Genomic DNA, 72,089 nt, shown 5'->3' with positions numbered 1-72,089 from the left:
CAACAACCCAATGCTCTACTCACTACGCAACCACGATCCCCAATTAATGAATCTTTAAAAAACTTTTTGATCAAAAATGCCTATGATCAGTCATTCATCTAAATTAAAATGCAAGCAAGTAATGTTCAAATAATTAAATCATGCCGTAGAAGCCAGAAAATGTAACTACTTCTAATAATTGAATACTAACATAGATGCTAGAAAATTTACTTCGTCGTGGTTATTCTTAAAATTAACTTTGGTGGATAACAAAACCAGTTGCACAAAAAACAGCTTTTTGAAATAAAAAAATATTTTTAATCAGATTTTGGCGTCAAGTACTCCACTATGCTGCGTCAAAAATGCTGTGTTTATAACCGTGGCCGAATCTATGAGAATACTGCATCGAGAAATATTATAAACTTAATTATTAAAATATAATAGGAAGGAACGAACAGGTAAAGGAGTCTAGCTGAGTAATTTTCCTACGCACGACGGAATTGATGAGCTCAGAGAAAACAGTGGACAAACCAGAAAAGAGATCACAACAGCGATGACACAATGGATTCAAGTGGCGATGAATGACACGGCTGATTGTCAGAATTCTCAGAGCACTCTAGGCCACAACGAATTGAAGGGCTTCCCCAGCAAACACACATGGGGACCTTAGAAATCATTTCCCTTGAGAAGTCCGTGAAGAGTTCCATCAATGACTTCCGAAGTTGCATGATAAACTCACCAGGGACTCTTATTTCGTAACTCCTCCAATGGACAGAAGTTCTGGTTTCAAAATTCGAGATCACAATCAGAGTGAATGTAACATTAATGGACTCAATGTCATTAGAAGCGAAAGGTAAGCTAAACATTTACCAAAGACTATCTGCTTCATATTCCATCCTTCAAGTAAAAACACTGAAACTTCAAGAATATTCCATAAAATCCAATCAACTGACACAACCAATTAATGGAAGCAAAGCTTCCTGTCGCTTTTAAGGATGGTCATAACCTCTTCTAGAAGGAAAAAAGTAAACTTTGCGGTTCCGGCCGGATATACTACATTTGGTGGATTGTAACTACGAACAATGAGGAGAATTCAAAATCATCTCAAAAATATTGTAGCTTGGAGCATTTTTTAGGGCCATAAAACAACTTAGTCGGCCACAAACTTGATAGTCTAGAAAGGAAAATTGTGCAAGGACAAGTGGATCGGAAGAGGAGCAAAGACTGTCCACGAGAGAGTTACATAGGACAGGTAATTAAGGATGTAAACGAGAAGAAATACGTTCGTATGAAAGATATAGTATATAAAATAGAGGATTGGACAGCTATGCCAAACTAATTCTAGGATTGTTGAATTTTCAAATTCTCACAATTTTAGATACCGAATGACTAAAAGCATAATTGAAGACCAAAGGACCCTTGAAAAAAATCACAATTATGCTGATAACTGGGTTTATATCATAAAAACATATTAATGAATTTAAACAAAGATATATTTCAATCATTAACTGTAACATGGTTAGACTTATTTGACCAACAAACCTTGAGCAGGTCACACAATTCTCTTGAATCATCAAGTTTAGAATTTTGCGTGCAATGCATGAAGCTATGAAAGCTTGCCGAGAATGCATACTAATTTCCTTAAGTAACAATTTTTATATGGTAATTTAGTTCATAGCTAAGAGCATACAAGTTAACATTGAAAGATATGTGACTGAGTACCCACTTGACTTTGAGTATGTGACTACGTGGTCCAAACCATAGAAAAAGAGAATTTAAATCGCCTCATCTTTCGACTTACAATGAAATAGGCAGCTGGCTGCTGAGAAACGCAGCAGGGAGGCTATGGATAGAGGCGACCTTGAGTTGCTGCCTTGTTTTTAACTTTTGCAGAAAGTAACGGCCTGGCCACGGTTAGCAATGCATACAAAAGTCGAGCAATGCCAAAGAATTACGTTTTTCGAAGTAGATTCAATGAGGGGAGAGGGACAGGCCTGAGTAATTCGTAATAAGTATCACATGAACTAGCCTTAACCGGCAGATCACTTCAGGAATGACTACACCAGTCGGAGAATTCAGTTACTAACCCCGTGTAAAAAAGGAATTTTACATCGATCAATACTTATCAAAAATGAAGAACACACGGCTGGGCAGAGGACAACTTTGGATAAATCAAAAATAAAATTTGGTTCTTTAAGCATATTATCGCCTTATTTCATTTTCCCTCAGGAAAGGAACTAAAATTAAGGCATCTGGATAATACACTGGTCTGATACACGCTCCGAATAGCCAAACGTCCGTCATTGCATTGTAGGGCATGAATCATACAAAATGTATGCAGACATCATATCCTAAAATGAAGATTGACAATAAACAGTGAACTTTAGTTTTACCTAGAAAGGTAAAAATAACAAAAAATTCATCGGTAAGATAATATCAATTATTTCGGATATCCAGAATGGAAGGTTCCAGAGCATTGGCCATCGAAACTGACACTCACTACAGACACATTAAAAAAATTTGTGGAAGGGGAGAAAAACAAATGACACGAGGTTGCGCACAGGTCCGAACGGGAATAGACGTGACGATCACGATGCGCGTCAACTACTGTCAAGGATGACCGTTTGTTTCGCATCTAAATGAATTAGCATGCATTGTGAACGCGCTAAAAAGCGGAGCGAGGACGGACCAATTCCACGCGGACAATGGACGCCAGGCAAAAGTTTACCGAAGAAAGAGATCATCCGTTCGACAAAAAATGTCTCTTGCACTGTTAATCTTAAGAGCAAGGGGACTCTACAGTGGCGTTCCCAGGAATATCGTTTGAGGGAGATCCAAAACCAGGGGGAAAAATATTTAAAAAACAGGGTACTAAGAAGAGTTTTAAACTAATTTGAACACATTTCTCAATCGAAAAAACTTCATTTGTCAAAGAAATATTCCGTAAATTCATGATTTTTCAATATTTTGTTTTCTTTTATGAAGGAAAATAATTGTGTTTTTATATTTCGGGTGGGCGGGTGTCCTGACCCCCCCCCTTGCTACGCCGTTGGGACTAAATATACGGGAAACTAATATAGCCTGTTGAAACTGTTAAAACTTTCGCGGTACATATTTTATCAATTAATAAAAATTTTGTGTTTACCCTCGTATTGAGGTTTAAAAGTCAACATTTCTTCTCCTCTGCCGGGAACATTTTCAGGACTAATATTACCCACATTAGTCCTGGAGAGGTACCAAGCAGAGGGGAAGAAACGCTGTCTTTCAACCTACAAGACGCGGGTTAACTCAAAAGCTTCATTAATTGACTATAAAGCTTTTTTTGTATCCACTTTGGGAACATTTTAACGTTTTCAAAAATGTTCGCAGCTTGATGACGTGTGCAGAGCGATATATCAATCCTCAACATTTACAATAGAGAGAATTAGAATTGAAAAGTCATGCATTTGACTGATCAAACATATGCGATCAAACCACTTCCGACCTCTGACTGACTGATTCACACAAATGTTTCGGGTGAACGAGACGAGATACAACTAAAAGTCATAGAATCGACCCCATGTCAAATTGCCTGAAACCCAAGGAGAAATTGTCGAAACAAAATTTCCTATTTTTCAATCATGCTAAGGCTAGATAACACAGATAAAAATGATCCTTAGATTACGGGAAGCCCTCCCTCTGCAACGCCTCCGTGGTGCTATCGGATAGCGCGTTCGCCTGTTAACCAAAAGGATGGTAGTTCGAACCCACCCGAGGATCAGATCCCCCCCAGAGGGCGAAAGCGAGTCAAAAATTGTAAAGCTCGACCAACATCCTTAAGACAGTTTTTTACACGCACCGGCAAAACCGGTGCCGTTACCGTCACCGGCGCCGGATGCAATGCAACCAAAAGGAAGCCTATACACGTAGTCTGGTCCGGCATCTTTGCCGGCGCGATCGACGGCATATCCAAGTGCAGCCGGCGATGAACTCGGCAAATCGGGAGCCGGCACCGGTTGTCGATTACAATATTTCTTTACGCATACTTGCCCACATACGTTTATTTTGCCCGTGCCGGAGAGGAGATGGTTATCAGTCGTGTCGTTGCTCCTGTATTTCATAGTTCTGCAATCACTCACATTTGCGGTTCTGTTTTATTCCCGAAAATCGGCAGACAACATCCGTTTACTTCATGCAATAACTGGGTCATGTATATTTCTTCAGATCTGCACCCATCTTATTCTCATGGCTCATTTCTCAATGAAATTCGGATCGCTATGCCCGTCAGCGACGCGAATGATGATGTAACACTCCCTCAAGGTGCGTTTACACTGTGTAACATGTTATATACAAAACAAGTTTCATATAACATGTTTTACGAAAAAGTAACAAATACGCGTAACGTGTTGCATGTATAATTGTGTTTTAAAACAAAAATTCGAAAATCGAAAAAAATAACTAGGTACTCAGGTATATAAAAAAATTGCGAAAGAATTAATTGCTTGAATCCAACTAACAACATGAGTAAAAATAAATCATGTACTTCGACACATAAAGGGTGTGCGCATTAACACTCATTTCCCGCCTCATAAACGCGCCGTCTATCCAGTAGGGGTAAGCTACACGTAAGCAAGTTCCATGGTAAAGCGCTTGCCCTAGTTATTCAGTCCGGCCTTGAATTGACCTCCCGACAGAAATTATATCCTCGCCTGGCGGTCAGGGTAGCGCGTGTCGTCTGGCCTTGAACTATGTCGAGTAAGGCCAAAGTAAATTGGATTAAGAGAGCAATTTTAGGAATCGGATAGACCTCAGAACTCGTTTTTTCCCAAAGAACGAAAAGGGGCAAGAATAAAATGGAGGGTGGATTACCTTAGGAAATCTTTTCCACCCCACATAAATTGGAATCCGAAACCCCACGCGGTAAGCCACCAATGTAATTCGTGCTCAAAATATGCGAATTGTCAACAGAGGTAGCGGGTATCAAACACATAGCATAGTACTGATATATCAACATAAATGCATAGCGTAAAAGTACACCAGCAAGGGTTGACAAGTTTCAGATCACAAAGAACACTCGATGAATATATTTGTATCGTTTTCCCCAACTAAGCGCATGTGCATTGGACACAACTTGTTACATAACACTAAATTAAGACCATAGAAAAATAAAACTTTATTCTAAGTGTTTCCAGGCAACCTTCCACTCATCAATAGCCCCTTTTCATATAAAAAATAGAGAAAAAACAATTATCCCCTAGGGAAAACATTCCCATTGGAATAAATAGAAATAACGTAAAAGTAATCTTCTCGCTCGTAACAGGCTTAGAAAATTAATTTAACGGACTATAACTGAAGAGTCTAGCGCCCAATTTAAAAGAACCACTCATTTTATGATCCTAATTTATGACAAATTCTTTAGTTACACACTAATAAACCTAAAAAATGCCAACAGAATTGACGGATTCTTCTACGACCGCAAATTTCGTCCTACTCTACGTTAAGTCGATTTTAGCGACATTAACACTAAATTATCACCAAGAGTAATTAATATTTCCTTCCTAATTGGCCTAATAACCACATTCCACATCAATGAGATGATTAATAAAATAATTTTAAAATAAATCGGAAGAATTAAGAGCTTTTGTCAGCCTAGAGAAATTATGCATATAGAAACAATTTTTTCGCTCACACCCTTCAGTTATAATGAGCGAAAATAAATATTCTCTGCCTTTTAATTCCTAAGTACACTTCTTAGATGCATATTCTATCACTACCATTAGAACCAATAATTATTTATGGATTAAAAAAAAGTAATTTCCAATATACATAATAATGAAAGGCCTATTTTGATGAAAATTTGTTGAGAATTAAAAGAAAGCCTCCGAGAAAGCAATGACAAACTCAATTCTCCGCGGCACATGGATTCATTCATCAGTCTCGGCTACATCGGGATTAACTAACCTCGACGAACAGCAGTCCATGCATTTTGCTGCACATGGATGCCTAGGCACATGTCGGAGGGAAAATTTTCTTTTGCGAAAATCGCTATCTCGAATTGTTATGCTCCAAAAAATTCAGTAGAAAATTTCCTCAGAATAAAAAGGTTTTCGCCCACCTTTCCAACTTGCTTCACTCACATCTTCATCTGCGATTGGTATTCGATAACCGGCGCCCAAAGGTAGCCAAGGAGAAACCAAAATTGGTAGTTTACGTAATGGGTATATCCGTTTATTGGTATATAATGGGTACGTATGGGTAATTTAAATCCTGCCGAAAACTCATACGGTTAAGATTTTTCGAAACCTACATTCAAAGATTGAAAATACTAGAGTAACTTAGCGAAATTAGATTCACCGATAATTCATAACAGGCGACTTGAAAGCTTGCTCGGTAAATGTAGGACAAAATCTGGAAAATCTAAAAAATAGCGATGATTACGAGTTCACTTTAAAATAATATTGACTGTAATGGAATTTTGTGTTTTATCGAGGACTTTATGAAAGAAAAAGGTTGTTCAGAAATATTTATATTATTTAGAAAACAGCGGCGCAGCAAGGTATATTATTCGGAGTGGGGTAAAGGAGAAAATAAACGAAGAAATTCATTTACAAATGTATACGGTGAGATTTTCATTTGCTCTTGGAAATAATTAAAGAATAAAATAAAAATTCAGAATTAAAATTTATGTTCAATGGCTTTCGCAGCGAATAGATTCACTGTTCCGGGACGTCGCAGCAACGGAGCGAAACGTAGAAAGGTGCAGGGGCGCAGCTAGGAATTAAGGCTAGGAGGGGTTTTAGGCGCAACCAATACTGGGCTGTCTGGGGGTATTGAATAACCGCCAGGGTAAGCGGGAGGTATGGGGGCCCTCCTCAGAAAAATTAAAAGGATAAATAGTGAGTTTTACGGCTTTCTGAGGGATTTTTTCCGCTCATCCCAGGATTTGTCATCTTGAGAACACTCACACACACGTAGCTCTTGTTCGATCGGTGTTTTTTTCGCAACGAATTGTTTATATCAACTGTTTCTAGTTATTTTGTCGCTATCGCGTTGGAATTTCTAGGATACATGGATTCAACATTTGACGTAGTTTGAGGCATTTGAATGCTGGTATGCCCAGTCTAAATACCCTGAAACTTTCAAAACTATGATATAAGTTTTCAACGAGTAATTCGTCGCCAAATAGAATTAAATACGATCGCATAATATCAAAACAGGGCAGCATTTATTATCCGAGAGACTACCAATCAAAGGCGACCCAGTTGATGCAGAATCTTATTCGTACCTGGAAAGACAGCTACGGCATCTTACCTCAGACCTGAGGATACTAAAAAAAAGAATTCTAGCGAAACGTCGGCCGACATGGACCATCTCACTCGATATAATACCCGAGAAGAATACATCTAAAATACTAACGGTCGAGAGGTAGTGATGCACCCTCTTAACGCAATATTTATCCGACGAAGTCAGCCATATGTTACGAACGCTAATATACAACGGAAGATCACATGCAAATAAAATATGAGAGATAGACTGTAAAACAGATGTATTTAGATTGTCCTTTTCCCGCCATCGGTATGAGTCTATAACGCCCTCGTTACAACAAAGGAATAGGTTAGTTTACCCGTGGTATAGCTTAACTGACTTATGTATTCCTTCACCCAAGCTTCTGAATATTCCTAGTATTTCTTACAGCATATTTTGCATGCTCTAGCTTCATCGCCAGATTGCCTTCAAGAGTAGAATATAAATCAGTCCCATCGCTTATATGCCATATGAAGCGTACATGTTAGAGGAAGTAAATTTTAATTCTCTTGCGTATGTTGGTGACGATTCACCTCCTGCCAAACACCTGTGTAGGTGGATTAAAGTGTATTATGTAAATGTAGGCCTATATGAGAAAAGTTTTGTGATTTATCATGAACTAACCAAATCTGAAGTCCGTCTCAAGATGGTCAGTAGCGCAATTTCTTGGTTTCACATTGGATATCAGCATTCCATTGTTTAAAATTCAGTAAATTGCGCACAAATTCGATACGTGTACACATTGCGTAGTACTTATTAACGGAATAAAAGCGTAATCTCTGGTACATGTTGGTGATGATTCACCCCTGCCAAACACCTCTGTAGGTGGCTTGCAGTGTACGTACACCGTTGACCATGAGGATTTGCAGTGGCCGAGGTCAGAATCAAGACGGGGGTCAAGGGCTGGCTACGTCTGACCGCAGCGCATGCTACCGTCATAACGTCGCTGGGTTTGTTTTTCATCCCTCAAGGGCCTCGGCCACCCTTAGGACGAAGCGTCAAGGCGGAAGTCACTGGGACATCCTCCAGAACGCATTTGCAAGTGACTCGAGGTCACTGACATCACTGAATTGGCGGGAGAGGTCAACGATCACGTAATCGGATACGACCATTCGTATCCTTAACCCCTTCCGCTGAAACGAAGATTCTAGCTCGTCTTGAACTTCCGATGCCAAACTGCGCAATAGGGTAGTTTCCTTCAATCATTCCGTAGAATCAAAGAAAGCGAAATACATTGATTGCGATTCTTTACCCACAATTAGTGTATTCATAATTTACAAATTATTTGGTTTTATAAATCCCAGTTTAGACGAATGTTAATGGTCAATTTTAACCTCATTCGAAAGAGGCCAGATTGGCGGCAATGCGATGCCACTCCACGTAGCGTCACAGGGACCTAGTTTCTACACGAGAGGATAGGAGTTATCCATCGTCTGAGGTTACCAATGCATGCACGAGGCACAGAGCTCTGTGAAATATTTCTTAATAATCACCTATTAAAATTGCCTGAGGTCGGAATGTTTCCTTTGTTTGATAGGGTATTAATAATCCTTATTTAACCTGCTAGCAGCCTGAATCGTAGCGGCGCTCATAGCCTCGTAACAATGTGGCATCACACGGCGGCAGTCGGAACCATAATGACGCCACACGGGCTTTTCCCAGCATTCATACTTTGCCGTCGCATTTCCGCGCGTTTGAAAATTTTTACTTTTCATTTTATCGTGAAAAATAGATACCGTCATTTTAAAATCTTAATGCGTGAAGTACGTACTTGAGGAGTTATAATCTTTCGATATAGGCAATAAACAAATAATAGGAAATCACGCTATTACGAGTGTTGCTGGTCATCAGATTTACATAATTTTAACACTTGAACAATTGAATTAGTTTGAAAGTTCCACAACGTTAATACATACATAATGTACATAAGGAACCCATATTTCATGAAATATGATGCATTGAAAGTAATAAATTATTCTATTCGAGTAGCGATAGCTGTGTTCTCGATGTATTAAACTAGATACTAAACAATACGAAACAATGGTCACTATTTATTTCACTCCTCTACGTTGATTATAAACAACAAAATATCACCTCATTGACTATCATTCCATTCAAAAAGAACCACAGAAAAAATATATAGAGGACATGAGCACGACATTCAGAAAATAAATGGAAGTGGAAGGGATTAGCAGTTATGATATTTGCACCGGACACCAGTGAGGTTACACGACTGCGATATGCATCTCGTATCGACCGCTCCTAACCGTACAGTGGTACCTAAAAAAATCATACCACTCAGGCGTACCTTGGTAATTTCTATTCCACAAAATCGTACGTGTAAAATTTGAGACATATAACCGTTACTGAAATTTCGCCCACAAAATCGTACGTTAGAATACCAGTCCACAATGGTGTATCCGAGGAAACAGCCTAACGTAACATACAACGGACGGCGAGCTGTACTTGTGTGTCATCAACACAATACTAATGAAGGGATCGGGCTACCTGTGGAAATTCTCTGCCAAAGCCATGGGTCAATTTTATCCTCATTTGAAAAAGGCCAGATTGGCGCCCATGCGATTCCACTCCACGTGACGTCACAGGGACCTAGTATCTACACGAGTAGATAGGAGTTTTACATCGTCTGAGGTTACCAATGCATGCAGGAGGCACAGAGCTCAGGGAAATATGTCTTAATAATCACCTATTAAAACTGGCTGAGGTCATAAAGTTTTCCTCGTTTGATAAGGTATTAATAATCCTTATTTAAGCCAAGCGCTACCAGCTAGCATGGTACTCTGCTACCTGCTAGCATCCTGCGTCGTATCAGCGCTCAGAGCCTCGCCCCAAGGTCACCTCACTTGCGGCAGCGGTAACCAGAACGACGTCACACGGTCGATTTCCCGTCATTCATACTTACCCGTCGCGTTTTCGCGCGCTTGAAAATTTTCACTTTTCATTTAATCGCGAAAAATAGATATCGTCATTTAAAAATCTAAATGCGTGAAATACGTACTCCAGGAGTAATAATCCTTCGATTTAGGCAATAAAAAAATAATAGGAAACCATCCTATTAAAACAGAGAAGATGGCGACAATCTAAGCCGTGTTTGGAAAATGTACCTGACCATAACCAGTGCCCAACATCTTCAACCAAAACCGCAAATCGCCGCAACAATATGCAACGGACATCTATTACCCCGCTTAATAAATTAGAGAAAAATTTAATGAGTGTAGGCTCGCGGCATTGCGAAAAAAAAACACTACCCATAGAGCCATCATTGATGACATCCATCGAGGTTAAGAACCAAAGCTGGGGTTTAAATAATGGATAGATTACGGTTTAAATATAAAATATAATTTTTTTGTATATTTGAACTAATACTATCCCAGCTATTTGAAACCCATTTTCTTGATAACCATACCAGTAGGAGACGCGAAATTTCTATGAAAATAACTACAATGCAGCAATTTGTAAAATAAACATAAGTAATAGACAAAAATATGGCTAAGACAGGGAGTGAGCCAAAATGGGGCTTGAATTAATCACATAGGGGAAGGGGAAAAGGGGTTTACTACTACATGAGGCGCCTTGGTGGTATGCAATACCGCAAGATGATAATGCTGCTGAGTTCTGATGAGTAGACAAGTGGCTTTTAGAAATACATCAATTATTTTAAAAGATTATTTATTAAGTTGATGAAATAAAAAAATTCATACGAGACTCATCTAATAGATAGCCATCTTTTCCTATTTCCCTCCTAACACTGAATCCTGAATCGGCCACTGCTTAGTGAGTCATTGCCTATGTGCGGGAATTGACCTCAAACGATTCCAGCACACCTCCCCACTGGTGTAGAAGGAGAATGATAATGATTAAATGGATGGTTAAAGGGAGAAATAGAAATATATAGAAGAACAAGGAGAATTGGCACTGAGGACCTCTAAAATATAAATAAAAAAATGTCGGGTTGAACACACCACAAGACAATCCAGTTTGCATGGGAGGCATATTGGAAGTTAAGTCCCCCAAGGATCCAGCCCAATAGACAAGCACAATGGTTGATAAATAAAAACGAAGGGAAGGAAGTCTACTGGTCACTCAAAACACTGGTATCAGATGAGCAAAAGTAAAGAGCTACGTTACATCAATCCTATGATTGTAATACTGCATATGTTGAAAAATGTTTTTGCCATGCATATCACCTCATCAGCATCTAGCAAGGTATGTAGGGAAATCAAACATGTAAATTGAAAGCAAGGAGGTCAGAGAGAAAGTAGTAATAAAGAGTGTTTTTAAAATGGAGAATGATCGTAGGCTTTCCCAGCGTATAGAATTGTGGAAGGTTACATGGGATTTCCACCAGGTCAGGTTCTCCAACTCTATCTCGGCCGACGTTTCGATGGGCGAGTTGTCCATCGTCTTCAGAGCATGATGTTTTTAAAATGGCTTGATTTAAACCATGGCAATTTTCTGATAGTATAAAAGAATCTTGCACCACTCTCTTTGGAAATATGTTGGTAGGCCAAAGAGGGAACAAATGTGTCTGGAGCACTGGTATCTCATTCAGTGAGCTTTGAATCCCTGAGACATAGTTGAAGAACATGGTTGGGGGTATTGGTCAACATGCGATCTGCTTTAAGACACAAGCTTGAATAACATACCAAAAGTGGAGAGAGAGAGAAATTCTTCAAAATTGGATAAATGCTGGAAATTGCATTTATAGTAGTCAGATCGTGCGATCCTCACACATAAATCACCACTTATAGCTTTGCCATGAGAGAGATGTTTTTTGTAGGCTCAAACCCAACTATGAAGGTCAAGATCATTCAATTACTCAAGGAATAAATGTGACAAAAGCTTAAATATTAGCCAGGATGCACACATTTCCAAACTAACACAAAAGGAGACACTCCCTGAGTTAAAGAGATCTCATGATAATGATGCACACTACCCTAACATAATACTGATACAAGGGTGCCATAGACAAAAATGTTTGCTCGGAGGAGGTCAAAGTTAAGTTTTTTTCAAGGATAGATTGGATAATAAAATGACAAACAGAGAGAAGGTTTCATGCATTATAAAAATTGGTTACGCGAATATAAGAATGAAAACAGTGTGCAAAGCTTAAAATGTCAGTAATTAAGCTCAATAATTCTTTCATCAAAAGCAAACACGAATTGGGTGAGTAGTAAATAGGACTTGGAAGTATGACCAGCCTCAACGAACAATGCCTGAAAGAAAATTTTCTATGACTCAACATGAACAGAGACAATGGACTGGTACAAAGTGTAAGAGTACACAAGAGGGCAGTACTTTCACAAACAATCTTCAAACTGGGAATCTTCACACGAAGTCATAAAATTAAAACAGGTTTGTAAGAGTAAAATAACTTCAAGGGGCAAAGCGAAACTGATACTCCAACACCATTTGGCCCAGATCATGAAGAATCATTGGCTAATTTATTCACATTCTTTAAAAATATAAGGCTTGAAGAAAACATTTCCATGCCTGAGAAGACAAATATTTGTTAGATTCATTACAAACACATATCACACTCGTTCAATTAAAATGTGGACCAGCTATTCTGATAGTGCCATGCAATGATCCATGATAGATTGAGGTGATAGTGATCTATGAGTGGTCACTATTTGAAACTTGAAGCTTGGACGTGGTGGAAGGGTTCCATAAGGCCGGCCACCCCCACAACCCAAATAACCAACTTTGTTTACCCCGCTTACCTCCCTGAATTTACCAGTCCCAGCTCGGAACCAACCCCAATCCATTAACAAGCATAGTATATATATATAAACCTGTCCCCACCATTTTAAAAAGTATTTTCTGTATTTGATAATGGTGTAATAGCCGAAACCGGTCATAGAATGTTTTGTAAATATTTTGTGGAAGTAACAAATGGTCTGTTACTGATATTACAAAAGCACTGTTACAATGTTAAGCCCAAGAATAAGTGCATATTAGGGTTAACTGAATCACCATCACAGGTCATTAAGCACTAAAGTAGTATGCGCACAAGAAATTAGATGGTGAGATCACCACTAGTGATTAATGGCTACCTTACTGTGAAAAAGAAATAGAACCTGTTTAAATTTCCAAGAAAATTTTTTCCATTCAATGGCAAGGGATTCAATAAAAACAATTCATAATATATATTACAGGAAATAGTAGAAGGAGCCAGAAAATTATATTGGAGGCTATCACCTGAGTCAACAACAAGATGAAATGGTTGGCGGTCTCAACCATTCCAAGAAAACATTTTCACCTCAAGGTTTGCCATCAGAGAGATGATATTTTAGTAGGCACAAACCCAACAATGAAGGTCATGATCATTTTATTACTCAAGGAATAAATGTGTCAGAATATTAATTATTAGTCAGGATGCACACATTTCCAAACTGACACAGAAGGAGACACTCCCTAAGTGAAAGAGGGGCATACCTTAATACATGAAAGCGAAATTCAAACGAATACTTGCATAAACTTGTGTTGTACACCTCCAATTATACATCAACTTCAAAGCGAATAACTCATTAGAACCAAAGGAATCGAACGAAATTTCATACGAATGTTGTAAAACGACGTCATGTAGAATCTTTGACGGACCAATTTAAATAATAAATAAGCAATGCTGGTCTACACTAGCAACAGGGTAATTTCATCAACTCTATACGGGCACGAGATTTGTCTTTGCCATGGTCTTTATGTACATAAGGACCATGTATATAAGGGCCATGGTCTTTGCTAAGAATGGGAAACGTTCCCGCTCCAAGTATAAGCATGTACGTCGAAAAATGGCGGACTAAAATTAACACAGGTATCGACGAATTCTTATTAAGAAATTCACGCATCATTTCGTAGATTAAATGAATTTCAAAGCAAAATCGTAGAACGACTTCGACGAATAACTCATAGCTCTGCTAACAAAGAGAACATAGTAAGGGCATGTGCTCCCCTGGTGAGTAAATAAGAACAAAAAGACTTACCATTTTAGATGTACTGCAATTGAAATCCATCCATAATAGTCCTTGACAGCACTAATTAAACTAATTAAAACACTAAACACTAACCTGTCTGCTAAAACATTTTTCTTACATCACTCGCCGACATTGCAACACTAACGCCATCTAAGAGAGATGGGCAGAAATAATAGAACATGTGAAGCCCGATTTCAACTCCGCCAGTTTCAAATTCGAAATAGTTTGAGGGACACTAAGAAAACGCTTCCTTTTAGAATACTGGGTAAATGAGTGCTAAAAAAAGTTATAATTTTTTACAAATCCTTCAAATTAACGCCCAATTTGACATATTTTTGCATTAAGGTGTTAGTGAGGTAATAAGTTTAGGTTAAATTCCAAGTCAGTTGTCCTTGGGCATTAAAATATATATGCATGAATCGATGTATTTATAATTTTACACCCAGTAATAACCGGAAAATTGGTTCCTGTTACATTAAGAAAGTTAATGCTTTCTTCAATTGACTGAACTGACCAAAAAATAAGGTTATGCTGTTCAAAATACCTACATTTGGAAGACTTACCAACTGAAAGGAAACTTCTGATAACACATAGGAGTCCAGGGATTTAGTAATCATATGGATGAATGAACTTGCTATCAGTGGTCCCAATTGGAGTACTCAGTGTAGTGATCACATAATTCATTTATGCAGTGTAGATTTAATGAAAGGGTAGGTAGGGAAAGTGGATATATGGCAACAACGAAAAAGGAGACCCAATACAAAATACATAGAACAGGTAAAGAAAGTTGTGAAAGAGGAGAAATACGTAGGTGTGAAAAGATTAGCTGATAGTAGAATTGAGTGGAGAGCTTGTGAAGTACATCAGGAACACTTACCAACTGAAAGACATCTACCCAGTCAAAACAACAGTTGTGGCCATACTGTGGCCATAGTGGGTTGCCATTATGGCCCCATAATGGTTTTGACCCCCAGCCATATTGTGGCCAAAGTGTGGCCTGCCATAATGTGGCTTAGGTATGGATATTACACTTTCTTTTTATCAATAGAATATACCAACTTCCATTTTAATAATTCACCAACAAACCTGCATCAATAACAACCATAATATTCTTATGTTTACAAATGTTTAGCTTGCCAATCTGTGGCCTTCCTGAGATGATCCAAAGTGTGGCCATAGTTGCACATGTGTTTGGCTTGCCGGATGGCACCCACAGTCGGGCCATAATATGTCAAGCTGAGACTAGCCATAGCCATAGTTGCCACAGGTTAACCACAATAGGGTGGTTTTCTATTATTTTTTTATGGGCTAAATAGAAAGATTATTACTCCTGGAGTATGTATTTCACGCTTATAGATTTATAAATGATGATATCTATTTTTCCTGATTAAATGAAAATTGAAAATTTTCAAGCATGCGAAAACGCGACAGCTAAGTATGAATGCTGGGAAAAGCCCATGTGACATCATTCTGGTTCCAGCTGTCGCCATGTGAGGCCACCTTGGTGCGAGGCTATGAGCGCTGCTACGATGTAGGCTGCTAGCAGGTAGCAAAGTACCCAGCTAGCAGGTAGCGCTTGGCTTAAATAAGGATTATTAATACCCTATAAAACGAAGGAAACTTTCTGACCTCAGGCAATTTTAATAGGTTATTATTAAGAGATGTTTCCCTGAGCTCTGTGCCTCATGCACGCATTGGTAATCTGAGACGATGTTAAATTCCTGACTATGTACTCGTATAGCCTCTAGGTCCCCATGACGTTGTGACATTTTTCTTTGCTGACGCTTGGGGGTGCCCACTGTCTCTCTTTTTTTTAGTTGCATCCGTACACAGCCGCGGAGGCCACTGTCGGAAGGAGAGGGGAGGCCGCAACCCCCTCCAACCCCTCGATTGAAGGGAGTCGGCGAGAGTTGAAGGGAGGTGAGTTGATTGGGTGCGGCGGACTGGGTCGGAGTTTTTTTGCTGATCAACCTAGCATCTGGCGAGGCCGGTTAAGGTTGCGTGGTTGAGTTTATTTTCGAGTTTGGTAGTCGGTGATAGTCCGAGAAATTGTTTTGTTCGTTCTGTTATCTTTATTGTTTTTGTATCCCTTCCATCACCCTGTCCTGTTTCCCAACCTCTCTTGATTCCCTGTGATGAATAGGTGCACAAGTCAGTGAGTAATTGTCCATCACCACCTCCTCTGAGGGAATCTCTCTATAAAAAAAAGTTATTCCAACCCCCTCCCCCCTCTTCTGAGTGTAGGCATAAGTCCTTAATTACCCACACTGGCACTCATTATATCGCTGACAGCTCTACGAGCACTCCCACGCAAACATGACAACGTCACATGGAGTGGCTTTGCAATGGGTGTCAATCTGGCCTTTTTCAAATGAGGTTAAAATTGACCATTAACATTCGTCTAAACTAGGATTTCTGTAGCCAAATAATTTTTATATTATGAATACACTAATGGTGGGTAACGAATTGCAATCAATGCCTTTCGAAAGGCAATCGTGTTCTTTGATGAAGGAAACTACCCTATTCAGGCACATTGGGGCCATAATTGTTGTGTATGACTGGGTAGACTGAGAGGTGATTGATCTCGGATGTAGTAATCATATGAATGAATAAACTTGCTATCAGTAGTCCCAAGTGGAGAACTCAGTTCAGTGATCACATAATTAATTTATGCAGTGTACCAGTGGAGTGTGCCAGTGGGATATCAGGGAAATCGAAAAATTATTTAAAAATCTTGTCTGGATTTGATATATAATAACTGCATCTCCTTAAAGTTAAATTTTATGTGACAGTGCCATGCATTTTCAGGCATGTTATTTTTAAAAAATTTTCCTAAACATTTTAAAATTTTTTCCAAGGACGTACCTAAGATCATAACTGGGGGGGTAGGCCGGCCCTTATTTTTCAGAATTGCGAAAAGTTATGTTTTCCTGGTCTCAAAATGATCAAAATGAGGTCTATATTCACGTGTTAAAATTTGGTTACTTTAAAATAACGGCAACCCGTGCCCCAAGGGCCCTAAGTACTAAGGGCCCTCAATTGAGTTTTTTGGGGTTGAAAAAGTGCTATTCCTATGTAAAACGTAAAAGTAAAGTTTTTCAACCCCAAAAAACTCAATTGAGGGCCCTTAGTACTTAGGGCCCTTGGGGCACGGGTTGCCGTTATTTTAAAGTAACCAAATTTTAACACGTGAATATAGACCTCATTTTGATCATTTTGAGACCAGGAAAACATAACTTTTCGCAATTCTGAAAAATAAGGGCCGGCCTACTGGGGGGGCAAATCATGGTCTAGGCGGGGGTAAGCCAAATAGTGACATTTTAGCATGGAAAAAGTGAATGAAACCAACATTGTAAGAGAATTATAACAGCACTTTATTAGTTTATGAGATTATTTTCTTGAAAAAATAGTTTTATTTTAGTTAAATACCTTATACTAATACATATTATTTTTTGTGGGTTTAAAGAAAATTTGTTGAATACTTTCGTTTTTATTCAGTACTTATTTTGCTTAAAGACTGCTGCGATTTTTTCTTCTAGTGGGGGGCATCTGCCTCCTTGTACCCCACGCGGGGCACGCCCATGCCCCCTCCCCCCCAAAGCCTCAGAGAAATCAAAAAATTACATATTTAGAAATCTTGTCTGGATTTGATATATAAAACTCCATCTGCTTAAAGTTAAATTTTAAGTGCCAGTGCCATGCATTTTCAGACATGTTATTTTTCAAAATTTTTCCTAAACATTTCCTAAAAATTTCCCTGAATATTTTTAAAATTTTTCCTGAAAATGTTTCTTGGGGGGGTAGCCCCCAACAACCCCCCACGTACCCCTCCAAATCCCCCTCAACCCCCTAAGCATATTCCTCGTTAAGCCACTCTGGTATCCACTTAATAAAATTGTAGGTAGTTAAGGCAGCCTCTCAACCCAAGCAGCATCAAGAGTCAGTTTTATATCACTCTGATATCGTTTTGATATCACCAACATCATTTTTACATCAGATGAGTTTGCCGACGTAAAACTGATATATGTTAGATATCTTTTCCCGCCGTATAAGTGATATCGTTCGAAGTATCTAAAATTGATATTCAATTGATATATTAGCCCGATGTAAAAATGATATCAGTGGAGGAGAGAAATAGAGGATGCAAAAATGGTATGAGGCCTGAAGACAGAAGAAGTGTGGTTTTATTCATGAAAGATTATCATGGGTATGTACAGGTTCTGTACTTTTTTGGAAAAATTACCATATAAGTATGGGGCAGGCTCCCCCTGCCCCCCGCCCATGCCATCCCCTTATGATTATGAACAGGGGTGGATCCTGCATTTCTTTCTGGGGGGGCACTAGCAAGGCCGTATCCAGGATTTTGTTCTGGGGGGAAACAAGGATATCTCATAATACAAAACGAACGCAATGATTATGGGACCGAATAAAAAATCTTGCATATTTTTGAGGGTCTGAGAGTGGGGGGGCACGTGCCCCCCCTGGATCCGCCTATGATTATGAACACTGATGACGTTGTTGGGGATCTATGAGGGAATTATGGGTCGCCCAGGTGGGGCGGCAACGGGGAGGTTTGCCGCGGGCCTCCAATTACAGGTGGACCCGAAAAAAAAGCTCTCATTGTCAGTATTCTTTAGGTGGAGATGGGAAAGAGAAAATACTTCCCGTCCGCCAAATGTCTCCTGGAAACCCTGTCTCAGGGTTCCTCTAAAGAAACGGGGGGAAGCTTTCTCCCCTACAAGTTACGCAACTTCAGACCACTCAGAGCAAGATGTATGATGCAGACCAACTCGGACGGCCGCAGCTAGGAATTAAGGCTGGGGGTGGTTTTAGGCACAACTAATACTGGGGTGTCTGGGGGTGTGGAATACCCGCCAGGGTAAGCAGAAGGTGCAGGGACACTCCTGTAGAAATTTTGCAAGATAAATGGCTCAAAATGGTGAGTTTTACGGCTTTCTGAGGGATATTTTATTGATCCCTTACACTACATTCTAGAGGTAATATTAATCAAATTAAGTGAAATGGAATAAAGGAGCCTAAGGAGCCTAAGCCCGCGAAAATGAGATGGAAATATGCGCACGTGAAATCGATTCAACCTGGTTGTTGCTATAAGACTTGAGTAGTTGAGAAAAGGTATTCAGTCCGAGTAATATTAAGGCATCAAGGTAGCGTACCCAGTAGAGGGGTTGGAGTCATGTGTCTAAAACCTCCCTGAAAGTTTTGAGAAACAGTTATTTGAAACAGCTGTTTTAAGTGTACCCCATCTAAATGAACGAATTATCATTAAATTTGGATTTAATTATTTTACGGTTGCTACATTATATTAGTGCAGAAAAAATATCAGACATAATTGTTGGAAAAATATGAAAATTAGTATTGCTTCTGAAATATATGTATTTTATTCTTTCAGGAACAGCCAACGGCTGTCGATATATTTGGCCAACACGTTAAGATATTTTTTGAGACTTTTTGAAACCTTATAGCCTCCTATCCGCTCCATATCCCTAGCCGCTCAAATATGCGCATTACATTTAACGTTGCCATTAAAATTAATGAATATGGAAAAACCATTTTCAACATGGACAAAAATAAATATTATACTAAAAACCATGATGAATTCGACGTTTCCAAAGATAAATGTTTAGCTATGATATCAAGTTATCCTTCTTCTCTCATCACCATCTATTTATCGATATAATATTCACCATCTGTACCTATTTTTCTCTCTTTCCCTCCAGAAAGGTGAGGCTAAATTGAACAAACCAACAAAATTAAGGGCTATTAATGACTGTTATGCTCTTATTAGGATCATTATACCAAGAAAACTTACTCATAAAACTCTGCGTGGTTTATTTTTCGAAACTTATACCCATTATCACCTGATAACGAAGAGTCTTATTTCTTGTTTACATTTAGCTACTTTTGAAATTTGAGCGGCAAAAGTCAACTCAGAAACATAAGAAGTGCACAATTACTAGACAAATGACTAACTGAAAACTCCATTCTGACGTCCACATTCTCCAACCGATCCAAACATCTTCCCTTGTCTTTGTCGGTAGAGTTCACGAAGATAGAGAATTTGTCAGCTGAAGTCATTACCTTAGGTTTATTATGTCGCTTTTTTGTTTGTGAATAGTTGAGTTCCTTGCATTGGTAAAAATATGGAAGGGTCATCATCGAATAATAATAATGACCCGGTCCTGTTTACATCGGTAAGCGGCTTCTTCTGTTCTTCATTGATTTTATGGCATAATTTCATTTGAAACATATTTTTAATGTTTTCTCTTTTCAATCAGACTATAGCTAAACTTGTGGATGCCATTTTGACCCAAGGCAAGACTGATCCATCCAAAGTCCAACAGGTACTAATCGGCATCTAGTATTTTGCAGTTGTCTTTTCCCGTGATATTTATATGTACTTTTTTATCAAATATTATTAATAACCAATGACAATGTCAATTATAGGCTGAAGAACTTAAAGCATTAAAGGAAAAGTACCTTAGTGGTAACCCAGTTTGGAGTTTGACTGCCAGCCATGGAATATTATCCCTCATTGAAGGAGGAATGCTGGGAAATGCGGCTTGCACGGAGTTTATATCAATGCTGCCATCACTTAAGTAATGCATTAGGCTTGATCCTTCCATCGTGGCATTTCAGTAGAAATAAGGGACCAGTAGCCCAGTTTAAACTGATGAAAGTGGTCTTCTGGGAGTTAAATGTTAATGACCATTCTAATACAAGTGCGCCTCAATAAATTATAAGCCTTATGTCGTTTCTAGAAGCCTAAGTTGGATAATGACATCCATATGGCAAAATGAGTCACTTTTAAGGAATAATTTTAATTTGAGATGAGGGTGAATGTGCTCATAAAGCTATAACTTATACCAAATTTGCATTTAACTTAGCAATTTTTCTTTTTATTATACTAAGTTTCTAATCACAATTACAGCTTAAGTCAGATATGAAATTCATCGGGTTACATATGGAATTTACTTTTATTATATGCAACTCGTTGGTACCAGTACAAGCTGGGGTGTTTTACACTTTTACATAACATTAATTAACCTGTTGTATAATTTAGTGCTTACTTAGTCTACTCAAATATTTGTGGTCAAAAATATTATTGGAAACGGTTATGAACCTACTGTAAATGTTTTACATCATGAACCAATTACCTTCTGGTTCCTTCCATAGTCATGCGAACAGTATAATCGCTATTGTCTTAGATCAAATATTTCTGAAATTTTGAAGGACTTTCTTGTCACACCAGAGTTCACAATTTTCAAAAGAGCAAAACACTCCAGCTTATGATGAGGTAATGATGCTGTATGTTGATGGCATTTTGATTTTATCACCTCCAGCCTTACCATTCTGAGTCTATCCTGTGTTGGAGGATTTGCCTTGCCTTCTCAGCAAAATGCTGAACTTCCCCCTCCATCTTAAAATACTATGCCCTCTTTCTGGTGACTCGTAATAAAGCCAGTGAGCCTGTGACTGGGCACCTTGGAAGTAAATTGTAGACCTCAATTCATTGTGTTCATTTCAAATCTGAATTTAGTTTTGATGTGGTTTAATGCCTTTTATATTAATGAACATACTTCATTTCCTAAGGTCTAGTATGCATGCATGGAAAATTGTCTGTTTTTTGAAATTCTTAATTGGTTTCTTAACCATAAGTACTTAAAAGTATACTCATCCCTATCACTGTCAGGAAATTTTTCTCACTTGTTAAATTCCCTTGAGTAAGTTTCCCAGTCAAGGACTATTTGCCAATGTCACTAATTCCTCTATGATGAGATTCAGGAGGGAATAGTAATATGAACATCACTTTTATTTGATAATGCTGAAGAATCATTCACATAATCTCAATCTCTTCCTTTCTTTTATATTTTATTGTGATTTTTTGTTGGTTCTTACCTTTTTAATGCTGTTAATCTGTGTTAGCTGAATTATTTTTGTTAACTAATGGCTTTCCCCCTTGCTTCATGGTAACGATTTGATGGTATCATATTAATGAATGACATTCTTTTGCAGAAACTATGGAGGTGCCCTTGAAACTCTGTCTGGGCTTCTCATCCTTGATCTTAGGAGCCAAATAGCTAGTAAATCAGCATATTCATGCCCTTTTATGCTGATTGCACCTCAGCATCCACTAATAAGTGTCCTTAAGTTAGGGAGAGATTCGTGGCTGCATGTGCTGAATCAAATGCACTACATATGTTACCATCCAGATGATATGTAAGTAATGTTCAGATTGCATGATATTGCTTGAAATGATACTCCATAATATGTTGAAATATGTTATGCACCAAGGGTGATGTCATTTAGAGGATGACTCTGTCTTAAAGTTACATAATATTATTATTGTATTATGTATTTGTAATTTTTGCCATACTGTATACCGTGTATTGAAAATATATTTTTCACTGATTGCAAATGTCCATCGGTGCCAGAATTAGGTTTTTCATGGTTTATGCTATGGATCAGAAGTCCAAAGATACCAACCCAAGGGAAGGTACTTGCTGGTACATAGTTTAATTGCCAATTTCTTGGTTTTCTGTACTGTCTTTCTTTGCTTTCTTTTATGTAAGTTATTTCACTTGCAAAATTTGACAAAAATGTTTGGATTAGTTATTACAGTGAACAGGGGCGATGCAAATTGCTGGGAATCTTAACCCTCCTGTCTCTACTCATCAAAAACTGAACAAAACGAACATCCATGCCATGGATTATGACGTTTTGAAAAGTCAAAAAGGTCCTATTTATATACTCTCCTCTACATAGGCGGATTTAGGGAGGGGATTCAGACAGAGTACGCACGCTTGACAGAGTATGTACGCACCCTGACACTTAAAAAATAGTCAAAATTTTTTGTACATTATCATTAGTTCGTTTTGTTTTGTGTATTACGTAGCCTCAATCATTTACTTTCAGAATAGTAACTTTCATATTAAAATAAAGAGAATATTTCGTACAGTAATTGTTTTATCTTGTTTAGTATGAGAAGATTGTTATTGATTAAAAATACTTCTTCCAATTGTAGACACTCTATCTCAAATCATCAATCAGGGATGCAGTTAGGAGAAGGGGCCAACTGTGTCCAAGATGTAAAAAGGTGTAATGCTCACAACGTTATAATGAGTAATCAAAACCCTTGCCCTCTCAGTAACATGGCATTTTAATGTTTAGTTATTTTTCTGAGATAGATTTCCCCTCCGCAATCTGCCACCTTTAATCATGCAGATGTTATAGTCTCTGATAATTTTCTTTAATAATAATAAATCTACCGCGTGCTTGTACGCTCACGGTTAGATTACGGATCTGTTGTCTATTCGTTGGGATGCGACTCATACCTGAAGCCGCTATCAATGGTCCATCATGTTGGTCAGCGCCTGGTAACCGGGGCTTTCAGGACATCCCCAGTCCTGAGTCTATGTGCAGAAGCTGGAGAGCCACCCCTCGCTACTCGATGCAAGTTTTTAATGTGTGACTACGCTGCAAAAGTTCTTTCGATGAGAAATCACCCAGCGCTTAAAGTTATTTTCAAACCACAATTCTTAGACGTATATAATAGATGCCGGAGAGCCAGCAAACCGCTAGGTGTTCGGTTAAGAAGTTTTTTAGACGAATGTCCATTCAACGTCCCCGAAGTGTTCCCAGCTGGTACCTCCATGGGCGATGACGAGGCCTTTATGCGATACACACCTGCACCGACATCTTAAGAGTTCCACTTCAGCCGCAGAGTTCCAGCAGCTTTTTTACGGATTCCTTGCACTCCACCCAGAGCTAATTTCTGTGTACACGGACGGGTCGAAAACTGACTCGGCATGTGCATGCACCGTGGTTTCAAGCCACCACAGTGTAATAAAACTGAAGCTCAGCCCTCTGTCAGGTATTTTTACGGCTGAATTGGTAGCCTTACGGACGGATTATTTGCGTTACAGTGGATCCGACACGATGAGGTGTCCGCTGTCATATGCACTGACTCAATGAGCGCTCTCTAGTCCATTAACCGTTTTTCATCCCATTGTACAGGAAATCCATGCATCCCTAAGCTCCCTCCACATGAGGGGTGTAAAAATAATTTTTAAGTGGGTACCAGGGCATATGGGAATACGAGGAAATGAAAGAGCAGGCAGAGCGGCGAAAGAGGCCCTATCCGATTTAGAACCTGACACATTGCTGGTACCTGCCGAAGATCTCAAGGTAGCGTGGAAAAACGTCGTTCTAAACCAGTGGAAAGAACACTGGAGTTCCCAAACAAGGAACAAACTGTATAGCGTGAAACCTGACGTTTCAAGGTGGGCCTCATCTGTCAGGGGTACGCAGAGAGAGGAGGTTGTCATAACAAGACTGAGGATAGGACACTGTGCCATGACTCACTCTTATCTATTCACAGAAGAAAAAATCCCGCCTCAGTGTAATGTATGTGACTCCATTATCAGTGTAAAACATTTCTTGACAGAGTGTGATTTATACCGGGCATGGCAAAATAGAATGGACCTTGTCGGAGGATTAAAGGTCATGCTCCGTGACGACCCTGAGCAACTTAGCCAGGTAATTAATTTTTTGAAAGCAACTGGCCTCCTACACAAAGTTTAGCATAACTTCACGTACTTTTTAGCATACGATATGGTGTGGTGCAAAATGACCTCAGATGTCAACGCACCCTTTAAACAAGATTTCTACTACTACTGTCATTGTAAATCACTTCATCACAATGAGAAGATTGTTTTGAGTCAGCCCTTCTGTCCGCTAACTTTTTCATGTTTGCATATTTCTTCTCTTGAACATTGCAGAGAAACTAGGCCTTCGTGTGCCTTTCTTCCCATCCACTTGCCCTTCCAAGTATGTCTTCATCAGGCCATCATGCCTCGTTATGTGGCCAATTAAGTCCTGTCTTCTTCCTGACAGAAAAATGAATTATTTTGTTCGGATGACTCCTGATATCATTACAATTTTTATTTTCTTTGTTTACATTTTGTTCTTGTTTAGGTTTTCTGGCTTTTTGGGTGCCGTATAACATTTTACCCGTATGACTCGAGTACCAGGGAGTACTACCAGTATACTGTAAAATGCACATTCACATCCATAGCTAATGGCAAAATAATACGAGTTTGTCTTGACTTAACAAGCAGTAATGTGGTCGACATTGATTGTGGTACATATATCTCCTTACATATAACTGGTCAAATAAAAGGAATTTTATGAAAATTGGTGCGAAATGGAACCTTTTATTTTAAATTATTTTCATTTTGTTTTCAATTACTTCTTACCTGCACATTTTAAAGTGGAGCAAATATTCTTATCTTATTTTTACCTTATTATTTTTCAGTGTACAGAAGCACAGTCTTGAAATTCTGAGGCCAGTGTTCCTCTTCATTTTATGTAGTCCCAAATTGTATAACTACAGCAAAAGGCAAACTTGGTCTCTCATATTAAACGTGTGCTGTGAAAGAGGTTGGGATAAAGGTTTAGAACTTCTTCTCTTAGGCGTATCGTGGCAGCAGGTAAGAAGTATTACATACATCTTATTCTAGTTGGGTGCAATATACGAGGCTTGTCCGTAAAATAAGTTCCACGAGCTGCCGCTGGCACTAGGATCGTTTCTATGCGTGGCCAGGCAACAAAGGCAGGTTGTTTGGTTCCCCCACTCCAATCCCTCACCAAGCCAGCGTCACTGCGACATTTAGTCTTGACTCATCAGCCGTCAGCGATGGAGCTTCCCCTTGCGTCTCCCGCCAGCTGCGAGTTGCGGTCTGTTATTCGTTTCCTGGCCGCTAAGAAGAAATCGGCAAAGGAAATTCACGAAGAGCTTTGTCAAGTGTATGGAGAAGAGTGTATGAGCTCCGGGATGGTGCACAGATGGGTCAGGGACTTTAAAAATGGCCGAACAGACGTCCACGATGAAACCCACGCAGGGCGGCCATCGGTTTCCGACGAAACAATTGCCAAAGTCGAAGCGGCTATGCTTGAAAATGACAGATTACAGTTTGGGAGCTGTGCAAAAAGATTCCGGAGGTCAGCAAAACCGCAATTGACAAGATTTTGACTGAACATTTAGGCTAGTCAAAGGTCTGCGCAAGATGGGTACCAAAAATGCTGACTGCAGACCACCAGCGGCAGCGGGTTGAAGCGGCCCAAGAATTTCTCGTTTTTCACAGAACAATGGAAGAGGCATTTTTGGACACTATTGTTACTGGTGACGAGACCTGGGTACACTACACCACACCGGAAACAAAGGAGCAATCGAAGCAGTGGAAGCACCCTTCTTTGCCCAGAGCAAAGAAGTTCAAACAAGTCCTGTCTGCCGGGAAAATAATGGCTTGCGTTTTTTGGGATCGAACGGGCATATTGTCGTGCGAGTTTATGCCTCGCGGGACAGCAATCAATGCTGACCGGTACTGTGAGACCTTGAAAAATCTTAGACGTGCAATTCAGAACAAGAGAAGAGGAATGCTGACAAAAGGAGTGCGTTTTCACCATGATAACGCCTGACCGCACACCGCCAATCGAACCACAGCCCTCATCGAAAGATTTGGATGGGAAATGTTGTCTCACCCACCCTTCAGCCCAGACTTAGCACCAAGTGAATTCCATCTCTTCCCCGAGTTGAAGAAAAACCTTGGCGGAACCCAATTCCAGACAGATGAAGAGGTGCAAAACGCGGTTGTTAGTTTTCTACACGGACAGGCGGCAGAGTTCTATGACTCTGGTTTGAAGAAGTGGGTGCCTCGAATGCAGAAGTGCATAGAACGCAACGTCGATTATGCAGAAAAATAAAAGAAAGACTGAACTTTCCAAAAATGTACTTTTCTTTGCAATTAAACCAGTTTTTTGATGTGAAAAAAATTCGTGGAACTTATTTTACGGACACGCCTCGTATGTGCATGTATGTAATATATTTTTATGCAAGCTCAATGGGAATAATTCTCTCTCCTATTTTTTTTGCAGACAGAAAATGACACACTTGCTCTTCTTGAATACAGCTGCATGCTTTGTGAGTTAGTTGATGTGGCTCTGATTTCCAACCAATTGCCTCTAGCTGCCACCGTTGCTCCGTATTTGATATCTGTGTCTCAGCAGTTATTTGAAAGAGGAATGGATCCTCGGATGTGTATCAGCTGTGTGAGGAAAGTGCTTGCGTCAACCCAAGACACCTGTAGTCAAATAGCAATTTTGGTGTCAGAAGCTATCGGGAAATGCCCTTCATTATATTTAAACGACTACATCTTGCTTTGTAAGTATTTAATATTTTTTTCTTGTTGACATTGGAGCACAGAAAGCTGATCTAATTGTAAGTCTCTAGACATTCCCTACATCTACATCTGCAAATTACCCAGCTAGCCACCTAAAAAGGCGTGTGGCAGGGGGTGTTAGGACACTAGCGGTTTACATACAAAAATCAAATGCTCAAACTAAATTAGGATGAGCATTTATCAAAGTCGTTTATGGTTTGGGGGGAAAACGAATTTCCATAAAATGATGAATGATGAACGAATTCCCTAATGCTCATTTGTGATGCAGTCTTATGGTATAAACATAATAGCAGATTTTTGAAGAGCTTAAATTCCAGGGTCAAGTTTGACAAGTGAGCATGAGCGCTACAAGGGTTGAGATTTTTTGGGTTGGCTAGAGTGTTGGCTTCCCACCTCAAGGACCCAGGTTCAATTCCTAGTGGTGCCAGAGAATTTTCCAATACTTCCTGATCTCTGGTTGATTGCTTTGTGGGAGGCACTTCAAGTATTGCACTCCATCTGTTCAGTACAATGGGGCATAAAACCATGGTTCCATTGGCACCTTTGGTTTAGATCTAGTTAATGCCAGCACTGAGTTTCTCTGCACTCTCCATCCCTGAGTACCCTTCCTTGTGGTAAAAATTACCTACACTGTGTGCTGCCTCCTCTAATTATCTTCCTACTGTGATGACTGCATATCATGTATCAAAAGGCTATCAGCTACAAAATATTGGAAAAAATGGCTTATCTTGCCTATGGCATGTATAAATAGGCCCAAAAAGTTTTAAAGTATAATTTTCCTGCAGAAAGAGAGAAAGGTAAAGAGTTTGATCACACTAGGTTACCAGCTTGGCTTCCAAGTGGTGCATTTGTAGGGTAACAGCACCTCACTGTCTGACTGCTAAAGCTGTGCACCTATGACACATCTAATTTTAACTTTACTTTTTATAAAGTGTCATGACTTAAAAGCACTACAATTTGATTTTTTGAAAAGCTGTGCAACCTGCTAACCTGTTTAGATGACTGCTGGAAATTGGTGCAGTATCCTTCCATGAGATGGGTCAGAGATAAGCTCTCTCTGCTCTGTTGTGTAGACTATATTTATTGAGTAGAAAGCTTTAATTAGGTACTTGATGCATAGTATTTTGAAAATAATTTTTCATTCTTCCAATTGTTGTGTATGAGATGGATAAGGCTGCAAATCATGGTTAAATGCATGAATTTTAATATTATATATTTGAGTCATCATTCATCATTAGCACTATGTAGTTTGGTATGTATGAATTTAATTTCGTGACACCTTCAGGTACATAAGGTGTGATCAAAAAAAGACCAGACTGATTTTATTCTGCGTAAACCGTTCAACGGATCAATCCGAATCAAAGTGTGCCATATTGCGACACATCTGACAACTAAAACAAGAGGTGTTGCATTTGTTTACGTTTATTCGTTTCTTAGCAGCAGTGGTACGACTCTTAACCTGTTCGTCGCTCCGTGCAACTGTGGCAATGATGGCACAGTGTGTGTGCGTGAAATTTTGTTTCAAACTTGGAAAAAGTGCTACTGAGACATTTGGAATGATTCATTAAGGCTTTGTTAATGAAGCTATGAGTCGAAGCAAGTGTTTTGAGAGGTACAGACGTGTTAAATCGGTCAGAACCTCGACAGAGGAAGATTTGCGAACTTCGTGGCCTTCCACTTCGGCAGACCCCAAATGTATTAAATTGGTGAACGATGTGGTGCGGGAAAATCGCTGTTTAAATGTTAGGGAGATAGCCGAAGAAGTGAATATTAGTTTTGGATACTGTCAGACAATTTTAATAGGCATTTTGGGCATGACGCGTATCGCATCAAAATTCGTCCCTCATGATGGCGTTTCCACCACGATAACGTGCCAGTTCACACGCTGATCGTGACAGAGTTTTTCGCCAAAATCAGAACTTCTGTGATCCTGCAGCCAACCTACTCTCCAGATGTGGCTCCAGTACTCTTCTTTTTGTTTCCATAGTTAAAATCAACCTTGAAAGGGCACCAATTCAACTCTATTGTGGACATTAAAACTAATCATACGGCGGACCTGAAGAGGGTCCCTAAGGCAGCTTACCCGGCAGGGTTCGTGAGCTGGAAGAAACGTTGGCAAAGGTGTATCGTGAGCCAAGGCATGTACTTTGAGGGTGACAAGTTCGATTAAGCTGTATCCGTCAAAATAAAGTAGTCATAAAATCAGTCTGGTCTTTTTTTTATCACACTTTGTACGTATAAGGGTTTTTAGTTAAAGTTCTTGGGTTGACTCCACCAAAACTCTCATCTAACACTACAAATTTTGATGTAAAGGATAGATTTAGATGAAGATGCTCTACTGCATACCTATTTGTGTTCAAGCTCATATTTTCCTTTTTACTTCCAGGCTGTGACATTGTAAGGACACGAGCTTGCAATCTCCTCTCTGCAAAAATGATCCTTGCTTCCCTTCTGCAATGGCTTGCTTTTCCAAATGCTCTCACGATGGCCGCAACAGTGTCTGCTAAAGATTTGGTGAACACATTAAGGTGTGCTGATGGATCAGAATGGAAGTGTACCCATAACGCTCAATCTTTGGCTTTGAATCCTACAGCTCTCACCCTCAGAGCTGCAGATTCACAGAAGGTTGACTTTGCTTATATACTGAGCGAAGCAGGAAATGCCTGGAAGAGTCAACCAGCTATTTTGAAAGAATGGTTGCAAACTGTGAAAAGCCATGCACCTTCACATATTCTAGTCAGACTTCATTTGGCAATAGCAGCTGTCTTTCTGGAAGGTGGTTTTGGGTGTGAAGATGCTGAGCAGGCAAGCTGTGAGCTGCTTCTACGTCTGGTGGAGAAAAATGCTGAATTTGGCAGAAGTGTTCTCACGCTGTTACTTTACAAGCTTGCGAGAGAAAAGAAGCCGCAGTCACAGCTTAAGCTCCTGCATTGCATGCCTGCGATGGCTATTCAGAAGGTTTGTGACATTTTTCCTAAGATGAGTTGGTTTCACTTTTTCATTGGTTCTGATTCTGGTTTGGTTCTTGCCATCAGTTCTTGTTTCTGGTTCTCATCAAGAGTTTCATTTTATTAGCCAACTTTTCAAAAGCTATTGATTTTTGTTAATGTATCATGAAAAATGCGTAAAATAATAGGTACCGATATCAAGTTGTATATAGGTGGTTATATCCATAACATCACTATCAAAAATATGTTATGTAAAATAATCTCATTCACCAAATTTCCTTAATTCTATATTGTGATAGAGTAAAAAATATATAGAGACTCATTTTTTTCCATTTCTGGATTCGTTTCCTACTTCTTAAGCTATTTGCGGCAAAAAATCAATGTACTTGACCCTTTGTGATTAACTTGATGATGCCTCGAACTTTAGCCAAGTGGCTCACCACTTCTCCATTGCTTCTCAGCTTCACGTGTCAGTCTCACATAATTATTCTTTTTTACACTCTTGTGAGCAAATAGGTACATCCATAAATGAACCTAACTCCTTGAATGAGTAATTGAGCCAGGACTATAATGACATCACCAACTCATGAATAGTGAGCAACAACTTTCCCTTTTTTCATTTTAAAACTAGAATAGAATGGCTAATAGGGAAGTACACTAGTGTTTCAAATGCACCAAACACATTTTTTAAATTAGAGTTCAGAATAACATAATGTCGTAAAACCACAGTGTAAATCCTAATAGTGAATACTTGATTCGAGATGACCGTCCGAAATATGGAAAAATTCAAAGGCCGCTAAAACGGGTGTCCATGTTGAATATTGGCCGTGACGTCACAAGGCAGTAGCAGAAGGCAGCTTCTACGCCGTTCAGTTCTACCACTATTATTGCATAGAAAAATTACAGAATTTGAGGGTATCCGTTTTTTGCTGTCATAAAATATCTTCAGAATATATATGTGGCTGCTTCTCTTTTGAGTAAATTACTTCATCATTGCGTAATATATTAATATTCATTTATGTGTCAACTCCAAGTTTGGAAAGAGTAGTACGAATGGCACATTGAATCTTTAATAAATAGGTAATGGTATTTATTTTCGCTGGGTATATTTTGGCACAATGCCGTTTATCATGCCAAAACTTTTTTTGTAAGAACCGAGTCAAACTAATAAACCTATTTAAGACGTTTGCTGCAAGACTTATTCGTTGCGTATGTATTCACGCCAGCCGGAACGTTCGCCCTTCACAACTAGAATCATGGGATGTTAGCCTTATTTCTGTGCTGGCTGGTTGTTGCAATGGTTCGTTGTCCAGGATGGGTTCAAGAAAGATAATCTTGGTTGGGAGAAGGAAAATTCCAACGATTTATAAATGGTATAGGTACCAAACTTTGATGTATTTATGGTCACTGATTTTTTTAAAAAGGAGCACAGTTTCAACGCTCCATAGAAATGCGAGACGTTAAGGCTAACAAGGGGAGACCTCGTACCTTGCTCCATCTTTTTCAATTAGGGCCTCAGTTAGGCTGTAATTAATTAATTTTCATGCGTTACTTTTCACAAGCCATATATATAAATTTAAAATATCCCTCGTCACGTAATGGGTCGGATGGGGTAGTGGTAGCGTGTACGAATTCCCACCCTAAAGACCAGGGTTTAAGACTATGTCATGGCATCATTTTTTGTTTTCTTCATTGTGATCATACGGCGTCAAGTTTATCATTAATTATAATTGCAGCAATCATTGACATAAGGCATTTTTTAAAATCATCATAATGGCCTTTAGGTATTTTAGCAGTGTCATTACAAACGCAGAGCTACGATGACTACAAGGATTGGTGTGCGCTAAAATGTTAATTTTTTCTTTGCTTATACTGACCAACTTCCACATTAAAAATGAAAACCACTCTTGCAAGAGCACATGCCATTAAAAGCTCGCGGAAAGCAATAATATGTGTACATACATAATTAATAAGAACACAAAGTGAATATAAAACGCCATATATCTCGAACACTTGTAATTCACATTACTCCAAAGGGAGTTTACTTACTCAGTACCTACCAGTTTACCTCAGAAGCAGTGCTAAAAGAACCATTCCGAAATATTATTTCACCTAACAAATAGGATGAAATAAAAGTTGATAACCCTGGACCGGACGCGCTGGCGTATAAAATACGTCAATCTTTGAAAACCAAGGATTTCAACATTGTACGTACATTCTGGGCTAGAATGGTCTCGTGTATTCCTACAATGTACTTTGACTGCCTATATTGCGAGTTTTCAAAGTTCGAGGTATTGTAGCTAATTGTTTAGATCAGCAAGATGAACCCGTCACCAGTGGAGTACAAATAGGGTGGTTTCCTATTATTTTTTTATTGCCTAAATCGAAAGATTATTACTCCTGGAGTACGTATTTCACGCTTTTAGATTTTTAAATGACGATATCTATTTTTCGCGATCAAATGAAAAGTGAAAAATTTCAAGCGCGCGAAAACGCGACGCGTAAGTAGGAATGAAGGGAAAAAGTCCGTGCGACGCATTTCTGGTTCCCCCTCCCGCCTGGTAGGTGACCTTGATCGAGGCTCTGAGCGCTGATAGGACGCAGGATGCTAACGGGTAGCTGAGTACCTTCCTGTCTGGTAGCGCATGGCTTAAAAAAGGTTTATTAATACCTTATCAAGCGAAGAAAACTTTCCGACCTTAGCCAGTTTTAATATGTGATTATTAAGACATGTTTCCCTGAGCTCTGTGCCACATGCATGCATTGGTAGCCTCTGACGATGCATAACTCCTATCCTCTCGTGTAGAAACTAGGTCCCTGTGACGTCACGTGGAGTGGAATCGCATGGGCGCCAATCTGGCCTTTTTCAAATGAGGTTAAAATTTGACCCTTGCCATTCGTCTAAACCGGTATTTCAAAAACCAAATAATTTGTGTATTATGAATACACTAATGGTGGGTAACGAATCGCCATCAATGCCTTTTGTTTTCTTTGATGAAGGAAACTACCCTATTACGCCGCGCGACCTGCTGTGTACCTTTATATCTGTATCACCTATAAATGTACTAATTTCAACAAATAAAGATTAACTTTAGCAAAAATCGTTTGTTATCATATACGCACATATCATGGGCAAAGTACGCATTTTGCCCGGTCGTGTAAAATAACAGTCGCGCCACAATTCTTTAACCAAACTACTTTCAATTTATAAATTACGTAAGTCTACGCGGAAGATGCTATATTTTGACTTAACACACTTTCTGATGTGACTGAGGTACCTACTAAGTAAATTATTATAATATAAATATCAATTTGATCTTACAATACCTTCAAATGAACTTCAAAACAGAATATCATGGATAGGTAAGAGTCAGGAGCAGTCTTGAACCATTTATTCCGTACAGATTGTGCTTAAGGCACGGGAATGAATATCTTCTCCAGGCTTTTGTTTCGACGTCGAGATGAAATTTGGAACAAAAAATCATTTATAATTCTATTTTGAATTCATGTTTTCGGTACTAGACGACATTTTTAGGAAGCAAACTCCACCGATTCCCGGAAACTCTCGCCGCGCTAAAGAAGGCGACGTAATACAGCGATACGCCACTGGTGACTACTGCCTTGTGACGACACATCTCAATCAAGATGGAGGCACTGTGTTTCAGCGCAACATGAAATTTTCCGACTTTCAAAACGTTTTAAAGTGCATACCCCAGATGCAGGAAATAAAAGTGACTATACTAATGTTTCTTTTTTAGGCTAAACTTTCAAATTCAGCAATTAAAAAAAATTAGTGCACTTCCCTATTGGGGATGACTTTTCTTTGTTGTAGCTCGTATTTTCATTCCATGTACTGAATTGCAATTTGTTTTGAGTCTTTATGAATGACCACATTATGCTCAGGAATATGTATTTTTTGAAAAATCACACTGCACAGATTATCTGGAACCGATTCTTTTGGGCTTTGCTCAAGAATAATTAGACCTGGGAAGGGAAGAAACAAATCAAAGTATATATAATGATGGAGCGGGGTTTAATTAGTATTGAAATATTGTTTCGCTCTTTTCCTGAATATATTAGCTTGAATGTTTTTTTTTTCATAGTGGATAAGGTTCTCCCTTACCCCTATTAATTTCTTGCGCTAATGCTGCCTCTCTCATCCTATTCCTAGCTTGATACATATTTGTTTTCATTTCACTCATGCTTATTTTTCATAATACAGTAAAACCTCTTTACATCGTAATGGAGGGGACCAAAATTTGGGCAATTTGATGTATGGAGGTTCATTATAGAGAGGTTTTTTTGATATGCACTATTTTTATATAAACTTTGGAAATGAATGTACTACTCTCTTTTAAATCATTATAAATATGTGTTTGAAAAAATATGCATGCAACATATATTTATTATTTAATCATAACAGAAAGTGAGCACTGTCGCATGATTTTTACCATGATTCTAGAGAAAACAATGTGATCTCTCTTAATTCAATAGTCACTTAAAATGATTAGGATAGTTGGATACCTTTTTTCTTATTTACTGTTAAGTATACTCTCATATGGAACAAAATGGGCTTAACTAATGGTTAACATGAAAATTACCGCATATTAAAGGTGTATAAGAAAAAAAGGGTGAAACTTTTATAGCTGAAAATGTAAATGAAAAAAAATTCCATGTACATAATCGCGGCTGCATTAATGGTCTCTAGTTGTCTCGGTACGATTTTGGGAGGTAGTTAGGCTGTCTCCGGGATGTCTCCTTGGTATGATAAGTGGAGGTTTTATGATATAAAGAGGTTCACTACAAAGAGGTTTGTCTATAAATTTACATGTAAATCTGTTGGGACCTTGGGGGTGGTATGAAGTATGGAGGTTTATGATGTAAAGAGGTTCACTACATAGAGGTTTTACTGTACTTATTGCAGGAAAACGTGCCGGTTGTCATCAGCACATTGGAGTCTCTGAAGAGCAAGAGAAATTTGAGGCCATTACTTCTGGATCTATATGTTCAGTTATGGAAGGTGGAGTCCAGATGTTATCCTTATCTCCATAAACTGATGCTGGATGAACCCAAGGATACTGATTGGGAGTGGGAATTAGCCAAAGCCACAGTCATGAAAGAAGTCTGCCTTCTGAGGTTGGCAATTAGATCATTATTTCAAAAATTAACATGTGAATAAGACTTTGCACTTACTATATGGAATTTTTATGATTTTGGGAAAGCACAGCTTCATTTATATGACCTTACAATGTGCACTTTTCCTGCATTTGAAGTCTGTTAGCTGCTGTAGAATGAGTACGATAAGTTTGCTTGAAGGGTAGTCTATAGAAAACAGCTTGTGCTGATTAGTGATTGCTTTATTAGTTTAATTTCTTTTGATGCATTGGTTGAACTGGGATGATTTGGGATAGACCGTCTTGGCCATTAGGGATGATCAATAACTTATTTTGCTGGGAAGATCTTGGACAGACCAACCAGACGCTAAGGAATGATCAAGAACTAAATTGGGTTGTTTGCCGAAAATTAACTGGGTAAAATCAATCTTGGATACTTCGTCTCACTTGTTATGAAATATAAGTTTCTAGAGAATATATTGGTGGAATTCTGTGAGGCATTTTATTTCATGCAACTCGAGCAAGTTTTCAGAGGCAGTGAAATATTGTATCTATCAGAAGAGAAAGTCCATTGTAAAATTCTTGGATCCTTAGATCAACCCACATTTTTTCTGAATTTTTTAGATTCATGTTAAGGCTACTTGAGTGCCCAATGATGGTTTGTACATTTATTATTGGAAATTTCTGGGCTTATAATTTATATTTCGAATGTTGGAAAGAAAGGTGGTCTGATAAAAGTCTTATAAGGCAATTGCCAGAAAAAATTGGAGGGGGGAATTCGATTGAGAGGGAGGGTGCAGTTGGGAAGAGGGGGTTAGTTTGAAAGGTTTACACTTAAGAATGAATCTCCCAAAAGATGTTGGTGGGCAGAAGATGGTGTTAAACTATGTACTTGAACCCACCAGCCTTCCATTTAAATGAAGTGAAAATGCTGTCAAAAGCAAATCATTTTACTAAGTTTACATTGAAGAACTATCGCCATTTTGTACATACATATATAGAAGCTACAAAATAAGCAATTCAAGAGACAGTATTTTTATTAACAAGTAGAGATATTTCATAATTCACACTAAGAGTACAATCTGTTAATATTCGGGTGAAATTTATACCAAACCCGGGGTGGTCTGGCCAGATCGGCAGGGCTCCGTGCTTTGGAGGCCAATTGTGATGCGCACATGAAAGGTGCAACAAAAAAAGACTTGGATTTCTTGAACCAAAGATTTTCTTCAATTATAAAATTCTACATATTCATTAGCTCTTCATTTACAACATACTAAGTGTAAAAATACTTTACAAAAAAATAAATACCTAATATAATGTTGTCAGAAGATAAAATAGAACTTGGCACTTTTTTGAAAGGGTTACATGCATATTTGAAAAGTTCATTTTAGAGGTTTTATTTTTAGATTACAGCGTAATTTAAAGGAACAAATTCACTAAAAAGATTGTAGAACCGTAACACATTATCATAGTTTATAATCTGTGAAATTCTCACTTTTCATAGTATTTTTTCTTTACTTTTATCAAGTTTTTAAGAGCCAGTATAAAATTAAAACCTTTTTCCAGGCATGCAATTTCTTAAAATTTTCCGGGAAGGACCCCTGAGTTCCCTCGGGTAGCAAAGCCCCATCATGAGCTTCAGCCAAGGGCACCCAATCATCCCAGACCTCCCCTGTACCAAACTATGAATACAGTAAAACTTCGATTTTACGCACTTTGATTTTACATCAAGTCTCGTTTTTACGCAGCGACACTCAAGTCCGGCCGGAAAGCATAGGGAATTGCAATGGTGAAACTTCGATTTTACATCTTTTCTTGATTTTACGCAGTTTTTCTATTTTGCGCAGCGTAACCCCAGCCCCAAAGAGGCCGCTAATCTTGATTTTACGCAGTTGTCTTTCGACTTTTTTTTGAAAATCCCGACTGGAGCAAGTTGAAGTTAGGTTATTTATTCGTCTCAATGAGTTGCAAAAAGGAATACAGGAACGGTGGAAATGACGTCGTGCTGTTGTGCGCGAAACTAAAAATATCGCGAATCTAATTATTGTTCCCCCTGCGCCCTCTCAGTAATATTTCAGGCTCCCTTACGAACGTGAATATCACTCTTAGTTCAAATTTGCCGTAGAAGGATATCGAAACCTAAAACATACGGCAATCGCCGTGTATGCGTAACTACCACTGATTAAGACAGATGATCGCCGGAGATATTAACATTATCACCTTTCGTTTATTATAATATTTATTGTAATTGAAGAAGATGGTCGTTAATCCGGAATTATGAACTACGGAATATCTATCCCTAACGGAAGGTTTTCTAGAATTTTGCCAACGCTATGTTTTCCGTCGCCCCGGCGAAATATAAGGGCGAAAAGACCCGTTTATAATCCTCCAGCGCCAAAATTTTGGCTTCCAAGGTGATCCAAAAAAGACAGTCGTACCTCTAGTATGGACGTAAGTCGATGGTGATTCAACACGATGGTAAAAGCGGCATGCGTTGTCTCATTTCGCGGACTAACCCCACATCTGCGGGACGAATGGAGGCGAGGAAAAGTTGCTTGCACGGCGCGCTTATCAGAACTGACTCAACCTGTATCTCATTGTCAGTGGGTTTAAATGAAACATGGTCGGAACTTGAATAGCTATTAGCTTAACTCCGCTAGGTAGCATGCGTTTATTTTTAACGGAACGGGAGTTAATGCCCTCGGAGAACAACTCGCGTCGTCAATCGTCATGTAATCATTGAAGTCAAATTCAAGACGTGAATGATAAGGCTGTCCCTTTAAACTCAGGAGTGTCTTAGCACCATTAAATTGAAATACAAAAAGTGTCCGTTGTTGTTATCAGATATGGGGAAGCAAAATATTACGTGAAGACGAGTCACACGGCTTGTGAGTCGAAGGTCCCGGCGCTGAATTCGCGGAAGAATGCCGACAGAGATGCTATTCCCGGTAGATTCAATCTACTAATGCTAAATGTCATGGGTAAATGCTATTAAAAACTGATCTAAACACCGGAAAAATATGAATTTACGAATATCCCGGGTCCTGCGTGCTCCGTATTATCTATGGTATGCTATTTGGAAGGAGGTAACCGACCGCTGGGATCGTTAGCGCCATGAAGTAAGGGCTGGGCCTTTTTTTAAGTGAGCTATTTAAATAACCGCGCAACTGCCGTCATGCCGCCAGTGATGAATAAAAAATGATTAATATTCCGGAATAATTTTCCCTCTTTATAATTTTTACAGATTAAAATAGCATTTCCCCATGAAATTTAGCATTAGTATATTGAATCTACCGGGAATAGCATCTCTCTCGGCATTCTTCCGCGAATTCAGCGCCGGGACCTTCGACTCACAAGCCGTGTGACTCATCTTCACGTAATATTTTGCTTCCCCATATCTGATAATAACACCGGACACTTTTTGTATTTCAATTTAATGGTGCTAAGACATTCCTGAGTTTAAAGGGACAGCCTTATCATTCACATCTTCAATTTGACTTCAATTATTACATGACGATTGACGACGCGAGTTATTCTCCGAGGGCATTAAAGCGTTCTGAAAATAATGAGCAATTGTTATCCTGAAAACTATACTCCTCCTCAATACCAACTCTTGATTTTACACACTTTGAATTTACACAGTGCCCATATTTCGGTCCCTCCAACTGCATAAAATCAAAGTTTTACTGTATTTTATTGCACCATAAAAATTAGTTGAATTTTATACACCAATAGAAAATGTCTCGATCTATATAAAATAACAAAATATCGCATTTACTCGTGTAAGCCTTGTCCCATGTACACCGTGCACCCCCATTTTTGTGCCGGCTCGTGAGGAAAAAAAAACTTCCAAGCGCTTTTTTGGGTACAGTCTAATATAGGAACTCGTGCTTCGTTGATAAATTGATAAATTTACCTTTCCATGATTAATAAGGTTAAGTAATGCAGGAAATGTAATTCCTGCGAAGGTTTCCTAGTTTCAATGCTAAACTCTGGAGAAATGAATGATAAGAATTTGAGGGTAAATGGAACGCGGCTTACATTAAAATTTGGAGGATTCGTATAAGCGGTGCACCCTTACTTATTCAGTGGCATTTCCGGAAAAAAGGTGCGCAGCTTCTACGGGTAAATACAGTAAAATTGTAAAATTCTGGCGTAGGTTTCCGCGGCGTTGCTCATGGTCAGTGCTGATTTTCGGATTCCTCAGCCGCGTTGGTTGTTTTTGGATGACAACTCCCGAAACTGTTGTCATCCAAAAACAACCAACGCGGCTGAGGAACCCAAAAATCAGCACTGACAGTAAAATAGGGAAATTGCATACTTTTTATAAACAGTATGCTGAAATACTACAGTAAACACTTAGTACCGCAAGATACTTTTTTCCGCTAAAATTTCAGTTTATACACTAGAAAATGACTCCCAAAAGTCACCCGAGTTTCGCGGGCTAAAAAATACCGCCCCCACTAATCTTATGCCGTGACGTCATAGTTCAGTAGGAGTCCAAGATCCAAGCCCAGTACTGCAGGTTTGGAAGAGCCGCGTTGCGTTTAAAGGAGAACATGGCTGAAATAAGGAAAAATTACAAAATGTGCATTGTTCCTCTGTGCAATAACACCCCAGAAAAAATTTTCGCCTCCATTCCCACGGAGGAAATTAGAAAAAAAGCCTCGATGCATGCCGTCTGTCGGGATGAGCGTTACGGAAAAATAAGAGTATAATAAACGGAATGATAAACCCATGTGCTATGTGAGCGAAGATAACTTTAATATAAATAATATTTCCATATTTCATTGACTGAATGATTTGAAACTGAGATTTTTCGATAATTCGGCCGCCGTAGAATAAAAACTCAACTTCTCAACAAAAATCGAGATAGGTGTTTCTCGATGGTTACGATGGACTCAAATTATTTATGGCTGTTGTTCAATTTCAGTTACGGAAGGACATAGGAAATTCCATGATGTTTAAAATCAAGGGAGGAAATATGAAAATATAGAGCAACGTTGATCCTCATGCATTCGAGTGCCAGCCAAGAAGACTTAAATCAACCACCAGATATTCTAACACTACCCCGTGTGTGTGTAACGGCGTTTTCTTCTACTGTCGGCGTCAAAATGATGTGCCGCTGTACTTTGCAAATTTATATCCTGGCTTCACTGCGTGCTATAATAATGAACTATACGTCACTTTAAAGGAAATTTTATCCTAAATTCTGATTTATTTATCACAAAAAAATGGAAAAATGTAGACACGGCCAGTGCAATGAATGACTCCGCGCACCGAAAAATTAGCCGTTTTGTCAACTTCATGAACTTTGCAACTCAACCTAAGGAAAACTACTACGTCTACAGCATTCATCTTCCACATTAATTTACACTCATCAGTGCGAATTAATAAAATGGCTTTTGGGTATTTTTAGAACTTATATTTTGTTATAAATTAATGAAAATATTTAAACATTATCTTGTCCCATAGTTTACCCCGAAAGATAAAGGAAGTTGTAGATGGAAAAAGAATGGAATCCAGAGGTGGTCACAAAAAATGAATCGCAGCATTCTTTGATTTTATTCTACGCCGTTGCTTGCTTTTCAGAAAAAGTTGACTCACAAGAGGAATGCTCCGCGGCCCTTGATTTGGAAACTCTGGAGATAGAGGAAGACGTGTGGATCAGCAATTTCCATTTAGTTGGTTGTCAGGATAAACCAAGGATCCATTTAAAGGTTGTCAGGCCATCGTAAAAAGATAGGACTGATGTGCACCACAGGGGAAATGGGGTGTTTGAGGGAAAGTCAAACCCAAAGTTTCCCAAAGAATGTGCAGTTCTATGTTGATCTTATTTCCCCAGTTAAAACCAAATAGAAATTGGATTGGGATGATATTTTCACCACGGGTTCCAGTGATAGTGAGTGTGCAGGTGATCATGGTTATCGTCGAAGGTCATCCCTCTAGGATTTCCGATACTGAATTTTTAAGTGACAACCGATCGCAATGACGATGAGCTCGCCTTTAGAGTAGGTTTCAGATATATCGAGAGAAAAGCTCCCAAAATGTATTAAAGACTCTGTTTGGAAAACATTCACATTTTAATGCTACTTTAGGAAGGATTTCATTACAAAAGTAACTTCTTAACACCTGAAGACGTTGTGTTTATTACATTGATCGAAGTGCGATTGACCGATTCTTTCTGCAGAATAGGAAGTGGCTTCGGGGTTTTTGAGTCACAAGATGGTAGATTGTGTTGGAAGTTCGTCTATATTATCGCTACTAAATTGAAACATTAATCGTCTGGCTTCCTCAGAGTTTCCAGTCGCCCTCCAGGCAAGGTATTTTTAAGTTGAAAGCATCATTGACTGCTTCGAGCTGAAAAATAATTTCACCATAATACTCTCTACCGGACTGCCAAAAGAATACACATTTCACATGAGTATACGCTTTCGCCAATATTATACGCAAGTCTCACTTTGTTATGAACTATAAAACATTTCAAATGCACATCAGCTACCTTTCCATTTCTCGGCATCGACTTTCGGCGCCGACGAAGTCAATTAAAATACCCTGTTATCATGATGGAATCAATAACAGGAAGCTTGATAGGATCAGCCTAAGAATAACCATATTCCTTCATCTTTACGCAATTTATCGCTTTCAATGGAGGAGAAATAGATCAAATAATAGCCCTGAAGTCACATTGGACAACTCCGATGCGTCTGCACTTCAATAAATGAATCATAACCACGCCGTCGCATGTATTCAAGTATGCAACATCTACTATGGCCGTGCCGCCGTGCCTCCTCGTACTGAACTATGACGTCACTTTTCTACCAGCCAATCATCGGGCGTTTTCGCTTCTCACTTGAATTTGAAAATTCTCGTGAACTTTGATGCATTAAATATCGCAAACCACCTCATAAAATAATAAAAAACTTTCACCGAGGTATGCAAACATATGTTTTTATATAATTTTGGGGCTATTGATTATATCTGAATTATATGCAAGTTCCCTATTGTTATTTAATGGTTTGAAAACAAAATTGTTGTGTGTATGTGCTGTTATTTATATTTTGCTAAAAATGAAAACCATTTCAGGCCCCATGCCCAGGGTAAGGATCTGTTGCCACTTCTTTCCCAGACGCTAAATCGGTGTGCTTACAGCTCCGGGAAGGGCAAATCAGGGATTGATGAAATAGCAGTGAATGAAATGGCCAGTGCAGCTTCAGCACTAGCTCTCGCTGGAGCAACGCATCTTCTCAAGGAGAAAATCATTGATGCTTGCTCAGTCTGGAGTGTGCTAGGCCCTAAACTATCCAGGGATCGCAGGACACCAGTGTTGCAAAGGTAATCCCAACCTGGAGTATTGGCTCTATTTCAAATTTTGTTGACAAAGGTGCTATAGATTGCCAATAAATTCTGGAGGAGTAAGTTTGAGGAGTTAATTATTTTTCTTATAAAGCATTTTCAAGAAATCTTTCTCCTAAAAACCTTATGCAGAAGAAGGGACAACTTAGTTGGCCACATTTTGAGGCACGATGGTCTGATGAAGACAATCGTTGAAGGACTAGTGGAAGGGAAAAAGGGCAAGGGATGGCTTCGAATGAGTTATATAGGACAGGTTATAAAGGATGTAAAAGAGAAGAAATATGTAGCTATGAAAAGATTAGCGGATAGGAGAGAGAAATGGAGAGCTGCGTCAAACCAATCTTAGGATTGTTGACTAATGATGATGATGATGAAGGAATCTTTTTCACTGCATAAAAAGTATTAATTGCAAATAATCTGGAATATATCAGGAAATACCCATACCAGCCAATAATGAATGAGCTTTCAGGGAGTCACCAAACGAGAAAATTTTGCTGAGGAAAAGGAAACTTAAACTCTGTGGAAGTTTGGTAAATAAAACAAAAATGGAGGTAATATAATGTAAATGGAGAGATTGTCTTCTTCCTGAAAGAAAAATTGTTAAAGCCAATGATTTTCTTACAAAGAAAATCTTAGAGTGGATAAAATGAAAAACTTTTCTGACCTGCATCTGTTTTTGCTGAAATGGAATGCATCACTGTTAACTGACATTAACTGTTTTAGATTGCTATACATAGCATTAGTGAGACCGATTCTTGAGTATTGCTCCATTATCTGGAGTCCCTTTTATGTTAAATATGTACAAGTTATTGAGAAAGTGCAACATAAGTTCCTAAGAATTATTGCCTATAAATTTCATCTAAATGGGATTATTGGTGACCGCAATGACTTAATGGAATTTATTAATTTAGCCTCCCTTCATCTGCGGAGAAAACAATTTGCCATTATTTTTCTATATTGTATATTAAATAATCATATTAAATGTTCAACATTGCTTTCTCTTGTACCCCTCAGAGTTCCAACAGTTTCATCTCGAAGCACTTCACTGTTCACAATTCCTTTCTTAAGAAATAACTATGTATTCTCTTTTCCATGCAATGAGAGATAGCAATGCTAACAGTAACCTGGACTTTTTTGCTACTCCATTACACACTTTTAAAAACATTGTTAAGTCTACAGTTAGGTAAATTTGTGATACTTTAATAATTATTGCCTTCTCCCAAATTGAGTTTTGATTGCATCCTTTTATAAAGGAATGTATATCTTTTCTTTTTTTTATATATTATTGTATTGGTTTATATTTTTTTATATATTGTAACTTTGTACAGGGTTTCTATGCCCGTTAATAAAGCATATTATTATTTTTATTATCACATATTTATGATGTATAGGTCGTACACTGCTATTCTATACAATCCAAGTGTGACAAATTGTTCTTTTTAGGTATTAAAATTTGTCCTGGTGCAATTTAACAAATGTTCAGAAATGATTCATTACAAAATTAATTTCCACAAAGTTATCAAGTTGTCATTGATTATATGTAATTTTTCAGTTGTTTGGATGCAATCACCTGTTAGAATCTTATATGTAGTCCTGTTACCTCTCTGGGCTTTCCATTCCCTCTGATTTAATTTTCTCTGTGGTTGTATGGGGTCTTTCCATGTGGTTCAATGGATTGAGTATGATTTTGATTTTTTTTTAAATAAAAATTTAATTTCTTGAAGGTTTTGAGCTTATCAAAAATATTTATAAAACCATTTAAAAATTTCTGTGCGTCTTAGGCCTACTATGCTCCTATTTTTTTGATCCAGTTTCATTTAATTTTCAATATGGTACTTTTTACTTTTTTACAGCTTGTGCAGGATGTTTGGTGTGATTTTAAGTTTGAGAAGTCCAAATGTGGAGTATGAAAGTCTTTCAACCCAGCTAGAAGGAAAACTTTGGTCTTACATTGTTCTGAACAATGAATTATCAGTAAAAAAGGCAGCTTTGGAGTAAGTATTTTTTTCCAATTCGGTTGCATGGTAGTTCATGTGTAACAGCTGATTGATTGCAATACAATTAGGCATGGGTTATCTGGCCAGGTCAGCTGGTCGGCGATTGCCGAGGGTCTTAAGCTTAGGGGGCCCCCCAGAAACCTCGCATCTATTGTGAAGCGTATATGACAGGTGTGATTAAAAATTAAATTAATAATAATTAAATCATATAAATATATTCAGCTTAGTTGAACCAAAGCTTTTTATTATAAAATTCGACGTTATTATTAGTTGAATTATTTACAGCGTACCCAGTGTATAAAGATTTAGAATTTAATTAAGATTTTAAAAATTAAGATAAATGTGTCAGAAGATAAAAGAGAACCTGATGCGGGTGAACCGAAGTTGGAGCCCCTTATTCGCCAATTGGCGGCGGTTTCTAGAAAAATTTTCCCCGCGCGTTATGGTTACTAAATTTTTATCAACAAATCGGATTTATTATCGAAGTTACCATTTCATAAAACGTTCGAACTTGACTTTGATGGAAGTGGATTACAAAAAGAATTTGGATGAATGTTTTTCAAGAGAGGTTAAATATTCTAGCGGATATTTCGCTTTATTGCCTGTTTACGGACAAAAGTGTGTGTTAAATTGGTGTATGAATGAAGGTTTGATTGCATCAAGTTATGAATGTCCTAAGTGTGAAAGGCAAATGAAATTAACTAAGAGACCAAAGAAGACTGATGGAAATGAATGGGTATGTAAAAATCAAACTCAAAATAATCCGCATGAATGTTCACGATCTGTAAGAAAGGGTTCTTGGTTTTTCAATAGTCATCTAAGAATATGTCAAATTTTGAAATTGACTAGTCAATGGCTAGGGCGGTGTATGCAAAAGTACAATATGGCAGTTTTGAAAGTGACAGATAAAACAGTGACTGATTGGTATAGTTTTTGCAGAAAAGTGTGTGAGACTGTATTGAAAAATAGTTCTAGAAACCGCCGCCAATCCGCCAATTGGCAAAAAAGGGGCTCCAACTCCGGTCGCGCCCCTGATGCTTTTTTGAAAGGGATTACAGCAGACTCCCGATTATCCGGCTGCGGCATGTCCGTGTTGCGGATTATGTATCCGTGCATGATTTTCACCCTCGTTCAATGTTTTTCGCGATCTTCGTAAACAATAAATACGGTTGCAAAATCACCAGAATGACTGCATTTTAATGTTAGGATACACGGGGCTTTTTATTTCAATTAGGATACCCTTTGCAAAACGGATGCGATCGTGTGCTAGCTGTATTCATGGAAGGTCCGTGTTCCTTTTTCCAAGCCTCATATTTCCAGGTGTTATATGGAGCAGTAGGAATGCGGGTACAATCATGTTATCATTGCTTAAAAGATCGCGGTCTCGCAAAGAAAGCTCTTTGTGAACCCAGAAAGCAATCTAAAATAACAGAAAATGTGGGTAAACAATAATAAATTGTTCGATTTTCCTTAATTATGAATATTTTAAAAAATAACAGTCAAAGTTTGGATTATCCGAGTTTTCCGAGAATATTTTTGTGCTGTCTCTCCCCATCATTAGCCCGGATAATTGGGAGTGTGCTGTGTTTGAAAAGTTTATTTTAGAGTTATTTTTTAGATTTCTGCGCAGTTTCAAGGAACTAATTCACAAAATAGATAATTGAACCAAAATACATAATAAAATTTTATAAATTGCGAAGTTCTCACTACTCATATTAATTTTTACTCATGAAATTGCTATTTTTTTATTAACATAAGCCCCTGCTGAGGGCCCCCAATCAGCCCAGACCACCCCTGCAATTAGGTGATATCTTATATGAATATAGTGGTTAAATTACAAGAGTATGTAAGGCTGTGCTCATTGTCTGCATTGTAATTCTCTTTTTTTCTCAATGGGTACCCAGACTAAATAAATAATGTGTCAATTTTCAAGTGTCCTTTTCGTTTGCAGGGCATTGGCAAGAGTAAATTTAAGTCAAAGGCCTTTGAAAAATGTTCCAGAAGTTTATCGCCAAAATATCAAACTACCGTTAGAGTATGCCAAAACTCCCGTTGAAGCAGCTCGAAGACCAGAGGATGTTCTACCGTACACACCAGGTAAATAAATATTGGAGCGGCAGGTTGGACAATTAAAATGTAAATTTTATGTGTATTTTTTGGAGTGATTTATAGAATTTGGTGCCTTTAGGAACATCTTCAGGCATTAGATTGTGCATATAGATGGGCTGTTTTAATTTTCCATCCTGTGAGTCCAGGTTCAAATCCCAGCTGTGTGAGAGATTTTTCAAAAGTCTTAATCCCTCATTTTGTGCTAAGGGGATGGCTCAGAATTGTGGTACAGAATTTTAAGTCATCCCTCAAGGAAGAAGAGTAATTTTTCCTGGTTGCATTAAGCATTGTTAAGAGCTAGGAAAACAAAGAGTTGACAGCTGACTGCCAAAATACCCCTGTCGGTACCAGAGCAAGCATTTCAGTGGGTTTGTTCACAAATTAATTCTTATTGTCCTTTGTTATCTACATAGTTTGAGAGATAAAGGTAAAAATACAGGTTATTTTTCTGTCTTTTGATCCATTGATCCTCTTCTCGAGCTGTTCGCTGCAAATAATCACCATCCTTAACCATTTGGCAGATGCAGTGGATGATGCAGTTCCTGGAAAATTTCACACTATAATGACAGGTTGTTATATGTATATCCAAAGTTGATGGTTGAAGCCCCTCAAATCCCATATTCACCTTTACGTAATGTGTTTCTTTTGTATCAGCAGTATTTTAAATAGGGATAAGGTCTGTGTTCTTTTTAACTTGTGTATATGTATGTAAATGCGCAAATGGAATATTGCAAAAAGCATAATTTGGACTTGTTTCCAAAAACCATGCATCCTTGGCTGTGTGTGGTACCATGTTCAGTGATGTGATCATGGAATTGGGATTGTCTGGGTTTGGTGAGATGCGTCAAATCGCCTATCAGTCTGGCATACAACCTCGGTAAATCTTGATTTTACCAAGATTTGCTGAGTTTTGATCGCTATCAAGTTTCAATATTGTTGCTTTCAGAATACCATGTTCAGGGAGAAGAAAAGAGCCAGAACAATGTGTAAACTGGAAAATTAGGAGCCAGATAATCAAAAGTTGATTGTACTTATATACTCACAAGGGGAATACACGACCTTCGCATCGCCGATCGAGCTCAAATTTTGCGATTCGGTAGTTTATGGGTACAAATGTAATATGCCGAAGCGAGACGACGCACTTCTCGTGAAATTCCGAGAAAAAAGCAATTAAAAATCGTAAAAAATGAAGGTACGGTATATAAACTGTTTTGAACGCCTATGTTAAACAATTGGGTGACAGACTAGTGGATAGGGTGTTCGACTGTGGAGGTGAAGGTACCTAGATCGATGCTCGCTCAGGGAACTTTTTTTGTGTTAATTTTTAAGAATTTTATTGTTTAAATTTTTAAAGTTCGTTTTCTTATCTTCGTTACTACTATGGAATATATTTTTAAAAGAGTTTTTTTTAAATATTTAAATCAGGAATGGATCAGCTTGGGGTTAGGAACTGAGGATGAAGGGTGGATAGAAACTCGGCGTCGGCATTAGCCTGCTCTTAACGAAAGGCGCCAAGAGGACCACGGCTTAACGTCCCATCCGACGGACGGTGTACTGCACAACTAGTGTAATCCACATTACACGCAGGGATTGAATTTAGGAATGCCCCTTAATTCTTTACCGAGATTTGGATGTGGAAGGCCAGTACACTGCCTCACCACTCCAGTTAATCCTTTATTTTCAATTTTCAGGATGGAACTCATCATAAAGACATGCAAAGAAAAGTGATTTGCGGCACCACGAACAAGCAAAAAAGGCGTTTTTTCCACAACTGCAACGACTGTCCATAATTTTTGAAGGAAAACACACGTCACTTACTTTTACGAAAAATTGTCTCGTGCCAGCGAGCTTCGAAGCAAACCATGCATATTTCAACATGTTTTGGAAAATCGGAGCACTTAATTGGTTATGAATTAACGCGCATGTCTTTTTTTGCGTCTTCTCTTGACGCAATATCCCGATTTTCCTCCAATAGAATCGAGGAATTCTGTAAATGTTTTATAAATATTTTCACCTGCCTGAAAAAATACACGTCGCATGGCTGGCATAATGGGGTAAATTTTGGAGGTATCACTTTCAGAGTGCATGATGCCTCTCCCTTGTCATCCGCAAAAATGTCATCGTAAATTGCGGGGTTCGTCTGCCCTCCCCACGAATCTATTAAAAATAGAAACTTCTCTCCGGTGACATGTGGTTTAATCACATTTTCTAAAAGGGTCTCATAAATATTTGTCGTCAGTTTTCCCGATTTTGAGCACGTTACAAACACATTTTTAAATCTTTCGGTCAAATGATCGACATTTCTTTTCACTATTGGTCCAAATTTTCCACCAGGTTCTTGAAGGCACAAAAGCACCTTGGGTAATAGCTTTCCTGACAGAGTCATGCCATACTGGGTTATGTACGAGTGAGTTAACTTATTCAAGCTTTTTTTCTTCACCAGAACCGTTTTAACTCCCTTCAGGTCGAGAGACCTATCAAATGAAGACTGATACTGGCAGCCCGTTTGGTCAGTATTAATAACCAGGTCAGCATCGAAACAGGGGATTAGGGATCTCATCTGCGTCCTGAACGTCTCTGCACTTTGCAGAGTTTCCTCAAGTGTTGTTACGTCTCTTGTGTGGATTACACTAGTTGTGCAGTAAATCTCGGTAAAGAATTAAGGGGCATTCCTAAATTCAATCCCTGCGTGTAATGTGGATTACACTAGTTGTGCAGTACACCGTCCGTCGGATGGGACGTTAAGCCGTGGTCCTCTTGGCGCCTTTCGTTAAGAGCAGGCTAATGCCGACGCCGAGTTTCTATCCACCCTTCATCCTCAGTTCCTAACCCCAAGCTGATCCATTCCTGATTTAAATATTTAAAAAAACTCTTTTAAAAATATATTCCATAGTAGTAACGAAGATAAGAAAACGAACTTTAAAAATTTAAACAATAAAATTCTTAAAAATTAACACAAAAAAAGTTCCCTGAGCGAGCATCGATCTAGGTACCTTCACCTCCACAGTCGGACACCCTATCCACTGGTCTGTCACCCAATTGTTTAACATAGGCGTTCAAAACAGTTTATATACCGTACCTTCATTTTTTACGATTTTTAATTGCTTTTTTCTCGGAATTTCACGAGAAGTGCGTCGTCTCGCTTCGGCATATTACATTTGTACCCATAAACTACCGAATCGCAAAATTTGAGCTCGATCAGCGATGCGAAGGTCGTGTATTCCCCTTGTCAGTGGAAATTTTCCTTGATACGTTCATGTTGATGCTGGTTGCTGGAACAGATAGTTGGTGATCAGATGAAAAATTCAGCCAGAAGTGGAAAATTTATGTCCAGGGATGCATGGTACATGGGCTATGAAAGGATTTTTGACTCTTGAGTCTTACAATTCATTTTTCAAGGTAAATGCTGGATTCAGCTACTTCAGAAAATCCAGCCTGATGCAACATATGCTGCTGGACAACTTCTTGTGCAGCTCATCAAGAGGGAATTGATGTCGCAGAGAGGAGCAGTCCGTGTTCCTACAAACCTTGGTGTTGGTCGCGAGCCTACTTCTTACTCGTACCTTCCTGATCATAGTGTTCTACGGGCTGTAGCAGACTACCTTTCAGGGTATTTATTAAATAATCACATCATACTATAGGAGGATATCTCTCATGTCATTTTTTGGTGCTCCTGAATCTCTCCTTGGGTAGAATTCCTGATCTTTTTGTACATTGATTTAAGCGCAAAAAATTCCATTTATTTAATGAACTCAATTCAATTTTTGACAAAAAATACATGTTATTAGAATTTTGAATATAATGATTGTGTTTCATTACTTTGCTCAAATAAGTGTCTAAAATAGCTGAATCCTTTTGATAATAATGTGAATTTATTTTAAGTTGATGTTAATTCTCGAGCATCTTAATTTATAACCTAAATAATCAGTGATAAAAAATTTAGAGTATTATGAGAGTGAATTGGAATTATGCCACTCCCGAAAGAAACAACGCCTTATAGGAGAGGGATATTAATGGTGAGGAAAGATCTGAGGTTTTCCCGGCATATGATACTGTTGAAGTTGTCTCGGGTTTCCCACCAGGTGAGGTTCTCCATCTCTGCCGACGTTTTGATGGCTGTGCCGTCCATTGTCATCAGGGCTTGATGATGATGGATGACACTGCCATCGAAACCCCCTTGTGGGGCACACGACCCGTGCGTATTGCCAAACATTGCAGAACCACAATTGTAACTTTTTTGTATCATAAGATGGCATTTTCTTGTATTTTTAGGTAATCACTTTAATTAAAAACTTCTTAAACTTTGCATTTGACTCGATTATACTTTATTATGACAAAAGTAAAGGTAACTCAAGGTATCTTTTGTGCCCCCGCCCCCCCCCCCTTGAGTTTTTTTTCTGTATCTGCTACTGGTGAGATGGAGAACCTCACCCGTTGGGAAACCCAAAACAACTTCAACATCAGATATTAAAGGTGTTTCCTGAATTTACTACACGAATATTTTGTTGGTGTGATTTTGCTTTTGTATTGTCATCTCAGAATTTGTGTCTTTTCATTAGAATTAAAGTCATTTATCAATTTAAAATTAGTACGTACAAGTGCTTAGTAATACTTAGTAGTACTTAGCAATATTCATAGAACCAAGGAAGAAATAATGATGAAACTTCTTTTACAGGACGTCGAACGACTTACCAGATGGTGGTGATGGTTCAGATGATGTCTTGAGAGTTGTGCAAATTTGCCTGACTGTTCTTGGTCGGTCATATCCAAAGCAGTTTCCTCCTCTGGATTGGTCATTTTTGGATGTTTATTCCCAGCTTGGTGCCAAATACAGCAATGCTAGTCTGTGTCTTGCTATGCGGCAAGCTTGTTCTTCCATCTCAGCCAGGAAATTTGCCGAAGAGAAGCTTTCACTCTTGACACCCAGTAGTACTCCGGTTTGTGTGCATTTTAGCATATGTTTTAAACTATAGAATTACTTATTTAATTGTTGTCCAAATTTTAGAACCTTAAAGGGCTTTAAGATTTTTTATGGTACATATCTCCTCTTTGTGAGCTCCTAATTCTTTGATCAACTGAATTAGAGTATGTAGTAAGGATGACCATGGATTTTAAGCTAATTTGTGGTTTTCATCTTGAAGCAGCTCTCATTAAGACTAAATATATAAATTGATCCTATGAAAGTGATCATGATGAGTTGACAATTTAAGGAGAAATATTATTTTTCAACCATATCTCTTGCTAGCTAAAACTTGTCGCACCATTTCACAGAGGCCAGAACTTAGTTCCTCTTAGGTGCGAGGAACTCTCATATAAGTCCTTTATCATACTCTGAAGCTAAATGTTAAGTTTTCTTTCTTCAAAATTGCAGTTTGTTTAAATCCTGATGCATATTACTTTTTTATTTGTTGAGAATCCTTATTGTACGTGAACTGTCGAGAATCATTTGTTCACCGTGTTTATTTATAATATTGTGAAGCTCTCTTTTAAATTACAGTAAACATGCACAGCAATACATTTTCAGTGATATCTTAAATTACGTATGCAAGCAGAAAAATGGCATTCAAAAAGTTTCAAAACATAGGACATTTCCAATTCATTGGTATACGTACTGTTGGCTTCAATAAAGCTATTTATTTTCAGGCTGAAGAAATTCTGATGCTCTTCGAATACTTGGGAGACATTTGCAAAGGAATTCCTCCAAACAGCTGGAGATCTCTGATTGAGGGATGCCTGCTTGCTTCCCTTGATAAAGGAAAAGAAAAAGGTTTGTGTTTTTCTGCTCTACAACCTAAGTCTTTTAGAGTTCCTAATCCACTCAATGCACATAATTGTACATGCAACAACAGCCATAACAAAATTATTCTCTAAGTGTATATCAATCATATCCCAGTGTTGAACTGGTCTTTTACTAATATCTGCATTGGGGCAATATTTGATTGCATTACATTGGACGATATCAGTTTTAACATTTTTTAGCATATAAATGCTATTAAATGTCCTTATGTCTCAAGTAGGAGGGCATTAAGTTTCTTTTAGAAACTCATGTAGAACTCCTGACGATTATCAGTCAGAGCATGCCTAGGATTTTCCTTACAATGCACATATTCATCAGTCACTTATAAGTTTGTATGATAACATTGATTGATCGAAAATTCAATTTTATTTTAGATTCTGAGGAAGAACCGGATGTGTCATTGAGTAAACTGCTGTCATTTTGTAAGATAGCTTTACTTCGGGAAGATATACCAGATGTGAATAGATCAACACTTGCTCTAATTATGGAATCTCTTCTTGAAAAAATGGAGGTGGAAGATCCAGTAAGTCACCATGCATTCATGAATCAGATGGCATAATTTATCTGACAATTCCCCTTAATTTAACAAGAGTGCATGTTATGTTTCATGAAAATACTTTTAGAGTAATGGGCACATTATAACGTTAAACTTCAGATAGCTTAGGGTGAGGTACTTGTTAGCTTAAGTAAAGTTGTTATCCATGTATTTTATGAAAGCTAAGGTATATTAGTTGGAAATTTTAATGCCAATTACTTGAAATAGATGGCTCTCCAAAACATTTTCAGCCCAAAACTTTGCCGATTCAAAGAGTAATTTACAAACCCTATTGCCGAGTACCAGTGACAGTAAGTTATGTGTATTCTATATTTTAAGAATTCAATTACTGTCTGCCTCCCTGCAATTACAGTGTTCTATGTCATAGTGCAATCTGTGAATGTAGCAGACTTTTCAACGCCCCTGTGTAGGTGTGACGGGTTACAGTGGCACAGCAAGGGGAGGGCTTCGGGGGATAAAACCCCCCCAGAACTCAGAGTAATTTTAAAATGTAATCCATTTTACTAAATTGGATAAATATTACTTATAGAATAGTGTAAGGATTAATAAAATATCCCTCGGAAAGCCGTAAAACTCACCACTTTGAATCATTTATCTTAAAAATTTTCTCAGCGAGGCCAACCACATTCCATATCCCCAGTATTAGTTGCTCTTAAAACCCCACCCCTAACTGCACTGCACGCCTGATGGGTTGAACGTCCATTTTTGGGTGTAAAGATTCCATGTTCTTTTCCAAATGAAGGTTTATTCCACCCTTATTTTATCTGATCATTCCACCTTTGCAGAGCAATGCTGTTCTAAGTGATGTTAAAGAGCCCTAATATTATTTGGATTAATTCAGCCCTGATCAATTTCATCTATATCTATATAATCATTTTCTGTTGATTTTCTTGATAAAGGGCAAACTTCTTATGGTTTGACGAATCAAAGTAAAAGAATTTCGGTCCAACGCACAAGCTAAAAAAATTTTTGTGAATAGTTAATTTTTCCTGTCAATTGGCTTTGTCAAGCTAATACAAGTGTAGCCAGTGGCACAGCAATGGAGGAGATTTGGGGAACCCCCCACAGAGCTCAGAGAATTTTTTATTAAAATATTTTAATGTGACAATTTTTGTAACTAATATTAGGGGAATGGATGACTTGCACAAACAAAACATCAAAATATTCAAACAGCCTTCGAAACAAAATATTCAAACAGTTAATTCTACATTTATCTTTGATTTATAAAAGTTGGCTGAATTGGCAGAGTGTGTGATGATTATCCCCTTCGCGTATTCATTTCCCAAAGTCATTTCACTCGATACTTTGAACTAGTGATGGAAAAATCGATTTCAGTTAAAATAAACTCACCATTTTGAGCCGTTTATTTTAAAAATTTTCTGGGGGGGGGGGGCCCTGCATCTCCCGCTTACCCTGGAGGCTATTCCTTACCCTCCCCCGGAGACCCTCCAGTATAGGTTGTGACCACAAACTAGCCTTAATTTCTAGCTGCGCCTCTGAGTGTCACAAATACATAGGCTAGATTACAATTTTAGAATATTGAATCACTGAATGGATTCAAGCATGGTTACACTCTAATGACTTTGGACTGAGGAATAATCGTTTATTTCCTTCTAGTGTTAGTGTCCCAATTTACCAGCATTGGATAGTTAATATGAAATAGTTTTAGCTACTCAAGCCTTGTCACTGAAACGCAATTGCTCTCTGGAAAATGTGAATAACTAATTGTTATATGATCTGTATAAGTAGCTATTTTCTTAAAAATTCTTTAACAGGCATTTACTGCTTTTGTTGAATGTGTGGGAGAGTTGCCAACGAAGTATGTGGAAAGAATGAGTTCTCCATCTGTTTGGTGGGAAGTTACCTCTGAGAAACTTCGGAAAGGTGCTAGGATTCGTTGTGAGCTGGCAAGTCGCAATGATGCTGACAACCCATTATTCTGGCTGAATGAAATAATTGATGCTGCCTCTGCCTTGCCTGGGTAAGGACATATCAGACGTGGATCTGTGTGTATATTCTAAGCAGTGAAGTGTAAATGAATCTTAAGTCTGCTTTAGTTTAAAATCCACACTTTTCATTTCCAAAGCCTACTCAGGTTTCAATGCAGGTTGTTTGATATCTTCCGGATAACCTGTGTTAGTTATAAAAATTAACAGTGTGGCTTTTACAGAGAGCTAGTTTCATTATGAATGTATAAGCTCAGTGCAGGATTTATGTACAAGCTACAACTTAGGGCCCCCACTTTCTTTAGGGATCCAAAAAGTTTTTATTTCAGTGTTTTTTACTAATCTATATTTAATTTTAATATCTTCATGCTTTTACATTTTTAACATGTTACTATAGATTAGATTATTAGCTATGGTAAATTGTGCCTTTATAAGGAACATTTCTTTCAATGTTTCTTTTCACTAAAGTTTTCATTTTTAAGTTCAGTCAGAATATAAATTATTTAAAGTCAAAGAAATATTCGTCCACTAAACTCAAGGGTGGATCCAGGATTTTTTTCTCAGGGGACAGGTCTGGGTCTGAAAGGCAAATGATCCTTTCATATTTGGGATAAGAACAGCATACAGCAATTACTGTACAAAATGTATTCTTCATCTCCATACTTCATTCCACAAAAAACCAGTGTTTATGATCATTGATAAATACATTATTAAAAATCATGTCTATTTTTTAAGCATCTGGAAGAAACATGTGGCCCTGTGCCCCCACCCACCTAAATCTGCCCATGTATATACCACTGAATTGTATTTCTGCTTAACCCTCTAGTTACCAGAAAATCTAGTTAAAGATTGACAGAGAATGTCAGGACTTTATAAATTGCCCATATCTCAAATAGATTAGGGTCTTATCAAGCCATGTGTAAGCTGTTTCCACAAAGTTAAGCCTAAAGTAATTACATTTAATCTGTCATGTTCTTTGCAGAGAGTATTCATTCATTTTGAAAACGATAACCCCAACCCTGCTCAAATGTAAAGAACAGACAGTGAATTGCCAGTGGACACTTCAACTGATGGGGCAAATAATGAAGATGATAAGTGATGATGACTCCAAGGACGAGAATCAGGTCAGTTTCTTACTTTCATGTGTAAATTCATCCAGCAATTAGTAGATTATCATATTATTAGTGCTACTCACACCTAAAATCTCAATTCATCTAAACAATTTGGGAAATCGAAGGAAGATATTAGTTACTGCCGAAAAAATCTGCCCCACTCAGCCATTCATTCTTTAATGTAAAATAAGAGAAGATGAAAGTTGCCAATTCTATTTCACGAGTTAGTAACATCATTAGAGATCTAGCTCATTTAGGGAGAACCTTTCATTGAGGGAAGGAATTGCTCATATGAGTGTAAACTCTGACAAACCAAACAAATCCTTTGCATAAGGCAAAAGAGTTGTGGAGAATGAGCGACAAGCTCATTATGTTTGCGATCTCGTTAAATGATATGTAAAAGGTTTTCAGCTATCTATGTTTTGCATGAAAAAGCTCAAGAAGAAGGTGATAGATTGAAAAAAGTAAAAATACAGGTGTTTTACTTTTTCGATATCTGTTGCAGTCAATGATCTATAATTCGTGAAGGAGCCTATTAGAGTTAAAATTATATCTTTATGTAACCGTCATTTGTTAAAGCTTATTAAAGGCACTTGTTAGCTGTTCAAAGACTGTGCGTAGTATTTAACTTTATACCAAGAAGTGTCCTGTGAGGTGCCTCTGCTGTTGCACCTTAGAGCAGTGGCGGCAATTTACCTAGGGTGTGCATTAGAGCAGATATAGGATGATTTAATTATATAATGTTAATACTAATCCATGAGCATCATGTTTCGTCATAATATAATGTATTGCAAGCAAAACATATCACTGGTATTTTCTACCCTTAAAATTGCATGAACAGAAATAATATTAGCATGCATGAAAATAATTATTCTAAACACACCTTTACAAAGTGACGGTAGGTGAAATTCATTCTCCTTTCCTTACACCCTATGAGGAAGTAGTAGAAAACGGCCATACAGATGACTCTGTAGACGGACTAGGATCCTGGGCGCAGGTAGTGTAGGTGGCGGCTGCACCACTACTCTACCTGCGAGTCACTCACCAAAAATATGTGCGTGCGCACTCGCATCGTTTTGAGTATGCTCCCATCACCCATTTGAACAGTGCACACCCCCCCGCTTACTTCGTCCCACCAGAGCACCCTCAGGCGATCGCATAGACCGAAGATGCGCCCGGCGCGATGCCACGGAATCACACACTTGTAGAGCGGTGAATTTGAAAAGGAGATAGCTGTAGCGTTCGGAGCTTCATGTTTCTTGCATATGCAGACAGGATTTTTATCCTTCTCGTTGCAAAGGAATAGTTTTCTTTTATAATTCATTCATCTTTGGGTGTGCACTTGCTAACATGCATATACGCACGCGCCGAGTGAACATGAGAACGTTTGGATAGAACACCTTTATTTCCATTATCTTTCAATTAAGGCTGAACTTACTTGGCAGGAGGTGCAGCTTACTTTCTGTGTGGAAGAATCATCAAATATTAGTCATAAGATGAAAATATTAAGTTTTGAAATCCTTTTATTGCTATTCATAACAATGAATGTGGCTGCATCATATTGATTTCAATGAGATGAAAACACTTGAGTGAATTATGTAATGGAAATCATCTTAAACATTCAGTCATACATTTTTTAATAGTCAGTTATACAGTATGCTTTTGCCATACTTTTTTAAACCTGTGTATGATCTTTTGAAGATTAAGTATAAGTAACATGTTGGGTGAATCGATTCTGGAAATCACAACATTTATGTTTGCCTATGTATACACATATGAGGCATTCGAAAGGAATGGTGTGATGAGTGAGGGCTTGCATCATTATGGTTTCCACCCAAAAGCAGCTTCAATTTTTGAATTTTCCTGTTTTGTTCAATTACAAAAATTTATACATTTAAGAAGATCTGAGGCAGTTTGTTGGCAAACTTTCTATGTTAATATATGATACTATATACATGTTACAAAAATTAACAGGCTACATTACAAAAATATACAAATTATTACCACAGCATGCTTGTGTATATTTCACATTGATGACTATAAGTAAAAGCTGCTTAAAAACAGAACAAAATTGAAGTCCATTTAACAATCCTGATTTCTATGATGTTCATTTCCTGTGATTGGGCACTTTTTGCAATCATACTCGCCAAATCATTGTGTACAATTGCTTGTAACCAGAAAATATTGTCCTTTACAGGCTCCGGCTTTCTTAATAGACGTTTGGATACTGTGTATTGTATGCATGTCTTTCTGTAGCTGCCTTGCACCTGATATGCAGAAGATATCCAATAATCAAGATCAGAGGATGAACCTATTACCTCAGGCACTGAGTTCTGTCTTGCAGCTCCCAGAATGGCAACCTGTATCACCCCAGGTAAGGCATTTAAATATTATAAGGCATAAACCATACTTGGCATAAACCAAATGCCAGGCAAGGCATTAGGTAATATTGACTTGTACCTGGATATACCCAGTCCTTTCATACTTATGTTCAATAATTTGAAGCTAACACTGAAAATCAACTGTTTTCATCCTAGGTATTAGAATGGCTTCTTCACACCTCAACGTCGGAACATGTACCTCAGTACCAAAGGACCGTGTTAAACAGAGGGATTTTATCAGTTCATCAAAACCCTCATTTGTTGAAGAAGAATGCTTGGATGCGATTTGTTGGTGCTAAATGCAAAGGGAAATGAAGTAATGACAAAGGAACTCGATGAACTGTGAATAACAATGCAATCTCCGTAGACTATGTGGAGACTATGAATGTTTTACACACTTGAAACAATACCGTGCTTGTTTCTGGATGAATGAATATATGATTATGAGAAATAATAAATATGATGAGATCATCTATGCTGGTACAAAGTCAAATGAAAACCCCAATAACATACCACGCATGTATGTTACTTAGGGTAATTACAGCGAGGGCTATACTGTAGTTTCATGTTTCAGTTCATTGCTCTCATTATTATCGATAGTGAGAGAGGTCGGTCTTTCTAAAGAGTTGATGTCCCTATCATTTACACATGAAGATTCGTTCTCTGCCTCCACTGCAAAGCTCTTCGCCGATTTAAGCTTGGCTTCCATCAATCCTTTGCGAACACCTTTGTCAATGCACTTTCTGATCGGTGTTTTACTGGGACTAGATCTCCGACTATTGGGGAACGATTTCATTGTTTTCGCTCTGAAATAGACGGGAAACATGTTATAATAGTGGCCACTTTAGATGCCTCATGGAGAGAAAAGAGACTACGTACGCATCCATCAGCTTCAGCAGCAGTTTAGAATAAACTTCATATTCTTCATCGCCGAATTCACTTGGATCGTGTCGTGCGTGCTCGTACATATCACAAAACTGATGAACCAATTTCTGGCACATTCCATTCAGTGGTCCTCCTAACGTGTGAATGAGGTAAGACCTCAGATTTTCTGCGGGGTGACGACGAAGAGTGGGATCTTGCTTGCATATTTCTTTTTCTACACAAAGGAACAAATAGTATTAGCTATTGCTGATGACAAGTTAAATCCTTAATTATAAATATAGGTACGCACCAAGAAGCTTTACATCATCGACGGCTTTCAACCTGTAATAATAGGGTGGTACGGAATCTCCCTTGTTAATTATGTACTGCGAATCATTATTATTCAGCAATTGCGGCTCGTAGATGATGCGGGGAATGACATCTATTCTCCTTTCGATTTCTTTTTTCAGCGACTACACAGAAAGGAAGAGAATTTGCATCAGTAATCTCAAACACTACGGAACAACATAATATCTTAATCATGTTTCAAGGTACCTTTTTGGCATCATGACCAATTGGAACATGAGGTCCTCTTCTTGAGCGTAGCGCAAATCTCATAATCTGACGTTTAGCAAAAATAAATAGAAGTATAAATGTCAAAACACCGCAGGCGATAAACACAACCACCGTAACGCCAGATAGTTCTTGTGTCATTTTTAACGTGGTAAAAACTAAAGAACTAGTGCAGTAGAACAGTGGTGTATTTTAAACGATTCCCACCCATTTAACGAAAGAGGACTTTATCGTTTCATTGTCCCACAACTCGAATTACATGGAGTATACTCCGCAATCAAATCATGTGTCAGCTGTTCTGCTATGTGAAGCGGGTTCAGCGTAACAAGCGCAGCTGAAATCGAATAGCTATCGATGCGATAACTCAACTATCGACTGAGAAGCGCGGACTTTTTCGAATTCGACAGTGGCGTCATGTGGACTTTGGATGTCCTTGAACGCATGATACTAATAGTACCATGCTTGAACGTTAGTGTCCGTTGACGATAAAATATTCCCCCTCAGACTTTTCTAAAGACTCAAGTTGATTCGATTTAACTTTTTTTCTGTCCTTGGTGTTGTAGATTTCTCAGAACTAAAGGTAATGAGATATAATGCCAAGAATGAGTGAACCCCATCAAGTTACAGCTGAAACTACCCACATAGCACAAAATATCTTCTAGATATCTAGAAGATATCTTCAATGTCTTGGATATCTTAAATATCTTCTAAATGTCTAGAAAATATCTTCAATGCCTTGGATATTTTAAAGATCTGCTGGATGTCTGGAAAATATCTTTAATGTCTTGGATACTTTAAATAATATATCCTACTTCATCATGCCTAGAATATTCTTGTGTTGCACAGTGGGGACCAGGGAGTTCGGACCTCCCCTATCCCCCTCAAAATATTAAAGCAGGTTTCCTTTTCTTCATAAAAAAAATCATTAATTTTTAAATTTGTGGGGGGGTCCAGGAGTCCGAACCCCCCCTGAAATATAAAAACACATTAACTTTGCTTCATAAAAGAAAAAAAGAAAAAATCATCAATTTCTATATTTCGTTGCGGGGGGGGGGGGGGGGGGTGCGGACCCCCTCCCCCCCGAAATTCGAAATATAAAAACACATTCACTTTGCCTCATAAAAGGAAAAATTGAAAAAGTCATCAATTTTTATTTTTTGGGGGGGTCCAGTGGGTCCGGACCCCCCCAATATATAAAAACACATTTCTTGCCTTATTAAAGAAAATAAATTTGAAATTTGGGGGGAAAATTGGGGGGGAACCGGACCCCCCAGAACCACCCACATTCAGGCCCGGCCTGAGACCCAGCTTAGCGAGTCCTTGAGGCCACTCCTCGGCAATCAAGCCCAACCCACTTATCTATGATCATCCTCACCAAAGGAATCGATTATGAAGTGGTTATATTGTCAATAGTTTTTTCAATTATATATTTTCTTGCATACTTCAATTTTTTAATACTTTGAAATGAATTATTCATTTGTTCTGTGCGTAAGCTATTTTTAAACAAAATTTTATTGTTAAAAATAACAGACTTCCGAACTTTTAGCCTTATTACCTTGCATTTAATAACTTTGTTGTTATTGATGCTAGAAACCCGTTTAAAATTCCACGATGCTTAAAAAAATGTTAGTAATTATTTTGGAATAGTAAACTATTGAAAATCAAATACAATGTTTGGCTGAAAAAATCACTGGTAACGCAATAAGTTGACTGTGGTTTTGTGCTATGATAGGGTTAGAGGGAGTAGTCCAGTGGCCGGGGTAAGGGTGGGATCCCAAATCTGAGGGACGAAAATACCAGGGTAACTCCACCCCAAAAAAAGAGCTCCATACAGAGAGGTTTAAAATATTCTCATGCTTCTCATTCTGTATTCATTTAAATTTTTTTTTTAAAGAAGACCAACTAAGGCTTCCTTGTGATTATAAAAAGTTAGGATTTAAATGATGTCCTTCCAGGATGGGGGAGAGGGCAAGACACCCAGTTAGGCCTTACCCAGGTAATTCAGGGGAAATCAACCAATCATTAAAATTGATTTTATTGGGGGAAGGGTCAACTAGGAGAAACTAAAACTAGTGTATTCGTTCCTTTAAATATTTATATGTTGAGGGTGATCAAGATCCACTATCTAGGCCAAGCACTATAGTCTAGGAATCTCTAGGATTTCCCAGCCTAATTTGTGCAAGATGTGTGTCATACTCCGTGTTCATTCACATACATTTTTTTCATTCTACTTATTCCTTTGTATTTATTTAGTTTACAGATCAATCTTTCTGTGTTGGCTTCAGTGTGCTTGCTCAACATTTACAGTGCAGCCGGATGTGTGCAAAATAGGAATCCTCTGTCACTTATTCATCAGAGAACCTTCTCACTAAAGGCTTTATAAAACCTATCTTCTTTAGGGTTCTGCCACTAATATTTCACACGTGTGATCCCAAAAATAATGAATTATTATAGCTCTCAGACATTTGACTTCAACTAACTGAATTTCAACGACTCTACATTGACTGCACCAAAGCACTTCACTTAGTGAATGAAGGTGATGGGAGTAATGGTGATACAGTAGATTCCGGTTAATTGGGACATATCGGGCGGGACTTGTGCACTTTGCCCCAATTAAGCGGCTGCCCCAATTCGGCGAACTATCCTGTGTATGGGCATAAAAAAACGTTGAAATGATAGAAAGAAGACTAAAGAATGTTTATAAATCAACATAAGTTTATTAAACTAATAATATGATTAATAAATCAGTGAGTTTAGTTAATTTATTATCATTTTTAAGAATAATAACAATTTAGTTATAAATATTTTTCACAGCCTCGGGCCACGCTAAATGAATGTCATTTACTAAGTCCTATTAAGGAAAAGTCCTATCCTCCAGCGGATAATATAACAATAAGAGCTCTCAAAATAGGGCAAGAATAGGAACATTTGTGAAAAATAAGAGTAAATCAAAGGAGGAAAATATAAAAAAGTAGTATTCTGAAAACAAAAAAGTTGAATTTCGCCGCGAGTATGGAGTCTATGTTGTCGGCTCATGGCCCAATAAAGCGGCATGCTGTCCCAATTAAGCGGAGGATACTCTGGGATATTCCTCTATTGGGTTCTGTTCTTCAAGATCTGCCCCAATTAAGCGGCTGCCCCAAGTAACCGGTGGACCCATTAAACGGAATCTACTGTATTTTAATTTATTACTCAAGGTTGATTCATCTAACCCAGGTAGCATGCTTAACTTGCTACACACTTGCCACAAGTTTGTCATAACAAGCCTGCCAATGTGCGGCTAGCTTGAATAAAACCTCCTTGTTATGTGTTTTCAAACTTAACCCGTACAAATCTACAGCTTGCATGAGTTCACACAGCTTGGCAAGCTTTATTCAAGATTGCAGATAGCTTTCAAGCTAGAATAGGGTAGTTTCCTTCATCAAAGAAACCGAAAGGCATTGATTGCGATTTGTTACCCACCATTACTGTATTCATAATGTACAAATTATTTCGTTTTAGAAATACCGGTTTAGACGAATGGCCATGGTCCATTTTTATCCTCATTTGAAAAGGGCCAGATTGGCGCCCATGCGATGCCACTCCACGTGACGTCACAGGGACCTAGTTTCTATGGGAGAAGATAGGAGTTATACATCGTCTGAGATTACCAATGCATGCATGAGGCGCAGAGCTCAGGGAAACATGTCTTAATAATCACCTATTAAAACTGGCTAAGGTCGGAAAGTTTTCTTCGTTTGATAAGGTATTAATAAACCTTTTTTAAGCCAAGCGCTACCAGCCAGCAAGGTACTCAGCTACCCTCTAGCATCCTGCGTCCTATCAGCGCTCAGAGCCTTGATCAAGGTCACCTCACAAGATGGGAGGGGAAACCAGAAATACGTCACACGGAGAGATTTCCTTACCCGTCGCGTTTTCGCGCGCTTGAAAATTTTCACTTTTCATTTAATCGCGAAAAATAGATATCGTCATTTAATAATCTAAAAGCGTGAAATACATACTCCAGGAGTAATTATCTTCCAATATAGGCAATAAAAAAATAATAGGAAACCACCCTATTAGTTTTTCATTGCAAGTTCGATGCAATCCTGCCATGGCAAGCTTTGTCATGACAAGCCATTGCTAACCCTATGACAAGTTTTTTGCAAGTTTACATACTATCTGTGAACTAGTTTCAACACGTACTGTGCCATTATTGTGGGTATAACTCTCTAATTGAAGTTTTACCCTTGGTAATGGTACCTTAAGTATTGAAACTTGTAGTGTCAGTTAAATTTATGTGGAAAATTACAATGTCATTATTACTCCACATCATTATTGAGAGAAACTGGCATTACGTCCCCCAGTGCCAATCCTTGAATCGACCTCTGGCATTCCATACCCTGAACATGTGTACTTTGGTGAGCCAACATGTCTGGCCTAGGCATATAAGTCACATAAATACACTGTGTGGTACGCTGCTGGGTTCCTAGCTGCCTCCCATGGAGATCTTTGGGAATTCTGTCAACATCCAGAATATTAAGAAAAGGGTAACAGTATTATGGTGTTTTAAGCAAGGAAAATCTCCAGGATTTTGATATTTGGTTTTACATTTCCTTCTCCACCCTAATATTCTTGACTTCCTTGAGCAGTTCCTTTTATTTTGGAGACAATTTTTCATCTCAAGGACAGTAGAATGTCCCATCACCTGCTCATCCACCCTTTTATAGACTGTTGGCACTTAGATGTGGGAGTACACCTTACTCTTGGGCCACTCAGTCACCATATCCTCATTAGTGTTAATAGGGTGCAGTGTTTGAAGGTGAGGCTGAAATTTTTGAGTGTGAGGAAAGAAATTAGCTGTAGACTCATTTGAATTCACATTCTTTCTTCTATTTTAATTCATTTTGTCCAGTTAACGTATGTATATTGTAGCAGTAACTCTGATTTGTGAGTGTAACCTCCAACATTCCAGATTTCTGATGTGGTAAAATTGGTGAAGTGGTCTGGTTGAGCAAAGAGATCTGTGTTTTGAATTCATTTCACGATAAATGTGGTAGATGTCTAAAAATTTCATGTAATTAAGTAATATACCAGGGAAGGGAGGTCTACAATCTGGTATCCCCTACCATGCTTGACTTCCCTTTTCAAATCACAATATCCCTGTAACTTGGGTTTTAAATTCCTTCGCCATTTAGCTCTCTCTCCATCCAAAACTTGTGTCTCCTCTGTATCTCATCTGGAACTTTCCTCTCCTCACCTACCATGTTTTGAACTTCGCCATTCCTCTTCTTCTGTTTTCCACTTTACCTTCTCCAGTCTCCTCTAAACAAACATCTCAGACACCTCTTGTTAATAATTGCCCTCCTTCATGAGTATCTAGGTCTCTGCTCCGTTGAGGGCTACACTTCATATAAGGCCCTTCACTAGGCTTTTCTTTAAAATCTTAAATTATGGTCCTCTAATTAGCTCTTTCTGCTGCATCTGTTTTTCTCTCAGTTGCTGCCCAAATATTTTGAACTGCTCTATCTGCTCTAATTTTGACTTAAATATTTAATTTAACCTAAAGCCTCAGATTCAATGCTAGCGATGCTTTTCAAAACTGTATTAGATATTTTTCTGTTATTGTGGTTAGTATTGATGCCTTATTCATTACTTCATTGCTTAACTCATCAACCAGTGTACGTAACCCTTTTGTCAACATTGTAATGAATACCTAATCATCCACCAACCTCACTGGCTTAAACATCAATCCTAACGCTTGAAATCCTGCCTTTAACACTTCCCATGCCTGGGTCACAATTTCTTGAGCAAACACAACACACAGCAAAGGTGATAACATAGAGCCTATGCGGCAGAGCTCCTAGTTTGAAGCACCACTGCTAGGTTCAACCACATGGCTGAAGTCGCTGCCCTAGGTGCCTGTCAAAATTGCCAGGGTACAAGCTGCCCAGCACTAGGAATTCGCCACACTCACATCGACTTCTTCCTCCAATGAGAGATAAACTTCAAAACACAAGGCGACTGACTCTGACTTTTATGAGACTGTATATCTTGGAATCTGATAAATGTGGATTGTTTCTACTTGGATTTCTTAATCCAAACAAGGTTTGATTGCTTAATCCATCCAACACCTTCAGCCTTGTCCTACAACTTGTCAAATGCTTACCCACTCTGACGCTCTGTTGGAAACCCTCACTTACTCAGAAGGACCCATAAAAAATAATATATGTATAATCAGTTGCCTATCCCTCCTACATAACCCAATTTTCTTAAGAATGTCCATTTAATTTATTAAGACCTATCATAAGACCTGTGTAAAATCCAAGCATCCAAACATAACCTGGCTACATTCCAGGTATGGGCTCTATACCTTTACTTATGTGGGAAAAGGTATGTACTTCAAATTACACACTGGCGCTGGGTAATGAAAAGACTTTATTGTTGTGGCACTGTCACAGTACAAAGCGAAACTCGCTCATCGCTGGCTTCACGGAAACTGGGCTGGTGTTGGCTTTGATGTATATATATATCCCTCGGCAGAATATTCTGGACAGAGGTTCTCAAAGGTTCTGGCTAGGATCCAGGGAAGAGCAGCAAAGGCAAGCGCCAGTTGAATGGTGCCGCACTTAAAACGGCTTGACTGACTTGAGTTTAAAATTCAACTTTAATAAAAATGCAAATGTATATATTTTAGGGGTATAAATTAATTAATATTGGTCTCAGCCATGGAGTGGTGGCTGTTTATATGAATTAAACAGCTGTAGAACACTCTTTAGGACATAGCTTTTAGATTAGAAAAGAGAAATTCCCAAGTAAAATTCCAAGTTATTTTCTGAAAGGAAATGTTGGGGTTGGTTGCTTAGGGATTGACCAAGGCCGAAAAAATTTGGCCAATGAAATAAATGTGGAATACATATATGTGTATTGTTTAAATGGAAAATATGTTTCGGGGAAAAGTGGAGGCTGAATATTGATTGTCACAGGGCCTGAACTAGGAGTTTTGGCTGGTGGGTCAAAGATCAGTTTCCCACCTCCTGTCCACTGATTCCTCCCTCAGCCTCCCCCACCACTAAAATATAATAGGTACCTACCTCCGTAAGCTATTTTTTTTAGACATGGTAGTTGAAACTACACATCCTATGTTTGCTATAAAGAAGTTTTATTAATAATATTGTTTAATCATTTACAAATTTATAATTATTGTTAAATAATTTAATCGGAAAAAAGGAGTAACTTTTTAAAATTAACTTTTCAAATTTTTACGCCCCCTGAAATCTGCCACCTGGGGTACGTGCCCCCTTGCCCTGCCCGGGCGTGCCCTAGTTCTGGGACTGGGTGGTCATTCGGGCATGTTTCTCTGTATTTAGGACAGAAGTAATCATTATCACGGATTAAGAATACTGAGATTAATTTGATGCAGCTCTTCTTATACTTATCATGTCAGCTAATATTTTCAAACCAATTTAGATCCTTACTTTCACATCATGCGTCAGCTGCTCCATATATTTCATCCTACCCTTTCTTTGCCTTCCTAGCCATCCATTTGTCCATTGATGATCATCTGCATCCAAACATCTGCCATTTCGTGTCTCATGACATAGCCGATCAAGTTGCTCCATCTTCTCCATAAGGTTTTCAAGACGGTTTTGTTTTAGCCCTCTCTAATTGAGAACATTCCCCTTGCTCATTTCATAAATTTATTTGACTTAAATAATTTTTTGCCTGCAGAAACGGTTTGTACGGAGATAGGGATTTTCCCCGATTCCATCCTATTAGTTTTTGTTAAAAGAAAATGAATTCCATGAAATTTTGCATATCCTTGTAACATTAGGGAGCCGATTTTAAACATTAAAACTTGACCCTGGCTGTATGCAACCCGTACAGCGGGTAGGGCACCGCCTGGTTGCAGACAACCAACATTACATTTATTTTCATCCGAACTCGTTGGCTGCCATTTGAGTCTCCTGACGGCTGATTCTGGGAATTAAGTGACTTGTACTAAGTTTTGCAAATGAGTATAGTTCAAAGATTTTGAATACATGGGGAACATTATTTATTAAGTAATGAATTTGTATAAAATTAAAAAAGAAAACAACAAAATCGACAAAAATTTGAAAAGAGGCTATTTTTCCATCTCAAGTCCATGCATTCTCGCATGTGTTCTAGCCATCTACCGCTTAACAAGACACAATTTTGACGGCGCCTTTGAACACGCGTCAGATCATGCTTATACGTGCCCCGTGTAGAACGACCTTTTGGAAACGACCTCCAAAACACCAAACTTTCTTGGGCCATGGAAGCCTACAAGAATTATTAATCGCATTACTGCTGAGAAATCTATGATAATTTTTTTCCCTCGGTACATTTAAACAATTATTCAGCAGGTTTTTACTAAATTAAATTCAACCCGTATGTTACTAAAATTTATTTGAGTACACCTAAAGGAACATATCTGGAATTTCGGTCATTTTTAATTAAATTACCTTTTGAACGACAGGAGGTTAAATCAATTAGGGCTATTCTGAGAAAATAAAGAACTTTGGGCTGGAAAAGTAATGGAAGGTAAAATCTCGATTCCATCGTTCTCCGTATTAATTCATCGCCTCTAACATTAACATCTGGTCTTGTATACGAATTACGCTGGAAGCCGCTTGAGATTCGGAGGCTAGATGCTTGGTTTAGGTTGCTCGAGCAATTAATATAAGTACCTTGACTCGCTGACGCTAGGGTGATCCGAATGCTACAAGAAAATACGATATAGTTAGGGTAGATAACCGAAGTCTAAATCTGTGATGATTTAATCCATCAAATTGACAATTTTCCATTTTATTTCCTGCGATAGCAAGTGAATCAACGTAGTAATTTTCCATATTATCTTCACAAAAACTCGGCCGGTTTCGAGTTTTAAAAAGCGTAGATTGGAAAATTACTACATTGTCTCTCTCATGAAAAATTATGAAATTGTAACTATGTTAGATAATTTAAAATATAAAAAAACTCGGTTAAATAATTGTTTTAACTAGTATTGTAATTTGTCTTGAGGTATCCCAATACAGGAAATGGCAAAAAGGGATTCCTAATTCGTCCTTGTTTATTTGCAACGTGAAATATGCTTGTAATATTGAATCCACGAATAAATAAATTTATGATTAAATTATAATTTAAAATACATTTCCATCAAGTAAACTCGTCGGACATAGACCTTTCTCTTAGAACCTTAATTACATTACTCAATTGTTACACTTGAGAAAAAAATGTATTTCTGTATTGCTGTTTTCTATGTTATCCCTTATATATACAGTTTCTTACTATAGTTTTAGCTACCTACTCTATTGGCTTACTAGGAAACGTAGGAATTTTCCACACAATCTTAATCAAAATCATTTGCGTCGATTGCAGTGAAACTTTGTGTGGACCGACCTCCGGGAGATCTAGGGGGCATGGATTACTTTCCAGTGGGAGGAGGTCAGGGAGTCCTCCCCCGGAATTAAAAAAATCATGAAAATTGTGATTTTTAAGCATTTTTCGACCCATTTTTACCCAATTTCATGCTCCATCGGGAGATAAAAACGCCAATTACTCTAGTTCATAAATGTAACCTCATTAAATTCTCTGAGGGACATGTCCCACGTATGAAATTTTAGGGAGACGCGTCCCCCCCACACTTTCCCCAGGATCATTCGGCCGGTGCTTAGTTCGTGCCGGGCTCCCCTCAATTCGTCTGGGGTGCATTATGCCAAAGAGGCGTCGTAACGGGTGGCTCGTAGGATTTTTGAGCACTGTAGGTATTTTTTAGACTAGAGGGTCGGTCATCTAGCAGGATTATCAATGATTTAATTAAACGTAGCCTCCGAGGAAATCCGCAATGCGAAAGATACAAGAAAGTAAGCTTAGGAGCGGTAGCGACGGAAAATAGCGTCATTATTTCCAAAACTCGCGATCCAGAGAAAGAAAACATGTCAAATATTATTGGTACTGCTAATAAAATTCACCCGCTGAGTATCGAAAACCTTGGAAAAGAACCAACCGAAACTCTAACTACAAAATATGACATCAACCTTGTTGTAGTTAATTGCCGTGGCGTAAAAAACAAGCGCGCCGAAATCGGGCATATTTTTCAGGACGCGGACGTGGTCATCGGGACAGAGAGCTAGCTTACGGAAGATATAAGCGACAGCGAAGTTTTTCCTCCAGAATATAAAATTTACAGATGCGATCGACGCAATAGAACTGGTGGCGGAGTTTTTATAGCCGTTAAATCACATTTACACAGCGCCGCCCACGAAATAATTGACAACGAAATAGAAAGCGTATGGTGTACAATTTAACAACGAAACAAAAGGAGTATTCATGTTTGCTCTTTTTATAGACCGCCGAACTCCGAAGTCGATATTATGTACCTTCAAGAAAATCAAATATCTGCATTTACTCAGAGAGGCAGTAAAAGTGTAATAGTAATCGGGGGAGATTTTAATCTCCCATCCATTAACTGGTATAATTACACTGTAAAACCGAATTCAAGAAATAGAGAAATCAGCGAGGTATTACTCAACATGTTGATGAAATCTTCTCGGGAAATCAGCCGGGTGATGATGGCCATTGCTGCCAACGTTTCGATGGCCTTCTCTGCCATCGTCTTCAGGGCGAATGAATGAATATTCGCCCTGAAGACGATGGCAGAGAAGGCCATCGAAACGTTGGCAGCAATGGCCATCATCACCCGGCTGATTTCCCGAGAAGATTTCATCAACAGCATTCGCCGGGAAAGAACCAAATCCTTCTTTATTACTCAACATAATTGCAAATCACTCTCTCGCCCAAGTAGTTGACAAGCCTACGAGAGGAAATAAGATATTAGACCTTTTAACAGTAAGACATCCTAAGTTGATAAAACAAGTCAATATTATTGACGGTATAAGCGATCACTGAGTAATCTTAGCGACGTTAAAAATTGATTTAGTGTCAGCCGTAAAACCAAAACGCAATATTTACTTATTTGATAAATGCAACTTCACTAAATTTGGCGAGATGCTTGACTCCTACAAAAAATTCGTAGTTACATCCAAGGACCAAAGCACAGATGTAACATGGACACATTTCTTAGAAATTCTGCGCCAAGGAATCAACGAACATATTCCGCAAAAACTGAAATGTGCTAATAAGGAACCTCGCTGGTACAACAACGATGTCAGAAGGGGACTTAGGAAACAGAGAAAACTATACAATTTGTACAGAAAGTCCATTACGCCACGTAATAAATCGAAGGAACTTGAAGCTAAAGAAAGTTACCCTGCACAACGCTCAATAACCAAGAAATCAATGCGAACTGCAATGCGAATGCTTAGGAAAAAAGTACCCGGTGAATTACTCGAAGAAAATCCGAAAACCCTTTAGTCGTACGCGAGAGAGCCTCAGGGGAAACATTCAACCGTATATTCGTTATTTGATAAAGATGGTAAACTTGTCACCGAAACTATTGAAAAAGCTAACACTTTAAATTCCCACTTCGAAAGTGTATATACTACTGACAATACTCAATTCAATTTAGACATCCCATATACTGAGGAATCGATGGAAGAAATATCTATACAACGTGATGGGATAACTAAACAACTACAATCGATTAAGAATAGTAAATCTCCGGGTCCGGAGGGAATACCCGCGCGTTTCCTCAAGGAGTTAGCTTCACAGATCGCACCTTACTTAGAGATCATATTCAAGAAGTCACTCTCCGATTGGAAGTTACCGCTAGACTGGAAAATTGCAAGCGTTACACCCATATTCAAAAAGGGAAACAGACATGACCCAGGCAACTACCGTCCGATTTCATTAACATC

General features: G+C 38.4%; 2 protein-coding genes across 2 annotated transcripts; one reads left to right on the top strand and one right to left on the bottom strand.

Annotated features, from left to right (window-relative positions):
• Positions 1-20,234: 20,234 nt before the first annotated feature.
• LOC124168945 (focadhesin) lies at positions 20,235-59,306 on the top strand. The gene is made up of 19 exons (XM_046547362.1): positions 20,235-20,470; positions 20,555-20,620; positions 20,724-20,875; positions 22,293-22,496; positions 25,594-25,768; positions 27,213-27,498; positions 29,904-30,475; positions 35,390-35,601; positions 42,666-42,914; positions 44,789-44,929; positions 46,884-47,029; positions 50,441-50,651; positions 51,717-51,978; positions 52,685-52,808; positions 53,213-53,361; positions 55,170-55,375; positions 56,323-56,464; positions 58,650-58,826; positions 58,990-59,306. The coding sequence occupies exons 1-19, from the start codon at positions 20,420-20,422 to the stop codon at positions 59,146-59,148; spliced, it is 3,684 nt and encodes a 1,227-aa protein (XP_046403318.1). The 5' UTR covers positions 20,235-20,419; the 3' UTR covers positions 59,149-59,306.
• Positions 59,307-59,383: 77 nt separating this feature from the next.
• On the bottom strand, positions 59,384-60,586 carry LOC124168947 (protein C1orf43 homolog). Its single transcript, XM_046547363.1, has 4 exons — positions 60,253-60,586; positions 60,008-60,170; positions 59,713-59,932; positions 59,384-59,639 (listed from the first exon to the last, which is right to left on the bottom strand). Exons 1-4 carry the CDS (start codon positions 60,409-60,411, stop codon positions 59,384-59,386), a joined length of 798 nt encoding a protein of 265 aa, XP_046403319.1. The 5' UTR covers positions 60,412-60,586.
• Between the last annotated feature and the right edge of the window lie 11,503 nt (positions 60,587-72,089).

The sequence above is a fragment of the Ischnura elegans genome, chromosome 12 (genome assembly GCF_921293095.1).
Source record: "Ischnura elegans chromosome 12, ioIscEleg1.1, whole genome shotgun sequence".
Lineage (NCBI taxonomy): Eukaryota > Metazoa > Arthropoda > Insecta > Odonata > Coenagrionidae > Ischnura > Ischnura elegans.
Note: the sequence above shows the minus strand (reverse complement) of the source record. Positions and strands in the feature narration are given on the sequence as shown.

Coding starts and splice junctions, on each gene's coding strand:
- LOC124168945 (XM_046547362.1), top strand. CDS start 20,420: ATGGAAGGGTCATCATCGAATAATAATAATGACCCGGTCCTGTTTACA. Junction 30,476..35,389: donor CTGCGATGGCTATTCAGAAG/GTTTGTGACATT, acceptor TACTTATTGCAG/GAAAACGTGCCGGTTGTCAT. Junction 52,809..53,212: donor TGATAAAGGAAAAGAAAAAG/GTTTGTGTTTTT, acceptor ATTTTATTTTAG/ATTCTGAGGAAGAACCGGAT.
- LOC124168947 (XM_046547363.1), bottom strand. CDS start 60,411: ATGACACAAGAACTATCTGGCGTTACGGTGGTTGTGTTTATCGCCTGC. Junction 60,171..60,252: donor TTGGTCATGATGCCAAAAAG/GTACCTTGAAAC, acceptor CTTTCTGTGTAG/TCGCTGAAAAAAGAAATCGA. Junction 59,640..59,712: donor CTGCTGAAGCTGATGGATGC/GTACGTAGTCTC, acceptor CGTCTATTTCAG/AGCGAAAACAATGAAATCGT.